General features: G+C 37.1%; 1 long non-coding RNA gene across 1 annotated transcript; it reads left to right on the forward strand.

The window, feature by feature from the left end:
- Positions 1–19,168: 19,168 nt before the first annotated feature.
- Positions 19,169–43,025, forward strand: LOC134139143 (uncharacterized). The gene is made up of 4 exons (XR_009958082.1): positions 19,169–19,190; positions 19,928–20,029; positions 41,958–42,036; positions 42,902–43,025. It is a non-coding gene; the product is annotated as an uncharacterized LOC134139143 (long non-coding RNA).
- Positions 43,026–72,089: the final 29,064 nt, after the last annotated feature.

Below are 72,089 nucleotides of genomic sequence, written 5' to 3' on the forward strand. Positions count from 1 at the left end.
AGAAGTTCTGGTTGGCTCCTGGTTCTTTCTCTAGTGATGATGTTGAAAAGACCTGAGTATATTCAGCCAAGATTCTTGCAGATTTCTGAATATATAAAGCATGTACAAGTGCTTGAAGTAATTTAAATTAGATACCTGATGTGCTCAGAGCACGTGTAAGGACACCATATGGCCATAAAAGTGGGAAAGGTATGTGCTGAACTGTGCTAATAACACTGACTTTAGCAGACAACTGAAACTTCTGCTTGAAATGACGAGCTTATTAATAATCATTGCCTTCAATTATTTTTTTTTCCAATCATACATTGATACTACAAGCCAAATTATTATTGCTTGCATTGTTTCCTTACCATAACTAGCTGCCTTTCACTTTTGTTGCTGTATTTGCTAAATGTTGCAATAGTTTCTCAACCCATAAAATCTGAACAGCTAGTAGAATCATCATCAGCAACGATTTCATTAAAGTAATTCTCTTTAAATCACTTGAATGTACAGTTGTAGTTATTCATATAGTAAGGACAGACATGACCTCCAGGGAATATGCTTGCATTTCCAGTTAGCAGAGGGCTGCCAGGGTAGAACTGGATTATCTCTTTACTCAGTTCTGACATCAGAAATAAGTCAAAGAAAAGTCAAAACAGAAAATGAAAGAAAGCATGAGCAAAGCTTTGTGACTATTAGCTACTCTTATTCTAAGTCCTTGCTATTTCATGCGGTGTGGAAGCTGAAGTAGTTCTGAAGCAGCTGTAATGACACTGAGGCTTAGCAAAGGTCCAGGAATACTTGGAGTGTAAAAACTGAGTGAAGAGTGGAGTGACTTGCTAGATGCTTGGTACAATAGACAATGAATCCAGTCAGTGGGTAAAATGCTCCAGTAGTAACAAGACAGTGAAGCCCAGAAGGCAGTAAGTGCCTTAGTGCTGTAAAAATAGAGTAAAATTAGTGGTAATAAAGAATGAATGTTGCAAAGGGACATAAATGTGTGTACTCCTACCACAACTGTTCAACCTCATAGCTCCTAAAGCGAAGTTTGGCTGGCTTGTTTAATCAAGAGCAGCACCATAAATGCTCAAATGCTTTTTGGAAATAGAATTAAACTTAATTGAGCTTTCTTTCAAAAATCAATGTCAGGAAAAGTCTATCTGTTTTTTATTTCAATTTGTAATTATCTATGGATACCTCTTTGCATAAGTATTTTGTGAGAAATATTAGACTGGACATATATTGTGTAATATATGCTATGTAACTAGAAGTTGCCACAGTCTTAGACTCACAGGATTTCAAGGAACTTCTGGAGGTCATCTAGTGTGCTATGGGAATACTTTCAGTACATCATTCCTGACAGAATCTATGCATTCTCAATGCTATGAGTGGGTATCATTTTCTTAGAAGCTGCCAAAGACAGTGACTCTGGGATTTCCCCAGGCAATCCATGACAGTATTTCATTATCTCAATCATTAAAAATACTGGGTTTTTTTTAATCAAAACCCCCTGTCTATATCCTGTGTCTTTTTTTCTAATCAACAGTCCACTTTATTTCTTGTCTTATCCACCATGGATATTCTTTCCTTCCTCATTCAAGTAGACTTTTGTGTCATTGGAAGTGTTACGATATTCCCCTCTGGGGCCTCCTTTTCTTTTTTCTAAACAACCTGATTCAAATGATCATGACAGGGCTCGAAAAAGAAATCTCATATTTCAACCTAAGCCTAATATTAGTAGCTACATCAAGTGGATTTGAGAGGCCAACTTCATTAGATTTTGAAATGAAATTGGGATTCACTGTTCTTTCCAGCCATAGGTGATAGATCAATCACCACATAAAATCAGCCTGTTGCTGTGGCCTTCTGTGGGATTTTTGCCGCAGTGATGATAAAATATTATGAACTAAAGAAACAAAGACGTCCTAAGATGCTATAAGAGAAAACAGAACATCTGTTGAGAGATTACATTTTCTATATGGTTTCTGAAATGCAGAGAATCAAAAGCGAGAAGAGATTTGTATGGTAAGGTTATTAACTGAATAAGCAGGATCAAGGTGAAGCTGGCTCAGTAGAAGGTAGGGACTTAAGGAGCAAAAGTCTTTTGCCACTCACCCAGAAAATATTGAGTCAGACTAGTCTCTTGAGTGTTTGTCTATGGGGATGGGAATTTACTGATCTTCTAAATATCCTGGACAGGGGAGGCTTTCTGCAATTTGCATGCAATCTCAGTTTATTTTCTAAATTATAAGTCATATTTAAGGAGAGCAATGTAGTATATATGCAGCCTCTTCTGAAGGGAGCAAAGTACTGAAATTTACGGGAAAGGAAAGGATTATAATGAAGTTTAAAATTTACTTATGTTTTTATGTTGTTTTATTGCATTTTCTGTCACTATGAAAATTATACAATAAATAACTGTCATTTTCACTGTATTTTGAATAGCTTCCAATAAGGCAAAGGACATTTACCAGTCTGCAATATTTGCCATAGTCCTAGTAGTCAGCATGGAAGATAACATAGCATCATAGTAAATTTAGCTAACACAGGTAGTAAACACTCTCAATTTTTTAGAGCAAATATGTAAATAGAGAAGTATTTCCATGATGATATGATTGCTACTTTATGTCTTGTATTGGAAAAGAATGTTTAGACTATCATAGAATATATGTTATATGCATATAACTTTAGAGGAACTGAGTACTGAAGAATTACAAGACACTGATCTAAGAGGATTCTGAAGTGATTTGCTTGAGGTGGCACTTTGACTATTCATAAGAAGGCGGTTAACAGTCTGTGAAAAAGCAATTGTCCAAGGGCTTCAGCAGTGCACTGGGACCTGAAGACCTGAGCTCTATATTCCACTGTCATATCAAGCTGTCTTGCTATGCCAGTTCTCTCTCTCCCTCAGTCTTTGCTTAAGGCTAAATGGAAACACTGTACATATAAATCACCTTGAGTGAAAATAGCTAGGCATTACCAGGACAGTATACATTTTTACATATGTTTCAGGATATAATTCTTCTATTTCGAGGAACCAGTAAAATCAGTGTATGAATGTTTATCTTGAGGAGGCAGTCAATATATTGAGTGGTTCCTGAAAGAAACCTTATGCTCTGTTTCTTGAACACACTGGCAATGCTTAACTGCTAGTAAAGTGATGTCAGAAAGGAATGGTGAGTTTTGCTAGATATACACAAGTGATATGAAGCATTAAGTGTATTTCAGAAGAGATTTAAATTACATTGCTCAGTCATTCCTATTCTGTCTTTCCCAGATCTGATTTAAAGCAATGACTTTAAAATACTCCTTGTTTGATGCGATGTGTTAACTGCCGTTCCCTTACTCAGAATGACAGTAGTAATCTGCATGGGGTTTTCTTGTGTGTTAAGATGGAGTCTCTTCTTGTCTTTTATCTGTTGTATCTTAACTTTTTTCACCATTTCTCTGCCCAGGGTGGAGTTTGTAGTGCATTTAGGGTACTATTCCCAAGAATTAATAAACCCTGAGCTATCTCCCCACTGTGGAAACATGACAAGTCAAGTGTAATGCTATTTTTAAAAAGCTTTTGAGTTTCTCTCATTAACCATCCTCTCTTATTAGCCATGCTGATCTGAAACTACAGTCAGGCTTGATCTTTTTAATAAAAACTGCAAATCTGAAGTAATTTCATGAATGTATAGTTTTATGATACCTCAAACATATGGTTAATGTTGCACCTTTCAGGCAAAATACAAATTAGTGCAAAGCGTATGATACTGTTGTAAGGAAAGGCAACGTTTTGAATACAGTATTATTCCCAGGTGACACTCCCACTGTCTGATGCCTCCCTAGATTATAAATCAGTATCCTTTGAATGTTTGTTGAGAAACCAGTAAGAACTAGGGAATGGTGGTGATTGCAGTTTACTGTACTCATATCATTAGAGAAAACATCAGCTATGAGAGTTCTACAGCTGGAAAACATGATCATATTTGCATTTAGAGAATTGCTGCCATTTTAAAGAAATTAAATGTAGTAAGTGCATTTCTGTCCTCTGCCCAGCACCCTTACTGATGCAAAGGGACTGAACACAGAGATAAGCACGTTGCTGAAGGTGCAAAACTGACATGGCACTTTCTTCATTTTTAAAGCTTGTAGAAATGGTTATTAAAGATTCTTCATTGCTTTTGAAAACTGGAAGGGGTTTCTTTTGCCCACCATAGCTTTACTTGCACTCATCTGAAGTGTTATTTGGCCAGTGTATTTACTCCTTCTAAATAAAAGAAATTCTGAACTCCCTACCTGCATACTCCTGGATAAGCTGCTACTGAACACATGGAGCTGTTGTGTATGCTTGGAGTGACAGTTCACTCATTAGTCAGTGCAAAGCAGTGGGAATCCTTGCATATGTATCATGTGATTAGAAAAAAATGCTCAATTACTTACTCTACGTAGTTTGATCCTCATATCCTTTACAAAGACTGTAATAAATGCTTTTTATTGTGCTGAATGAATTATTTCCTCTAGACATTAAAATAAGTCTGGATGATCCAAATAGGGTCTCATAAAAATTTCACTTCATGTACGCAGGACTCTTCAAATTGGAAAATAATTGTCATTGTCTTAGAAATACCATATGAATTCTGAAAGCTTCCAGTGTGTGACTTCTAGCCCAAGTCTAGTCCCAGTGAATCCTCGAAGGCTATCCACCTACTATACATTTCAGAAATTTGTTTTGAAATGTATTGCTCCGTCAAACCATATTTAACTAAATGAAAATATTGCTGCTTCTAGATTGTTTTATTGAACAGAAATAACTAGTGAGTCTTCCAATTATGTTTGATTGAGCTCTGTAATGATTGCTTTATAGTGTAGTTGATTTTCTGAGATCCAGCCTTCATTAACTTTCCAAAGGGATACTATAGAATCATGCATCCTGAGGATCTAGTCAGAAATTTCACAGAATACTGTAAAATGTTTTGTCTCCATGGAAGCCTGCAGGGTGAAAACTAGCTATTCCTTAGAGGTAAAAACTCAGTGTTCTTTGATAATTTCATGGAAAAGAACCTTCTCTTTTAGAACACTTCACAAAAAGTGGTACTCTCCCCATTGGAGATGGGTGCTTGATTTAGTGAATTATGGAGTTATTAATCAGTGAAGGTTCCAGAGGGTGAGTCAAAACACTCAGGTACCCTGCAGGTTTCACTGACTATTCGGAAGGTACAGCTGAAATTCAGGCACATACATTAGCTGCTTAAAGTTGTCTGTGTGACTATTTTATTCAGTCATTTGAAGTTGGGCATAATTTATACTGACATAGGTTTTGTCATGAGTAGGAAATTCTATTTTATATCGTCATTAATATGTTTGAAAAGAGAAGTGAATAAGGTGTGGAGGAGCATTTAGTTAATTCTACAGTTGAACACCTAAGTTGTATAGTAATGTCCATGGTCACCATTTACTCAGCCATTATACTTCTTCAATGATTTTTAGTCGTACAATGACTAAACATTGAATGAACAATATTAAAACAATTTTTAAAACTAAAATCTTTTCAATTAGAAGATCAACATTCTCCTTCTCAAAAAATAGCACAACTCTATCCTGCTTAGTTACGTAGCTCAGGTATGCAAACTAGCAATGCTGCTCATGTTTTTTCCCTTTAAAAGGAAATGATTTTCCAGTGAGCTGATAAAGAATTGCAGACCTTGCCTATGTTTTTGTTCTGTGTACTGAATCTGTAATCTCATACTTACCCTCATTTTAGTCCGACGATTTTATTACCCTTCTACAAGAAACTTCTTAAACTGGACTAAAACAGGTCTTCTAACGTCAAGAATGCAAATAAGATTTAGAGTAGAGGAGCAAACTAACAGAAGAATCCGCTTTTTCTTATGTGACTGCCTGATGAAGAAAAAGAAGAATCCCTGTTACAGGGTGATATAGGCAGAAGAGGGAATAGTTCATTTTTGGGTGCCACCTGTACTTCCTGGTATGCTGCCAGTGCTAACTTCACAGTGGCAAGTATGCCATCCTCCATATCACCCTGCCTATCTCCCGCATATTGGAAGCTTCGGATTTCCACAACTATTCTATTTAACTGATCATATAGCTGCAGTTCCTTATTGTCTGTAATTTGAATAACTGAATATCTCATGTCACTCTCAGTATAGCTTTTCATTTCTGTTTCCATCAACCAGGCAGAATAAAATCTTGTAAGCAGAAGGTAAGTAAGTCCATAAGCAAATGTTTTGGGAGTTGTCTAGTACTATTCATGATGTCAGTTTTCACTAATGCATCAACCTTAAACATTTGTTTCCTGTTCTGCTGCAATTGTTTCAGGATGAACTGTATTAAACTAAGGTAACTGAATGGTATAACTGTTTTTGAGATAGATGGGTACATGCCTAGCTAGTCACAGATTTTTACTGTAAAAGTGTAAAATGATATTTCAAATCCCTTAATTTTTGTCAGCAGTTGTGTATTGCTTCCATTTTCAATTGCAGATTTTTTCGCCCTATTTCTGTGTGTTGTCACCTCACTGGTGTGACTTTCGTGAAATGCCTTCTAGTGTAGAACACTGTCTATTCAATGGTTAAAGGATAGTATTCAGTTATGGTGAGGTAGTCAGTGCCGTACCTACATTGAACACAAATTACCTGAGAGGATCTAGATGAAGCAACTGTACAGAGGCATCACTGCTATGTGCTGCAGAAATGATATCTGTGCCAACCCCACTAAATGCTCTGGAGTAAACCATGATAGGGAAATGGCAAGAGGACGCAAGAGACAGATAGGTGGTCACCTCCAGCAAATCAGTCAGTGCTGAGGTAAAGAACCAAAATATTGCAGATCCTTGAGTATTTATCTCTTGAAACTTTTAGGATATTTTTGATTTTTTTATTTTGTTTCATTTTAATGAAAACACACCGGATAAGTGTGTTTCTGTTGGGTTGTGAAAAAGTGCAAAGGTTTCCTTGGAGTAGTCCTACCCAATCTTAAAAAATGTATACTTTATTTGACCATGAATTAGGCTGTCAGCCCCAAGTACTCTGCAGTACTTTAATTCAGAAGTTTGGTTTAGCAGTTTTTATAAACATCTGTATGTCTCTACCTAATAAATTACTCATTGTACCTTACAGCAAAATGGTAATGTCTGTAATAGTACTGCAGTGTAGTAACTAAGTGAATGAATAATACATGTCTGTTTTGTGGTAAGTACAATGAAATGCTGCTTCCTTTCACTTTCAGTGCATCAGATGTGCAATTACTGTATAATTAAGTTCAGCTTGCCTGACTGGTGACTGACGTTCCCACACTGCTGTTCTATATTGACTACTCATGCACACCAAGTATCATCTTGTAGAACAAAATTTCAAGTGGAAGATATGCAGACAACTACTTTAGCACATTTCATGAGCCAAAATGGCTTCTGTCTCAGTTTCTTCTACCACAGGTGGGCAAGATACACTTGTGAGAATACGTGTGAACTGAAAGACCCAGTAAGCCAAGGAAGTTCTTCAATCAGAGTAATCACAATAATGTATGAATGTGCAAAAATGATGGCCTGATGGTTAGAATGAATGCAGTTTAATCTCTTCCATGATATAATTTCAATCTTTTGTTTCTTCATTTAAATGAGAATACACCCGTTTGTCAACTGACAAAGAGTTCCATACTGCGTTTGCAATTCTAAATGGCTGAGCCCTGTGAATCATTCTGTAAGAGATGAGTAAGTGAATCTCAAGGGAAGGAAATCCTCTAATCAAATCGATATAGCCTGTCTCTCACTGCAGCTCTGAAGTCACTATTGAGCAAAATTATTTTTGTTTAAAAGAAACCTGTAATTGTTTTAAAAAAATAGTTAATAGCCCCTTTAATTCAAAAGGGGCTGTGCATGAGAATTCAAGAAGATCTAACAGTTAACTTTGAAAATACCTTTAATCTGGGGAAATTGTTTTTGCACTGATAAAGCAATTAAGATTTACCACACTGAAGGGTTTTATAGTGCCATTATAGTCAAGAAATAGTAGATTTAAACTTTGCTGGGTGTTCCTAGTTATGAATGTTTCAAATACAGATCCAGATGACTTTCTGGAAAAGTGGAGGACACAGCAGTTGAATCTTTCTTTTTCAAGTTTTTGTAAAAAGACTAGAAATGAGATGCAAAGTGATGTCCAAATTTTAGTGATAAAATTTGATTTGTAAAAAATGATTTTTACTATACTATTTGTGTTACTAGGAAACTGTGAATGGATTGTGTAGTTGCAATAAATTCACTGTTTTTCACAATGTCAAAATAAGCAGCATTCCCCAAGTCCACATAAAGGGCAAATAAGAGAATCCTGTTTCAAAATTCTTTAATTCAATCAACATTCAGTGGGTATAACTTTCTATTTTCTTCTGTCATTTTCAGGGGTTTTCAACGAGGCTTGTCCTGGCAGCCTTGAACTCAGGTAAGAGTTTTGCCATTCATTTCAGCCCATAATAAAGAGCTTTTCTAAGGAAATAAAGAAACACAAAATGGTTAAAAAAAAATTTACATGTGAACTTCTAAAATTTGTTTTGGTCCAGATTTGTTAAATTTAAAATGCAAAGATTTTTACTCAGCACGCAAGTTTTCAAGTCAGAAACTGACATAAGCTAACTTTCCCAGCTCCCAAAAGTTTGAATCAGAAAATACAATAAGTCTATAATGAAATGTTTTGCTTTATTTGAAAGAAGTCCAGAGGATTCTTTAAAATGTCAGTAAAAACAATTCTTGACGAATTCTGTTTACAATGTGTAGAACTAAAACATATGCATAAATTTTTGAAGGCTCAAGGACCTGGTTATAGTTCTCTACGATTCTGAACTATGCAGCTGAAGTTATGCGAAAGAAGGCTGGTTGTGCCACAGTCAGGAAATTTTTAACTACTATATTTACTGACAGAAAGAGAGAGGTGCAAAAATCAGAATAAAATAATATTATTTTTAAATGGGTCAAGATTTTCTCTTCTGGTCATATTGGGTTAAGAAATATTAGAAATTAAATGCCAATTTTAGGATCAATTAATATGAAAAATTTGGTATTAGATTAAATCACTATTTCTCCCAGGAATGGAGAAACTACATTTTTCTGTCATTTCAAAGCAACTAATACAAATTTATAGAAGAAATTCTTGTTATCCATCTTTGAGTGAGCATCATGAAGTTTCACATAATGAAATTTTGTCCCATTTCCACTATTCTGGTTGGCAACATGATCCGTTTTCTGTAATGGTAATGCCTCCAAATAGTTGTGTAATCAACACGTTCCATTAGTACACTTCTTGTGACCTTGCCAAGGTCACAAGAAGCATACTAAAGATTTTGAATGATAATGTGTAATAATGGGTTGTTATGCACTGAAGTATTCATGGTCAAGAAATCCTTCTTGTAGTAGATGGAAGTTTATTTTGCAGATTTAATAATCAAAATAAACTTCCATCTACTTCCATATATATATGTTTCTGTTTTCATATATATATATATATGGGGAGGTAGGGATGGGCGGTGTGTAATAATATTAGATAATCTCTTTTATTAAAATTATTATTGCCATTAATATCAAATCACTATTAAGCTGTGATAAGAGACCCCTTGCACAAACAAGCAGAGAACAAATCTTTCAAGCTTCTAATCTCTAGCTCTTCTGTCTATGTTAATTTGCATTCATTTTCAGGATGTTTATCAATTAAATATTCACCTGAATAAAATACTTGCAGAAACATGATTTCATGTTAGTTGCTTCCACAGGCTATGCACACCTTAGATAAAAAAATCTTTTTATGCATGTTACATGTGTTAGTGCTCATACTATTGTTGGAGTTGTATAAGAGACCCTGAATAGTCTTCTTTGCTCTAGCTTTAACTCCTTACTCTGCTTTAGAGCACTCATTACATTAAATAAGCATTTCCTTACAGGCTCTTCTGCCTCACTTGTGTGGCTTAACAAAGCTGACTTCATTTCTGAAAGCTCTCTCTCTGATGAAGGTAAAATTAAAAACATGTTTATGTGGTGGCTGTTTGGAGAACTTCAGGGACTTGTAAAATGCGTAGCCTGGTCTGACTAGTGGACAGAGAGCAAATAGGGTTATTGAAAGTGCAGGTTTAATAATTGCCTAGTTCTACATTTCACCACCTAAAATTTCTAAAAATACTTGTACACATATGCAATACATTATTCAGAGAAACCCCTCTAAGAACTTTGTTACCATTAGGAAACTTTTGAAGACAGTGAGGCAACTATTTATCTTGATTTTCTCCAGAACCGTATAAGAGGTCATCACATGTAAGTGAAAGGTGCTTTTTTAATATTGTTTTGTCTGCACCTCAGATTGTACTTATGCTTAAGTTTGAATTGTTTTCAAGTATTTCATCAAGGAGAAAACAATAAAAGCTACTGCTTGTAAGGAAGATGACAAAAATCAAGTACTTTGTCTTTCTGTGAAAAGGACATTGTATTCCACCTAACTATGAATGAGAAAAAGCTTAATTAAAGCTCTGGTGGATGCTGAAGTAGTCTTTTCTGAAAGCACATCGGGAAAGGGTAAATCTTTGATGATGCAGGCATATGCAATAATAACTAGCTTTTTGAGACCATCACTTCCTTCTTCTCTGGAAGAAAGTTTGATATCTTATATTCTGGATTTCTGTTAGACATTGGAAAGGCATGCAATTTATATACTTGAGCACCTTAGATGCTCTACAGCATAAGAGATCTTTTCAGTCACCATGCATAAAATGCTATATTGCAATTAAAAATATATTGCATTTGACTAATAATGATTTCCTCTTTATGTATTTTCATAATGTATGCTATTTTCTACATACAAGAAGTGCACAACTGCTTGAACTGTTTCTAAGAAAATGAATAGCATCATAATAAGGAAAGAAAGTGCACAGTTCTAAGTCAAAGTTCACTTTGTGTTAACTTCATGTTAGAAATAAAAGTAAAATATAAACAAATGACAGGGTTAAAATGCATTTTATTTTTGTGGAGAATATGACATTAATAAGTAGGTAGAGAGAGAAGGGTTGGGTGTGCTTTTCAGTAGCTGCCATCTGGTAGCTATATAACACAGCTATGATGGTCAAGCAGGTGGTGATTAACCATGATTCAAAATGATGTTTCACAGCTATCCACAGCAGGGAGTGAATCATGGCATTCAACAGTATTTTGATGGAATTCTCATGCTGGGAAAAATGAGGTGATTCACAACTGGTATGGGCAGGAGGGGCTGGACGCACACCTCCTTTCAAAATTGTCGGTATTGTTCAACCATCTGATGGGTTTGTAGGGTTCTCAGAAGAATGGTAGGAACTGTAGGAACAAGCTACTTTATGTTTTTTTTCATTGGGATTTACATATATACACTGTATTGTTAAATACAATCATGAGCTTTACTTTTTAGTGTCAAAATCATTCACTAAAGTGAAACAGATATACTAGGCAGAAGTACAAGAAAGCCCTCTTCAAATTGTTCCACTACAGAATTTCTTTTAGAAATATGACACTGGGCAGAGATGATCAAGAAAGTTAAGACAGAAAGAGTAATCTGGGCAAACTGTCGATCCATTACTCTAATCTCACTCTTTTGTTTAATTATTGAACAATTGGTACAAGAAAACATGATGCATAGATAAATGTAGAATGTGCAATCCAGCTTCCTTAAAAAGATAGGACATAGCTTAATTAACCAGATCTCTATGTTTTCTTCTGCAAAAGAGGACTGCAAGTCATCTAATCTGACTGAAAATCAATATAGCGTTTGTTATGGAAAATTTGGAGATTAGACACTAACATTCTGCAGCCATGAATATAAAAGTCAAGGGCTTTTTAGAAGAGATGGCGGAATGTTAGTACTACTCTACACTATTCTGCAGATTCATTTAGAATATTATGTATGATTCTGGTCGTCCATGTAAAAGAAAAAACAATACATGCTGGAGCAGGCATAGAATAACAGAATGATCAGAGAATGGGCAAATTATCATACAAGAACAGAGCAAAATAGAGATGGAGGGAAGATATGATTCTACTTTATAAATACATCAAGGGGAATACCAGGGCAGGAGAAGATCTGAGACTGTGTTTGCACATAGAGAAATTGTATTAAACTGAGTGTACTTAGGGAAGAAATGATAGCATGTTTTAGATAAGAGGGGTTCTCCAACTCTTAAGGACAAGAGGCAGTGGGCACAAATTTAAATACAGGAGATTCAGTTTAAATGTAAGAGAAATAAATTTGCCAAGAGAGGGTGTGGAGTCTCCATCCTTAGAGATATTCAGAACTTGACTGGATAAGACCCGGAGCAACCTGCTGTGGGTGACCCTGCTTGACCAGGGTGGGTGGACTAGAGGATATCCAGAAGTCCCTTCCAACCCCAACCATTCTGTGATTCTGTAATTCCAAAAGCAATAGGAGATGTGCTTAAATGCTTAAATGCACCCAAGCAGCTTTCACCTGAAGCTTGATTAAATGATGACTAACCTGAGTGGTGTCATGGACAGAAGTCCATTTTGGTTCCTTCAAATCTTATATTGTTAGAACTGGAGGAAGAGAACATTCAGTTTCAGTATGGGAAGTAGGAAGAAAAACAAAAGAAATTAAGTATTTGCCTAAATATGAGCTAAAGAGGGGAATCATTTTCCTGCTTACTCGCAGAACTAGGTAGATTTATGCATAGATTTGCTGAAGTAATTCAGATATGTTCAGAAATTGATCATGATTTCTGTCAATTGATCATGATTCAGAATAAAATCCTGTTTTTCCCACTAATGCTCAGTATTTCTCTTTCTATATGCTACAGTGGTTCAAGAGTGGATAGCAATTATTTCAAAACATACAGCTCCCCTATTTGTCAAAGACACCACTGGTACTGAAACCAGTTGACAGATCTTTAGAACAAGTAATACTCATTCTTTGATATTTCATGGAATTGACTTACAAAATTCCAGTTTTCTTTGAATTTAGTAATGTGAAATAAGGAGCAATACTTGCTGAAGAGCTGTAATTTATTCTTTGTTAACTGCAGCTTAAACAAATCTTCTCTATTGTTTAATGAAAAGTTTTGGAGCAGAGAATCCTCTGGCCTTGCTCCAATATTAACCTTTCAGAGGTAACATTGTAGATACTCAAAAAAAAGAGAGAGAGAGAGAAAATGACTAAAATATATCTGTGGAGAAAGACAAAGCTTATCTTAAAAATACTAATGCTGTTGAAAATGCACTAGTTTTGTCTATCCATCTAAATGCCACAAAACACCAAAAGGTGCTATTTGTATTTTTATGCACAAGAACTGGTCAAAGGAGTTTATTTTAAATATGTATGCAGAAGTAAATTCTTTTTTTTTCTTACAAGAATATTTCCTCTTCAATTGTCAGAGAGTATAGTAAACTCATAAACCCTTCCTTGTGACTTAGAGTCACCCAGCATAAACTATTTGAAGTTCTGGTGGAATTTCTTGGCCATTCAAATGCTGTAAGCTCAAGTACTTTCTCCACCTCGTATAGTTCACTGAGCTTGCACTTCAGGGAATTTTGCTAACACTTCAGACTCTCTTGTGAGGACAAGCAGATCAATTAGATTGTACATTCACAGTTATGCCCAAGACAGAAAACGATGTTGGTGCAAAAGGGGGGAAATACATACGAGACAGCTGGCAAGGTTGCAGGCACAATTAAACTATTTTATTTTCCTTTGAACAAGCGAAATTGCAAAATTTTGCAGGGAGCAGAACACATTTGTTCTTCAGTATTTGTATTATTTTTAGCTGTATGCTCTGACATGGTCACTTTCTCTAATATTAGGTGCAGCTGCTACCTTAGCTTCTCTCTCAAAACTTTTCTGGGATGTGTATTTTATTTTATTTTATATCTTTGATCAGAAGAACAGTGATTCCCTCCCAGCTAGTGCATACAAAAAAACGTGAACTTATGATTCATTTTCTTCATTATACAGCCTTCTCTCATAGAAGAGTCAGTGCTGCCTTTTCTCTTTCATTGCTAAACTTCTTTTGATTGAAGAAAGTCACCTAACCTTTCCAATACTTTACCTTATCAAAATACTACTTTGTTTCCAAGTGCTTAATTTTCATTCTATTCTGTCCCTGCTCTGAGCTACCAAGATCCGACAAGAACGTATGAGTCCTACAGCTCCTGCAATCCTTAGTCTGTATTTCCCTACCACAATACCACAATAATCATTTGCCTGATAATCCTCTCCCCTGCTTCCTGATCCTATTTGTACCGTACCTCACAGAATTTCTTCTTCAGCTGCTTCCAAGTCTTTAAACAGATTTGAGAGAGTAAGAGACCTATCACTTCTTCTCAGTCTTGTCCTCTCTTCCATGTCTCCACATGGAGTTTTGCATTGTTGCATATTAAGTGCTGTGGCTTGTTTCCCTCCTCTCACTTACACCTTCTACCTAGGAACTGCAACTCTACAAATGTTTCCCCAAATCCTACTGACTGACCATATTTTCTTTTAAGTGGTCAGTTTCTCTAGTAGCATATACTCTTAACTCAGTCTTTTCTGTCCTGGCTACAAATTAATCTCAATCTCTCTCTCTCTCTCTCTCTCTTTTTTTTTTTCCCCCCAGATAGAACACTACTTACTTGAATACTAATTATCTAAACAAGTCTGTGCATTGCTCCACAGAGTACACAGAGTAAGCCACCGACCATCTATTCCCTTGTGCTTTTCATCCTACATTCATTCAGCAGTCAAGTCACTTTTAACTTCAGTCATTTAGTCATTTTTGGACACAATCATAATTTGCTTCTTTACAAGTTTAATACAAGGTGGATAGTGTAAAATGTGAAGGCACAGTTAGATTTTCTTCCAGTGGACCAAGACTTAAAATGAGTGATCTTATTGTTTTCAATATAGCAGTTTATGAGAAAGCTTCTACAGGATCAGATCTAGGGTTTTTTGTTGTTCTTTTGTTCACATGTAAGAAAGAGTCTGCCCACATTGGTGATTTGAACAGTATTCTTTGTCATATTAGTGTTTTCATCATGCTCATTGAACTGCAATACCCTGTGTTGCAACTTTATGTTCTAATTTCTGATTTAGATAGGGTTTATTTATTGCTCAGTTTGCTTCATTCCAGGTCAACAGCTTTAGTGTATTTTAAGCAGGCCATGAAATACAAATGCACATACACAGGAAAACATTTAACTAGTGTGATTCAAACAATTAATGTTATACCTTGTAGTGCCTGTATAAGCATAAACATCTCAATTTCTTTTGTTACCCTTGTTCATCAGATCAAGCAAAACTGGACCAAACCTATCCAAAGCCAGATAACTCTGTGAGTTAATCCTTAGAGAGGACTGAGTTTACTTGGCCCAGGTCATCTTTACCCTTTTTAGGTTGCATCAACATTCAGATCAATGGAGACCCATGCAGGCTAAAGTTGAGGCAACTCGTCAGTTGACGAGTAAGCCTATATTTTGCATCTTAACATGGATGAACTGGAAGTATTGTGCCAAAATCAATGAACAAATACACCAGAGAATCTAGCAGAGTCTGAAGTACAGCATTTTATGCCTCCTTCTGGTCCCAGAAGGAATAGAGGTAGGCAGAATTCAATTAACAGAATAGCTTCAGGACACAATGAACAGTCATGACCATCAAAAACATAGGTTTTTGATGCTGGTAAAATGAGGAAGGGGTTGAAGAAGTGTATGTCATAACAAATGGGATCAATTATAAGCTTGTTTCTCAAGTTTACCTCTTGTTTTACAGTATTCTCAAACATTGCTAGCCAAAAGAACGAGATATGCCTGTCTGTTACAAGAGTGCTACATACTGTCCACTAGAAATCATGTTAGATTTATTGAAGTGCCTTTAATCTTCCAGGATATTTCCCTTTTCCACATCTTTTTAATCATTTGATTTGGTAAGCATTTGTTTTCTCTTATTGTGCTCTCACTTCCATTTGTCTACATCTTAGTTTTGCTTTTATTCTATATATGTTTTCCCCTGCAAAAACATCTTTCTAACAGGTAAAATTTAATAAAAGCAGTCTTCAAAAATCAGGTTTCTGCTCAAAAATTTCTATTTACTGTAGAAAGTTAAACTGATCAAGAATCCTTTTGTACAGAGTGACATTCATGCCTTTTCCCTGACGTGGACCTGAGTTAAGATGTCTCCTAAAGTTCTAAAGCAAATGTTCGGGATAGGATGAGGGGAATTATAATGCTAAAATGAATAATAGGAAAAAGTAAGACTATTGGATTTGCCTAAAGTGGTAATAGGTGTTGGAGATGTGCTTGATCTTGCCACTTAAGTGATGTTGGACAGCTTCCTGCATGACCTAGTAAAAGCAATAGAAAAAAAATGCATTTAAATTCAGCAGTAGGGCCTATTGACTTGTAATAGACCCCTGGGCCTGGGACAAGACTTTCTTTGGACTAATGCAGTCATGATTACTCTTCAAATAGAGAGTTTCTGCTAGTCTTGGGCTTTAGAAAAGTCTTCAGATTAAGAAAGAATAAAATACTGTTTTCTGTACCTTGCTGTTGCAAGCAAGACAAACTTGAACAGACTAGACTTCCATTTCAAAATAAATACACTTTCTTAAATTAATCAATTAGAAGTTACCATCCAAGTTACTAGCCCCAACTCATGCTTTTCTGATGTTCAGATATTTTTGCACTCATGCTCTATCTACAGAACTTCCTTGTGGTGAAGGAGAATCTCAGTTCTGATAATTGTGGAGCTTTTGTATAGGTGACATTTTGTGTCAGGCTGGAATCAATTTGACAGAGGTTTCTTCCTTTTATTCACTCCTTTATCTCGTTCGTAAAGGTTTAAACTACTGCCTTTAGGAAGAAGTCAAGTGAAGGACAAATTGTCAGTGTTGTTCTAGAGCAACATTATGATCGATGTATCTTTATAGCAAAATAATATACAAATTGGCATCATACTTGATGGACGCTGCATGGCAAGCTATAGAAGGAATGAATGAGTTACGTCAGGCCTGACTTTTTTCTACTTTTTAGTTAATATTACAAAGTCTAAAGTAATTATCCATTTGGCACTTCTCCTTGTGAGTCACTTGTCAATTCATAAGCCAGTCAAACAATATATTACACACTGGATCATCTGTGAGAATTTCCTGGCATAGCTCTCCATCATTGAATTCAGTTTTTCAGGGTATACCAGTAGAATTTATCTAGATTGTGACTGGACCGGTGTTGTTTCCTGGCTATATACTGCTGCATGTTTGTCAACTGCACCTATCATGTTTTCTGATGTGACTCATACTCCTTTCCAGAAAACAGACAGAGAACTGTGCTTCTTTTGGCGTTACTTTTTGATGTTAGGAAAGGAAAATCGGTACTAATTTTGCAGTTGTACTTGGTATATCTAAATTTGTGTGAAAACCTGCTGTTTCAGCTAGAGGACATTTGTGTGTGCTATTTAGTTAGCTTTGTTTCCTGTGGTTTGGTTGCCTTTACTTATTAGGGGACCTGATTCACTGCAGATAGCAACTGAAAGGTGTAAATTACAACCATATTGGCAGGAAGAACTTTCACTGTATTTTTACTAGTAAGGAAAAGCTAGAAAATTTTACTGAACGTCAGCTTGTGCACTGAAGCCTCCTCAGAAACTTTGTCTTGCTGCATGTATGATGTCCTCCTAGGTTATTGAACACTGACAAGCAATACACACTGTTGAGGATACCTAGGTCTAGGCTAAACAAAAATCTCTCCATCAGAACATGTTGTTATGAGTTGTTACGTTTTCTTCTTCCAGGAAGAAAATCCAAGCAACTCTTGATATTGTAACTAGACATGGAAATTAAGCCTGTGGGAAAATGTGAGCCTAACATTTAACAGTATGAGTAGATGACAAAGTACTACAAGGTAAGCTTATGGAGTACTCTATAAAAAAAATGTTGTCTCCAAAATAAACTCAAATAATTCTAAGATGCAGTGCAGGAAGAATTAGAAAATAAGAAAAGTTCATAACAGTTACCCTATGGGAATCGGAAAGCTTATTTACAGGGCTGTAGCTCTACCTTTGCTGAAGATAACCTTTATCGAGGATAAACCAAGTCTCTGGACAGCTTGTTTTAGGAAAACTTAGGAACTGTTTTTGTAGCCTACCCTTTCCTTTGGCAGCACCTTTGTAGCCCTATTCCTGCTGGAACTCTGGGATTTCTCTCATCAGATCCTAACACTAACCATAGGTCTACACACTGGCTTGGTTCAGGTTTAGAATTAATTTTGGAAGACCAAATTATAGTGAGTGTTAGAAGAGGCCACTGATGGGAAGGGTGGACTGCAGAAAGAATTCTCCCCTGCAGTTTTATTCCACTGGGGTACAGGTAAGGAGCTTGGACTGAGGCTCAGCACTCCTCAAGGAGCAGAGTTCAGGTTAAGGTTAGAAACTGTGTTGGGAGAAAGACAAAACCTAAAGCTCTAGTGGGAATGGGACTGCAAAGGGATGCCAAATAAAGGACTTTGCTGCGAAAGCTTTTCCCCTGAGAAATCTTTCATTTTGTGCTGGGCTTGGGAACTTGGACTAAGGTTTAGTCTCTGCCAAAGGTTAAGATTCACAACAGCTCTAGTGTTGTGAGAGTGACAGCTCCATCTTAAGTGAGGCTGCAAAGTGACTGCCGAAGATAGGGCCAGCTGCAAAGAGGTTTTTCCCCTCACAATTTCTTCCTATTGTACTGGGCTGAAGGCTAAAGCTTAGATGACAGGAACACCTAGATTTGAGTTTGGAAGGGAGACAAAGCCTGAAGCTCCAGCTGGAGTAGAGCTGCAAAGGTCCTGTTAGAGTAAAGAGCAGGCTACAAAATGATTCTCCTCTTATGATTATGTTCATCTGGGTCACAGCTGTACAGAGCTGTGTACAGAATGTTTGACCTGCCTTTTGGTGACTGTCAGGTTGATTGCCTCACGGTTGTCTCATGTTAGTGAAGCTGGAGAACTCTTACAGAACTTATATCTTAGTTGTCATAAGTCGTCATAACAACAATTCTGTTCATACCTGCTGAACTCCACTGAGCTGTACATCTTATTACATTACTAAAGCCAATGACGTTATCAGGTTCACACTAGTGATAGCCCCCATCTGTTATATTTTGTAGCCCATGAAGAAAATCGACTGTACATCTAATCATCTTGTTTTACGTTATGGTATTTACTTCAGAGGGTTTTCATGGAACTGTATGATTTCTAAGTAAGTACAAGATGTCATTGTAGTTGTCTATTCTGAAGGGAAGAAAGTTATCTAAGAGATTCAGTTCTCTGCTTTGATACTTTATTATTCAAAGTACAAATACTTTTAGTATTTAGTCATTAACATATATAAGTAGATACTTATGTGGTGACACAAAATTCTGTTATAATTTGTCACTTCTGTTGGCATACTGGAACTTTGCCCTCTCTCTTGCATTTCCTTTTAATTAATATAGATTTTCACTTTAATAGAGTTCATAGATTTTTATCAAAGCTTTTCTACAGAAGCCTGACAGTTTTAATGTTTCCTTTTACCTTTTAACAGATGTAATTTCAGTGCATGGTGGAAATGTTAACTAATGTTTTCTTTTTTATGTAATTCATAGAAGTATATTTTAACAAACAATAAATGAAATGCAGATTTATCTGCTGACAAGTTATTGGTCAAGATTGGAGACTTGAATATATTAGACTGTTACTTCTCTTTGGTTTATGCTTAAATCTATAACTCCATTTTGTAATTCTTTTCCAGATTTTTTTCCAGTATTAGCTGTTTGTTTATAAAATAATTAAAAATCAATTTTAGGGCATTATTCAGAAACAGGAAAAAAGTACCGAGTTTGATTGCGGGAAGGAGAAATGTTTTATCAGTCGTACAGAGCTTCTTCTGAAATTAAGAAAATTCGAAGTATAATTTGCCATGTTTTATTCATTTTTATTCATCTCAATTTTCCTTAGCAGCCCCTGGAACTGAAGAAACAAGTGCCAAAAACTCATGCAAAAAAAGTATTTTTACTTTATTTCTAGACAGAATGCACACAAGGAACACTAAAAATCTTGGTAAGATGTTTTTTATTTCATTTTCTTTTTTTAAATAAAAGGGGTGAAAATGAAATAGTTTTTCTTCCTTGTGCAAGTCAAAGAGCGTATGAAACCTGAAATTTGTGTACATTCTGAAAAAGGACAGACATCAGATATACCATGCAAGTAGAACAAAATGTCAAATGTCATTTGGGGGTAAAATTTAAAGTAATATGTTTTAACTCTAATGTGTGTTAACTATATCTGAAAATAATGTTTGAAAATCAAACTCATTTCTTAAGAATATGCTGAAGCCTCTCATGTAACACTGTCCATTTTTTTGGTCATTCTGTTTAGCAGCAATGGAGGTAATCATGTTAGGTTTAGATTGGCATTATGAAGATTAACACTCCATTGGTACGAATTAGGAAATTAAAATTGATCTTGAGCACTCTAAAGTATGACAGGGCCAAAGGAGGATAGCACTCAAGCTTTTAGGATGCCCAAGTGTTAAGATGGGAGGTTTAAAACTTCAGCAGTTTTGGTTTTCTGCCACATGCCTATCAGATCATTTTTATAGGACATCTGGGCTGCATCACACTGCCTTTTTCTAACACTGGAGACCAGGTGATTAAGATTTTCTCCCCACTGGAAGACTCTCTATTACTGTAATAGGTCATAATTAGGCAGAAGGCATTCCTACTCTCTGTACACAGAGAAACTGGTATCCTGACTCCCATGCTCTGCTCAAGTGAACAGTATCTATAAGCTATTCCAAAGTAGGCCCTTACCTCTCTAGGCATTTTTGAATTCTCATCTTTGTGATATTGCGTCTCTTTAGTTTTCTCTGGCCTGATATGTAGATGAACTCAGTATATGAATTGCTCAGAGTTAGGTACTCATAGCTCAGTGATGCAACTGAGAGAGTGAATCAAATCCTTAGTTATGTTAGCACGGGAAAAGCATCAGTGTGATCCTGATATTATCCCCATATATGGAATAAGTGAGACAAATGAGTCAAGTTTTGCTTCTAACTGATGTTAAAAGTGGGGAGTTATTCAGAATAAGAACTATGTGATCTGAGTTCCAAAAAACGTGTCTTTTTATTAGAGGCCTAACCACTGTAACATACAATTTTTTCCAAATAAAGATTAAGAAACTGTTCAAATGTACTTCATAGCAGATGATCCTTTAGTAGCAAAAAGCAGCAGAGAAAAGACCCAGAGATTACAAATAAACTACAAATATTTAGGAGTGGGGGTTACTGATATCTGTAACAGATTGTCTAGTTACGTGATAGATTATGAATTACTTCTAGTCCTGAAACTGAGTTAGGTCCATCTTTGCCTGTAACCCATGAATTTTTTGTGCATTTCTGCACATGAAAATCATCAATCTATTATTTATATGTAAAAGTGGTCTTATTTTCATCAAGTCAGATTGTGCACCATTTGCTCCCAGTCATGAAGAGCAATAGAGTATCAGTACTCATATGACCGTCTGCAAACAATCCTGAACAACATATTCCAGGTGACCCTGCTTGAGCAGGGGGGTTGGATTAGATGATCTCCAGAGGTCCCTTCCAACCTCAATCATTCTGTGATTCTGTGATTATGCTTTTAAAAATGATGCATCTAATTCTAATCAGAATTTTACTAAACTGTTTGCCAGATCCCTGTATGGGATTATGTCTTCTTAGAAAAAGGAAAATATAAAAAGTCATTTTGTTATATGGGGAAAAAATTATCTGCTTTTAAATTGTCAGGTACATGTTATCCTATGTGGTTATGAATGCTGAAGAAGATTGCCTCTATACAGAATGCAGTTATTCATTTTAGCCTGCCTTCAGCAGACTTCAGTTATAAAAAAATCAGTCATGAATTAAACTGTCAGTGATATTGTTGAGCGTCACCTTTTGGAGAACTTTCCTGACTGGTTCCATTCTACTTTAGTCTTTCACTTTTTATTGACTGTCTCTTTTTCACTTTGCCATTTCACTGTTGTGTTAATGAGCTTTTCTTCTATCTGAGATTATTATTGTGCATATTTCTGCTTTTGGGCCAAAACTCAACTAAAACCAAGTACTTTCTGCCTTTTCCAACACCTAGTCATTTTCTTATTTTCTTATTTTGATTTTTGATGTTTGAAAAAAAATACATACAGGAAGCTTGTAAGACATTGTGATGACCCCTACTAGTCAGAAGAGTGGGGGCACTTTATACTCATGTAGTTAAGCCTGCAATTTTTTTTTCATATTTTCTGAAAAAACAAGGTGTCATTTTGAGATCTATCCTTCTGAATCCTATTTCAGGGTTATGTTTATTATGAATGACCAATGGTCAAGTGAGGAAGTAGTGGATGGGGCTGGCAACCAAAGGATCTGGGGCTGAAAGGGAGTTACCTCAATCATATGCATGTAAATAGGAAGTGCCTACAGGACCACATAAAGGGGAAAGTTCTCATGCCCTTTCTAGGAAGATAACATGCTAGGATGCCTCTCTGAAGCACATGTACGTTACATGTGCTTCTGAAGCACCCGGCATGGGGAACAAAAAGGAGGAATGTCTGTGTCTGTGTGCAGTTACAGGGCTATGATCTCATGGGGATCAATGCGACACAGTGGAATAGCTCACAGGAGTGAGCTATCACATGCTACAATGGATGGATAGAGAGTCTTTAGGAAGGACAGTCCAGGAAGGCAAGGAGGAGGAGTTGCCATTGATGTGAGAGAGCACCTGGAATGCCTGGAGCTCTGCCTGGAGACATGTGAGGGTTTAGCTGAAAGCTGATGGGTCAGGATCAGTGGGCAGACCAGCACGAGTGACACTGTAGTGGGTGTCTGCTATAGACCACCTGACCAGGAAAAAAAATTAGATGAGGCCTTCTTGAGATAAGTGGAAGATGCTTCATGTTTGCAGCTGCTGGTCCTCCTGGGAGCTTTAACTACCCTAGTATCTGCTGGAGGGACAGCTCAGCAGGTCACAAGTAATCTAGAAGGTTTTTTTAATGCATTAATCCTAGCTCAGGTGATTGAGGAGCTGACAAGGAGAGGTACTCTGCTGGACCTTATCCTTACAGATAAGGAAGATGATGTGGAAGTCAGGGGCAGCCTTGGCTGCAGTGAGCATGAGATGGTGGAGTTCAGGATTGTGTGAGAAAGGAGCAGGGCAAAAGGCAGGATCATAACCCTGGCCTTCAGGAGAGCTGGCTTTGGCCTGTTGAGGGCCAGCTTGGAGGAATGTGATGGGATATGGCCCTCGAGGAAAGCAGGGTGCAAGAGATCTGACTGATATTCATGGGTCACAACCTCCAAGGTCAAGAATGGTCCATTCCAGGAAACCATAAATCAAACAGAGGTGACAGGAGGCTCCTGACAAAACTTGGACACACAAAGGTGGTGTTCAAGAGGTGGAAGCAGGGGCAGGTGATCCAGGAGGAATAGAGAGGCACAGTTTGAGCATGCAGGGATAGGGCTAGGAGAACTAAAGGCCACCTAGAGTAGAAACTGGCAAGAGATATTAAGGGCTTCTACAAATACATAATCAGTGAAAGGAAGGCTAGGGAAAATGTGGCGCTGAAGGAGGATCTGGGAGACTACAGGCCAGCCATCCTCACCTTGATCCCTGGAAAGATGATGGAGCAACTAATCCTGGCAACCATTTTCTGGCATGTGAAGGACAGAGAGGTGACTGGGAGTAGTCAGCATGGATTTATGAAGGGGAAATCATACTTAACCAACAGGATAACCTTCAAGGTTGGCCTGGTGGATGAGGAGAGAGCAGTGGATGTTGTTTATTTCAATTTTAGATGATTTTGGCACTGTTTCCTGTAACGTCCTCAAAGACAAACTGATGAAGTGCAAGCTAGATAAGTGGTCAGAGAGGTGAACTGAAAAGTGGTTGAACTGCCAGGCTCATAGGGTTGTGATCAGCGGCATGAAGTCCAGCTAAAGGCCAGTACTTAGTCATGTCCTCCAGGGGTCAATACTGAGCCCCAAACTGTTTAAGGTATTCATTAATGACATGCACATGGGACAGAGTGTTCTCTCAGCAAGTTTTCCGATGATAAAAAAAACAAAACTAGGAGGAATGGCTGATACACCAGATGATTATGCTGCCATTCAGAGGGACCTTGGCAGGCTGGGGACATTGGCAGAGAGGAACCTCATGAAGTTCAACAAAGGCAAATGCAGAGTCCTACACCTGGGGCGGAACTCCACACACCGGTACATGCTGAGGGCCAACCATCTGGGAAGCAGCTATGCAGAGATCTGGGGTTCCTAATGGACAACAAGCTGACCATGAACCAGCAATGTGCCAATGTGGCAAAGAAGGCCAATGGTATTCTAGAGTGTATTAGGAAGAATATTGCCAGCAGGCCGGGAGAGGTGATCCTTCTCCTCTACTCAGTCCTGATGCACCTGTATGCTTCAAAAACATAAAGGCACAAACTGAAACACAGAGAACTCCACTTGAGCACAGGAAAATACTTCTTAACTGTGAGGGTGGTTGAGTTTTTACTGGAAGAGGTTGCCCAGAGAGCATGTCTCCATGTTTGGAGCTATTACAGACCCAACTGGACACATTCCTGGGCAACTAGCTCTAAGTGACCCTGCTTTGAGCAGGGGGGGTGGACCAGATGATCTTTAAAGGTCTCTTCCAACCCCAGCTATTTTGTGATTCTGTTATCTTTGAATATGCCTGGAAAGCACTTTGAGATACATTTTGGATTCTAGGTCAAATATCAATCAACTGGTAAGATACACGGTACGTTATTTCTATTCTTTGTGCAGCATTAAATACCAAATGTAGCAGAGTCATTTCTAATAGACTTGAATTCAAGAGACATTTAAAGGAAAATCTACTTTTTGTTCTTTCAACATGAGTGTTTCAGTTAGACATAAAACAAATGATAAAATAAGGAACTGGTGTTAGATTCCAAACATAGTTTAAGCAAAGATTTTTGATCAAATTTTGGAGTTTTATTTTAGGCTTATAGTTGATGTCACCAAAATCTCATTAACTGTTCTCAGACTTTGGTATCATGGAAATGTTTTTTCTTGAGACAATACTGAAAATTACTGTCTGGATTGTTATATAATCTGGCCCAGGAAAAAGGGACTTGAGTAGAAAGGAACCGTCTTTCCTCTTTTCGAGTGTGGGAAGGGCTTGAGGTTCCAAAATGCAAGTCTTGAAATTCCTTACGGCCAGCTACAAATAAGTAGCTAGAGTACTTCATGCTTTTTGAGTATGCTTCTGGCAATTTCAAACCTCACATTTATAGGTATTAAGGAGCATGTACATCATTTCTAATTCCTATAAAAAGATTGTTATTTAGCTCGCTTTGGTTTAACACCCCCCCCACAAGCTTATCTAGTGGGAGATACAGTTTGGCTCACTCCAGGCTGTGCCATTTTTTAATGAGGTTCTGATCTGTGTTACTTTCTAATAAGCTCATGCATGTGACAGAGGTACAGTGTTCATTTAAATCTGCTCTGTTGCCTGGCAAACCATTCAAATAGGTGTAGCAGCCTGTGTGGTAAATCCAGACAGATAAATATTGAGTTCTATTTGAGCAAAAACATACTTTGGCACTTAAATGCAGCAGAGATCTAGGGCTGCAGAAGAAGAAATTGAACATGTAGCAGATGATGTACCAGAAAACTTAATATTCTTTTCTTTACTTAAGCTTCTTAATGCTAACACATTTCTATCTCAACATCTGTCTTCAGAGAGATAGTGTCTATCTCAGAAATTTTTCATCCAACTATGTCAATCTTCATCTCACTGTGAGTTTAACAATGAATCTCAGCTGTGGCTGGAAGAAGGTGACCTGTCTTCTGTGCAATTATCATTGATTATGTCATGCACAAACAGGAGTGTTGTTAAATCAGAACATATTTGTGTAAGCTTCGTTATTGCTTTTGCCCCATTTGGGAGAGTATTATGTAGCTATACTGCTGTACTTTCCTCAGTGTTTTGTACCACAGCATGCTGATTTTCGTCACAGTAACTGTCACATTATACATGTTATACAGTATATACATGGCCTACAACAATGGTCATGGACATCAATAGGAAACTTCCTATTTTATTGAATGAACTTTAGATGAGGTCCAGATTGCCCTAAGGCAATAAAGCATTTGATAAACCATCTTTATGGTTAAAAAAGAAGTGTGCAGTACCAATGTTCTTATTAATTAAAGGAAGTGCTTCACATTTCGTGTTGCTTTCTACAAGTTATACTATTAAATTCTATTTCCTTATTATTCTTTGAAGTTCTGTGGGTGTTAATAGTGATATCTCTTGATAACAAATATATAATATATATACACTTCATATTGCATGTTACATATTATATATTATAATAATAAATATATAGATAGATAACAAACATGAATCCTTTTAGGTAAAATGTGGCAATAATGCCAGCATTGCAACACAAAGGTCACTGTCCATTAGCTGAGAATTTGGTCAATGCTGTCTGGCTTTGGAAAAAAACACATATTTTAAGAGCATGAAGAGAGAAATTCTTGTATTAATTTTTTCTGCAAATCATACTGATGTTATACCTTTTCTGTAAAGGAAGAGTGATTATCTTTTATTCTTTGGGAATTTTTTTGTGTGTTGTTCTGTATTCCACCACCAAGATGCACATTTTTGGAATAAAACCATAAAGGACCCAAAATACTTCCAGGTTCTTCACATCAAGTAGATTTTCACTTTGTCCTCATGCAGGATTTCCTCAATTTTTGTGCAAATATTTTTATGCTGTTCCTTGTAAAAAGGTTTGAACAGATAGTGTTTTTTTCTCCTGTTACTGTTTTTTATTACTTTTTAGAATATAACCAATTGAATAGACCCCAATCGATGAAAACAGTTCTTCTCTTATTTATCTCGTTCCATGTTGTTAATGATATAACTTCACTCATATTTCACTCATATTTTAATGAAAGGTTGGCAACTCATAAACATTTCTGTCTCTCCTGCATGCATAAGAGGCTCCAGCAATGGACAATGCTTTTGCTAATACGACCCACAGGATGTTTTTCAATTACCTGATTTTATTCCCATTGAAATCCATCAGAAATTTGCCATTGACTTCCCCAGCCTTGAGATCAGGCATGTAGACAGTGGTCTTCCAATAAACTGCTGAGCAGGTGGAACCTGTACTGCGCTGAAGCACATCATAGTCAGTGGCACTGTGACCGTGGGTTACTCTGACTGCAGCCTTGGCCCTGAGAGCTCCTTACACACGGAAGGTCAGTGTGCTCCTAGGTAGAATCATTGCCTGGGTTGGTAAGTAGATTTGAACTTTAAAGATGTTGGGTAAAGACTCATATATGGAAATTATTCCATAAATCAATTCTAAGACTCCAGCTACAGATCACAGAGTTACTGACTTAGTTTTATCTAAACGATTGATTCTTTAGAGCTTTAGGGGTAATTTGCTTAAATCAAGGTTACCTTACTTATGGAAACTTGATTAATTGCTACAGTGGTCTTCCTTCCTTGAAACATGATAATTCTAATAGACTTACCTAAGTACGAAAGCCTGGATGAATATCAAGTGTTGTGTATAGGGCAGATACTCTCTGTTATTGACAATGCAACTGTTACATTCAAAGATACATTGCACCAAGTGTTACTGCCCCATCTTGTGTAATTGTTCTTGACTGGCCTAGCAGTCTGTATGACAAATGAAATGTAATATAATCAAAGGCCCAGGAATACATTGTGCAGTGCTTGCAGAAATGTAGAACATATATACAAAATGAGCAAGAAAGCTGAAGTTGACTTGGCTTGGAACTTAAGGGAATAATGTAGATCTGCTCCCCTTGTTGTTTAAACAATGTGGAAAAGCAATTTGTAACTGAATAAAATGCTGCATGTACTAATCTGAAGTTGCAAAATAGAGAGATGCTGGGTTCTGAAGTTCAGATAAAATTGTATAGTATTCTTTTTCATGTACTGCTTATATTTAATCTCTTCTTATCCCAAGGGACTAGGTGGCTCAGAGACTTAACAATGAGGTTTGGCATTTTTCATTTTTTTGATGACCAACTGGAAGGAGTCTTAAACTGTATTTTAGTACTGGAATGATACCCAAAAGAAGAAATATTTAAGAAAACAAATCCTTTATGAATATTCAATATTAATATTTTCCTTCTGTCCCTTAAATTGGTATTTGTCAGTACTGGTAAAGTGGCAGGTTAATAGTCCCCTCTGCCTTATGTCCTGCAGTTCCTGTCACACGTGACATCACATTTCAGCAAGGTGGTAGCCTCCAGCATTAATTTCAGAAATGCCAGTTATAACTGTCAGCTTAAACAAACACATTCCACAGCTCCCTATTGACAGGTGTTTCTTAGCTTGTTAACTTTTCAACTGCCCAGCTGAACATAATGGGCAATGTTTAGTTTTCTTAGTTACTCAGCATTTTACTTGTCTGAGAACCAGAAAGGGCTTAGGTTTTCAGCTGCAGCTGAGAAGTAAACAGTATATCTTCAAAGGATATGTACATGTGTCATAATATATATATACATCCACTATACCCTCTCACACAAATAGCTATATAGAGTAAATATACAAAAGTGCATAGGTTTATAGATGAAAAGCAAGAGACTAATGGACTTCAGATACTTTGGCACATTCATTAGTCTCACTAAGCACCTACTTGAATCTTATAGCATCTAAATACCATTTAAAATTTAGCTCTAAGCAACAGTGTGCTCATTTGATCCCAGAAAAGTTAAAAGAACCTGAGAATAATTTATATGATATGGGTTATTATAATAATTCGTAGCCATGTTTCGGATATGACACTGTTCCTCAATTACACACACTCCAAGAGCTCAGATGCTTTGTGGAGAGAGCTCGTGTGTACTGTTGTTGTGGCGTGGAGAGCCTCCTAGCAGAGCAGAGTGCTGCAGAGTACCAGCTCAAGTGTCTTTAGGATCGCTTGAAACTGATTCTCCTGCAAAAGTGATTACATTCAAGAGAAAATCCTGGTCACAGACACTGAACACTCAACAAGGAGCAAGTACAGGCATTACGTGTTGTTATGCAATCTTTACATGCGGGAAACCCTACTGATTTTGAAAGGATTTACAGTTTTGCAGATATGTAGGCTAGACATTGGTATTGCTTTTAACTCTAGTTCCTTCTATAAAGATATTAAAAATATTATCCAGTCACTTAACAGCAACCAGGCAACATATTTTCAGATTGCATCTAAGAAAAACTTGCTCTCTCTCCAGTTTTCTATGTGGCTCGGGAAAAGAATACACTAAAAAGAGTTTACCCAGTTAGGCATTTATTAAATAATTGGAGATGGGGAAAGTGTCCAAAAATCAATGTCCTGAATCACCTGAAATACTTACTGATGATTTTTTTTTTTTCATTATACACAAATATGTAGGCATGAAAGACAGAATCTCACCATCATGAGTTTCCAAAACGTATTATGTCAACTAGGAAGTATTTTTTTTGTGATGATAGTAATTTTTACTACATAAAAATCTGTGACACAAAGAAAAGTAATAATTCCTTCTTTGTGCTTTGGGATAAGGTTGCAAATTCTCTGTTAAGCCCTATTATTAAATGTCTTTTATGTGAGGAATGACTTCTTCAAACAGGCATTTTGGAAATAATTGTTCTCTTCACATCCTAACTGGACTTCTTTCATCCCTTTTACTGTTTGATTTTGTTTTTCCTCCTTCATTTTGGTTTTCACAGTATGCTCATTGCCATGGAATCTTTCCTTTGAGTTTCTTCATTCCCCACCCAGGCTGCCTCCCCTCCTTGCACTGGATGAACCACCTTTTCAGCTACAGGAGTTGTATTTATTGGATAAACAAATCCATACACATGCCACTATACATCTGGTTGAAAACAGTGCATTTCTCACTTTTAGTGAATTGGAAAGGTCTTATGTACATGAAAAAGTTAGTGTGCAGAATGGTGGAGTGTGAATTTATAGCACAGAAGCTACTCCAAGTGAGGCCCGGGGATAAATGTCCATAGAGCCTACTAAAAGCAAAATATTTTGGCCTACTTTCACTGGGAGTTCCCTACCACTGAAGCACTCTCTTTCTCACAGTGGACTGCTGAGCAGTAGCCTCCCCACTTTGGTAAGCCTGAGCATATGGTTTACAGCAGAAGTGCTAAATACAGTTCAGTGCTGAGGGACTGATCTTTCAAGACATAAACACAAGCCAAAGGGAGGGCTCCAAACACTCCTTTTAAACACTCTGAGAAACTTTATTTATGAAGAATAGTGGTCAAGTTTGACAGTTTAAACATTTGCTAATCTACTACTTCAAATGCCAGGACATTCTATCAACTTACCATGCCCCACGTTCCTCAGCAAATAATAAAGTCGTAGAAGAAAAAAAAAAAACTAAGTAGGAAAATAAGCTTTAAACCTTAAATTTCCTAGAGCTTGGTAGGAGTGTTTCAACCTTTCAGAGACTAAAAAGTGCCAAAGAAAGGATAAATAGTTTAAATGCATAACCTGAGTAAAATTAAAACAAACGTAATGACTTATCTTTAAAATAATGCCACCAAGCTTATACATCTATAAAGCTACTGTTATGTGGCACAAGTTATAATCTAGATCTCCAGTCAGCAGCATGCACAGCAGGACATCTTAAATATTAGAATATTGATTAGTTAAGGCCCATTTCTTACCACCCAGAGCTCAGATGTTTCACATACTGAGACACTTGAACAGAACTGTCCCTTTTTAGTGTTAAGTACTTGGTCTTGCTTTCCTGTAAGCTGTTAATACATACTTGTTTTGAAGAAATAAACAATTTCACAAAACTAGTATTCTGATTCAGGTTCTCTTTATAACTGCCAGCCTTTATACTTCTAGTTTTGTTTTTTTTAAGTCCGTTAATTTGCTCTTTAACTATACCCACAACTTAGTTTTAATTTTTTTGAATTGTTTATATATTTATTTGCTGACATGACAAATTTCTGTTCTTTCTAAGTGCCTTTTATATAATTATCCTTCTAGAGACATATGTCTCTATGCGTGCATATGCAATACTTACTTACATTTCCTCGAGTGAAGAGATGTTAACAAAGATAGAGGTAGAACAAAGATGAAATTAAAGGACAGATAGCTTTTCATTAAAATCTGCCACTCACTGTACAGCTACTGAACTATTAATTGTATCCTATCGCATTGTTATAAAGTGTGCTGACATACTTGTTAGTACTGGAGCAATACATATGGATATTCCTAGGAAAGACTTTCATCTTAAGTAGGTGTCATTATTAAATATTGACTTATACTGGTCAACTTCTTCTTAAAAAGCCTTGATATATACGTGTTTTTGAAGATAACTGTTTTGAAATGTTATGGATGCTGCTTATTTTCATCTCTGATGAAATTAGATTTGGACAATTACTGTCGGCAGGAATCACTTCAGATTTCTCGTCTATGCTTGGATTAAAAATGCATTTCTTGGCTTCATATTGGAGTACCATCAGCTTTGTAAATCTGTCCATGTTCTCCATGCCATTAAAAGTATCAATCTGTTTAGCACTTGGCCCCATCTGTGTTCTTCTTCTCTTCCACCTCAAAGCCGTTGTGAACCTAATACATCCACTCACATCTGCACAGGTCAGGAGATCCTGGTGCCTGAGTGATTGCTGGTGTTTTAACTGAGGAAGGTACCAGTCTCATCCTGCTCACTGCTTTCTCCATAATATTCATGCAGCTGACTTTACTGAAATACGATTTTTTTTCTCACGTATTACCCCACACAAGATGAATGAAATTTAGCACTCAAAGGGAAGATGGCTTAGACCAATCATTTGTTTATTTAACCCATCAATTGGACTAAAACTCCCTGTGAAGAAAAATACCTAGTTTTCCTCTGGAGACATCAACAAATGAAAATCAATGCTTCCCTTCATATCTTGTTCCGGGAGCTCATTGTCTTCATTCTTAAAAGCTGTTTCTAACTGAAAAAAAAAATCATATTTGTGGGGTTTTTTTTCCCTTCAAGTTACAGAGGATCTCTGCTGTTTGGGATTTCCTATACAATAGGGGAGATCAATTTCCCTTCTGAAAGAAACCCACAGGGAAATCCTCAGAGAAGAGTGACAGTTCCTGTTCACTAAATACTGGATAGGTCATACTATGTAAGTATAGCAGGCTTCTTGTGGTGTTTGGCACACTTTCATCCGAGGTCTATAAGGGCAAGTCCCTTTCTGATCGCTTGTACCATGTCTCCTTATCCCTTTGTTGTCACAGTGCACGTGACATCTGTGGCTGACTATATTGGGAGATTCCTAATTCAGTGGAGGAAAGTGTTCCCTTAGTGAGAGTTTCAAATGTTGTAATTTGATATGCTGCTTTTCCTATAAGACAAAGGTTGAATGGCTTTTGTTCTATAATTTTTCCTTTTTTTTGCAGTTTTATCCAGCAATAACAAATATCTGTGATCTTTAACAAATATCAAGATAATAAATCCAAGTGATGTTCCATATTGAAACCCAGGATTGGTTGGTCCACCAACCATATAAATAGAGATGGAAGGTCTACAGAGTGGTATGAATACTCTGGCAGAATTTGGCTATTCTCTTATGATTCTACAAAAGCAGAGATGGGATTGTGAAATTATTGTTTGCTTGCAAACTTCTGACACTGAAAGGGAAGTTTTATTTAAGAACTATAACTCACTGTAAATAAATTCTTAAAACAGTGTCAGTCTCAAGATAGTTGTAACACTTGGGATTTATAGAGCAAATTCAATCTGTTCTGTTTCTTGAGGTAGGTGAAGGTTTTATCGTAGAATCATAGAATCAGTAAGGTTGGAAGGGAGCTCTGGAGATCATTTAGTCCAACCTCCCTGCTCAGCAGGGTCACCTAGAGCATGGTAGACAAGGTTGCATTCAGGTGGACCTTGAAGATCTCCAGAGAAGGAGACTCTACAGCCTCTCTGGGCAACCTGGTCCAGTGCTCCGTCACTCTCACAGGGAAGAAATTCCCCCTCACGTTCAGGTGGAACTTCCTGTGGTTCAATTTCTGCCCATTGCCTCTTGTCCTGTCGCATGGGACAGCTGAAAAGAGCTTGTCCTCGTCCCCTTGACACCCTCCCTTCAGGTATTTGTATGCATTGATAAGATCCCCCCTCAGTCTCCTCTTCCCTAGGCTGAAGAGGCCCAGCTCTCGCAGCCTTTCCTCATAGGGCAAGTGCTCCAGCCCCCTTATCATCTTTGTAGCCCTCTGCTGGACTCTCTCCAGTAGCTCCATGTCTCTCGTACTGCGGAGCCCAGAACTGGACACGGTACTCGAGATGAGGCCTCCCCAGGGCTGAGCAGGAGAGGATTACTTCCCTCAACCTGCTGGCAACACTCTTCCTAATGCACCCCAGGAGACATTTAGCTTTCTTGGCCACAAGGGCACATTGCTGGCTCGTGGTCAACTTGTCATCCACCAGCACTCCCAGGTCCTTCCCTGCAGAGCTGCTCTCCAGAAGGTCAGCCCCCAGCTTGTACTGCTGCCTAGGGTTGTTTCTCCCTAGGTGCAGGACTCTGCACTTGCCCTTGTTGAACCTCATGAGGTTCCTCTCCACCCAGCTCTCCAGCCTGTCCAGGTCTCTCTGAATGGCAGCACAGCCCTCAGGTGTATCAGCCGCTCCTCCCAGCTCGGTATCATCAGCAAACTTGCTGAAGAGGCACTCTGTCCCCTCATCTAGGTGATTGATGAAAAAGTTGAACAGGATGGGACCCAGTCCTGAGCCCTGGCGGATGCCACTAGCCACAGGCCTCCTCCTTACGAAGTAAAAATTGGCAGATTTGGATCAGATACTGTAACAGCTAAACTGCAAGCCTACTACCTGATTATTTCATTTTGTAAATGATACTGTGTGAATGTAAAACTTGCGTAAACTAAAAAACTGTGAGAAGTGTGATGTAAGTAGATGTGGGCACTGTTAACCTATTGACCACCTGCCTGTCAGAGTGAAGCTACATATTCCTGTGTTTATTAAGCAAACATGATAGCTGTATTTCATAGACACATGCAGCTTAGCAACTAATTTTTTCCTAAAGAACAAGTAGTGGCAAAAGATTCCTAGAAGCCAGAATTCCCTGTTTTCTAGGCTTCTTTTTCACACATTTAAGTTAGTGGTAATAGACTGTTGTTTAATTAACCGCTATATTGGTGAAGAAATATTTTGCAACTGGGAAGTTATAAAACTCCCATTAGTAGAAAACTAGTTACAACAAAACTTTGTTCATATTTTCTTTATATTCAAATGAAACATGACCATGCAGAATTAAGTGTCAAAGGTTCTTCTCAGATAGGGTTGAATACGTTCATAAAGAAATGAAAGTTATATATACATGATCTGTTGAGGAAAGAAGCACAAACTTCCTCTATCCGGTCTTTGAATTTAGAAGGTGGGATCCAGCTCCACTCCAAGAGCATTATGACATCCTTAAAATAGTCCTTTTTTTTTTTCCTATCAGGATTTACTGTCTGAGGTTTAATAATATACTTGCAGGATCACATGCCTTGTGGTTGGCATGTGGAGGTGTACTTAGCAACTGATGCTAAGCTAATAAAAGAGAGGGCAGTTTTCAGTTGGGCCCAGGGACACGTTTTTATGATGAGATTTTGGGAGAAGGGTGGCTCGTATCCCAGCATTTTGGAGCATACAGTTCATTAGTTCGTATCTGCCCTTATATACTATGTGTACATATTTTGTGTATTAAGTCAACCCAGTTAATGCTGACCGCTTAAAATATAAAAGGAAAACTTGTTTTGTAATATACTCTCTCCCACCATGAAGTAACCTTACCACTGTCTTGTTAAAACACTCTTTGATGCTGGATTCTTTTTGAATATCAGAGTGCTACTGCACTGCCTTAGTACCTGTAGAAAAACAAAATCAAAACAACTAATCAATCATGAAAAACCCCTAAACAATACAGGCAGTAAGATAATAGAAAATAACAAATAAATAACAGAAAGGATGTCTCCTATCTTTGCTGGCACACTGACACATGCTTTCCTGACCTTGAGAACTAATTGGATCAGTTCTTTAGACCTAGGAATGAAGTTTCACACTCTGAAAATACTCTAAATAGTTTTGAGGATAGAAATCCGTCTAGTCTCAAAAAGAAAAAAAAATTACATTGCTCTGCTCTATATACTCCCTCCATATTGAAAATACAGGATGAGTCAAGATCTTTATCCTGATATTTAAATTCTCCATGGAGATTTTTCTGGGAGAAATTTGTAACTTTCAAATTGAAACTGCCAAACATGAGGAAAGCTCATGAAGGGGAGTGACAAATATCTCAGAAAGGTAGACCATTATCGTGAAATTCACTCCAGTGAGAGATGAGACATGTACATTTGCATTCTGAAAATAACATAAGAAACTCTCAAATGTTGACTTGAAGTCTTTCTTTTCACATAACACATCCACTGACACAAACAAGCCAAAGCATACAGACCAAACAACCTATTTTCCTTGGTGTATTAGGTAAGCGTAGAGTAAGAGAGAGAAAAAAAAAGGAAGGTTATTAGTCTTATTTCTGCTTTTGAATATCTAATATTTTGAGATATTATGACGATAAGAAACATTGTAAACATAAAAAATGTAAAGATTGCTTTCTACTTCTTAAGGGTGTATAGGCTTTTAAGTCGTCAATGTTATACTTTTTGTTACCTGCTCTGTGAGATTTACACATCGATGTCAAATTAAATGATGATGTCAACATTATCTCAGCTTTGCTCCATGAAACTAATATAAGGACTTGCACCACAATTTGCATCTTTAATATATTAAATTCAAAAATATATGTATGAACGAGGTAGGAAGTATCTTTATGTTCACATTACAAACTGGAAACTGTAGCATAGAAGTATTTTTGTTTGTAGTTAGGGTCTCAATGATATAATGATGTGTAATGAGTTGTTCAGAAATGTCTAAGCTCCTAACTTCGCTTGGTCTAAATGATTTGCTCAAAGTCCCATTGGCATTGAAGGAAACTCAATCGTTTTCTTGAAAGACTTGCCCTAGCAGTCTGACTATTGGATCAACTGTTTTCTCCCAGGCACAAGAAAAAGCAATAGCCAAATAGTGAAGGGCAGCAAAGTGACAAGTTTTGCTTGTGTAGTTCAGCCTGTAGCAGTAATGGTTCTTGTAGTTGTTAAGAAAATACCATATGGTAAAAGAAACGGGTTTGTCCACTGTTGTTGTTTTTACATGATTTTTTTATTTGTTCTCATTAAAGTACATCATGTCTCCCTCCATGAGTAGGAGCATCCAAAATTTATTCTTTCCAGCTTCTGCCATAAACTTGGAGGAAGTATGCATAAATAGTTTTATTTTATGAGTGATATTCTTTCCTCTTTGCAATTCCTAGTTGAGCTTTTATGAAGAGCTCAGGGAAGATGAAAACATGCTTTCTCTCACTCTCTCTCTCTGACACATACACACAGAAAGGACAGGGACCACTATAACAGAAACAAATTCCCTAAGCACTGGCCTGGAGATGGTAAAAATTTTCTCTCCTTGTACCATGAGAGAAGAGGTAGCCTCAAGTGGACAGCTGATCTAGTTGTAGAAACACTGATCAATCTGAGTATATCAAGATAAGTGATCCATTTATGTATAAAATGTGTGCAGAAACCCATCTATATGTCTAGCTCACGACTAGGCATTTTACCTCACACAGAAAATCTGGTGATTTTCTTCTGAGACTTTTCAACTCTATAAGGATAATTTCTTCTATAAAGTGTGTAGGTGACCCTGCTGGCACCTGAAATCTTCCCCCCCACAGCTTAAACTTATACAATATTAGGTCCTTGTAAAGGCTCTCCCATTAAACAAAGCAGATATCATGGTTCAGCAGAAGAGCAGGGGTGAGGATATGTATATTCAACTATAGATATATTGTTGCTTTCATTATTGAACCTGTAGGTTTTGTAGGTAGGCTGCATAAAAATTTTCATAAAAAATATGTTTCAGATTCATTATGCAGCAAGGCAAGGAACATATACTGAATAGGGAGAAAAAAATGACACAGATGAACTAACAGCACCCTCCAGCAAAAAGCCTTTCAAATGTTTAAGCCACCATGCTCCAAGAGGCTAGATTTCAGTTTCTATTATTACTCAATATGACTAAATTTAGAAGCAAGCGAAAAATCTTTCACAGAGGGAAGCTAACACAAAGGGCATCTTTTTACCCTCACATCTATATGACCCTATTTTAATGGGGGTTAAAGGGATATAAGTGAAAGCAGCATGTGACTGTTTTTTCTTGAATTTCTTTTTCTGAGGTACAAAAGACAAGTCTGAGACGCACAAAGTTGGCTTGAATGTGAGAACAAAACCATAATAAAAAATGAAGAAAGTGAAAACAACCCAGAAACTCCCTAATCAGAGTTTACAGTGTCATCGTCAGCCCAAGATACAGCCTGAACCATGGTCTCTGCAGGAACCTCTATTTTAGCATCATTGAGTGCTGCTGCTGCTGCCGTTACCCACAGAGCCTCTTAACAAGTAGAAGCTGTTAGCTGAACTAATGAGCCCGGGAAGGTGCAATGAAATCCATACTTCCCTAAAGCTTCTGCTGTGATTTTAGGTCTTTTCTGTTCTCTGTGGTGAGAAATGCAGCAAGCCCTGCCTTGGAAATACAACAAGCACTTGCTGATGGAACCCCAAATTCACATCACTAAATGAATGTTATAGCTTTTCTGGAAACAACAGAGAAGAATTTTGGTTTTTTCATCCAGTCCTTAAAAGCTAGGCCCACAGTCCTGAAATCTAGGGAATTAATATGAATATGTGTATTAAATATGAGATTAATCCTAGCTATTTGGAATTGTAAGATATATATATCCATATATAAATATGGATAAAAATAGCGTGTCATCAGCTTTCCCATTTAGTGGATTAAGCACGTAATTGGACCATCCGCAGCCACTCTGTTAGGATGTTCTGTATGCATTTCAAATTCACAGAAATGCTTACCCCTTTTCACTGTTCCATTTTTGTTTCTTCCTATACTGATATTATTATTTCAGTTGTTTTAAAAACAGTTTTACTTAATATGTTCTTAAAATTTTCTCTCATTAAATGAGGAAGAGCTAACGGCATCTTGCTCTCAGATATGTGCACTCCTTGGCATACCTGTTAGACTAACTCTTACTGTCTCAGTGATACTAACCTTAAAAGACATTTTGCCTTGAGAAGACTCTAGAAGACACCCTGCAGAACTAAGCTATTACTAATGTCTATGCACGGTATGAATTGTAATAGCTGGATATGCACAAAGGAAAAAAAAAAAAAGTGGCCAGATCTTCTTGTATTTATTAATCTAAGCAAGACATTAGCGTTATGTGGAGACATATTGGAGGGATTTTATGACCTGAGTAATGAACTTATGCTGTCATAATGAGTATCCGGATGTTTGATGTATTTATTAAAGCATTATTTCCTTGAGGCATTGGAATAGGAGAGCATCTCAATTTTTATTTTGAAACATTTGCATACCTCCTCTGATGGCTGCAAAAGAAACTTTTGAAAATATGTGCCATGGAGGTTCAAAAATTAGAAGGAAAATATAAAACGATACAAATATAACTTTAAAGAGTCTCAAAAAACAGTTCGGGATTGTTTTTAGTGCTTGACTCAGGATTTTTTATTGTTTAAAATTGTAGAGACAGTATTAGATTAATGAATTTTATTGTAAGCATAAAAATGTAATACAGAAATGAATGTTTATTGTGCTTGAAATACTAGTTTTTTCCATGATCCCTATGTAATTCTGGCATACAATAGCAAGGCAAGAATATGCAATATGCAAATTTCTTTTTCCACAAAAAACATGGGTTTTAGTGAAAAATGTATTCTACTAATATTTCTTTAGAATTTCCACTGCTTTTTGGCACCAAAAATGCCTCTTGGAAATTGGAGGAAAATTTAATGGTTACTTTAAATACTTTATATTGGTATTATAGCGGTATAAATTATAGTCAACCTGAGACATGTTTACAAGCTTGTCAAGATCACAACCTACAAACACATGAAACATCAGCAGGTATTCCCTTCCAGTTGCAAGCTCCTTGAGCAGTCTTAAAGTGACTAGAGGAGATCAGCTCTGAGTTTCCCCTTAAGCACATCAGAGTTTTAGATGATAGGACACTGACTGCTAATTAGTAAAATGAAAGTGCTGAATACCAATTAGTGTTTTCTACATGTGTGATAAACTACTCTTAAAATGCAAGGTAATGTGGTGTGAGTTCCCACTACGCAATTTCTAGAGACTGTTTATGGAGTTATATTTGCAATCATTTTTCAAATTTTATTTTAATACAAGACCTAAGTTGAAGCCACAGAGCCGTCATTTAAGTATTTGTCATATTTTTCTTTTTATTTGGGGTATCATCCATGAGGTAGTGCTGCTACATGGTAGTCACGCTTACATAACATAAGCTTCATGACCATGCCAAACACGGAGTTTGGGAGATACAACTATAAAGCTTAGCTTTGCAATGTGAAGTTAGGAATCAGTCTGTATTGAAACAAGCTAAAGGTACTTGCATCAGTTTAGAAATGATCCCTGTGGTGCTGATCCAGATTTTGCAGACCTGCATATAGGCTAAGATTTTCAAAGTTACTTTGCAGCTACCTGCTGTTGACTATGATGGGAGCTATGTTCTTAAATACCTATGACTGCCTGGGCTCAGGTGCTTAGAGAACCAGCATAAACATAGATTTGATGGTAGTTGCTAACAGCTGTTGGTCTTTTTACCCAAGTGCTCGCTTTTGGAAGATGTTTCAAAGGGCTAAAATGCTTCGATTTCAACCAGAAGAGCTTGTGGAATTGAAGAATGATGTGCTGTGTGAAACGCAATAACCTTCCTCTGCCCGGAGTTAAATAATGTAATCATAATGGCCTCTCGCAAACGTTAAATGGTTTAAATGTGAATATTGCACTTACTGACATGGTCTCCAATGAGCTCCTCTGGCATTCAGATTCCTCTCCCCATCGTAGCCCAGTCAGGTGGGTTTCCACTGAACTTGAGAGTTAAGGAACGGACTGTTCTCTCTGCCAATCCTGTCACAGCCACTATATAAATGACACTGTTTGGTCTTTGCCATATCTTTCAATATTTTATTAGTTATAATCAGAATTTTAAAGTCACCTCCTTTCCCTCCTTCCAATTCCAGGAAAACAAATGCTAGTACATTTTGATCTCGTTTTTTTATTACCCAAATCTAGAATAACTCTGCTGACCTCATACACACTGATTATTTTAAGAAATGCCCATTTCTGTACTCCAAATTTCTTTCCAACCAATTTAATATGGTGTTTCTCCCCATTGTAACTACACCATTAACATGAGTAATGATAATATGTGATATGTGCTCTTTTTTTGAGGCCACATGTTGAACTGTTTCCAGATTTCTGCCTGTAAATAAACCTAGCAATATACACAATGCTCTCTTTCTGCTTTGTGTAAATATTGGCTTAAGTGTCATTTTTTTCCAGTGGCAATCTGCATTATGCAGATCTATCTGCTTTTGGTAGCCACGCTGATGATAAAGATGACTTCATGATTGGAGAGCTGTACAGTGGCAAGATCAGTGGTTACACCTGTTGAATGGCCTTCTGCTCAAGTTCAGAGGTAACTCTACTTGCAGCATTTTACGTATGTTATATTGGATGTCTTTCCTGCCACGATATTTTGCTGCATGGCTGGAATTTCCACAGTCCAGTGGCATAAACAATCTTTATTCTCTCTGCAACAAATAGAGAGAGAAAACCCATGGTAAACAACTCTGCTTATACAGCATGTAAGCTGATGGTTACCAGATTGTTTCTGCTGCATTTGGATGCCCTTTTCACATTTTCTTTGTGAGTAGGTCATATCAGCTGATGTAACTGCTAGTGTTAAGTTGACTACCACCAGCTGCAAGAGCATTTATTTGTTGCTTTTTTTCCTTTCCCGCTTTCTATCTGAACATGTGATTTGAGGTCAGAACTGGATAATAGTAAATTATTTATAGGGTTTTTGCCACTATAATGCCCTAATTTCCTGATACTAGTTCTCACTCAGTCCTTCTTTTTCATTCTTCCGGTGTAACAAAATAAATTGAGAATAAAAACAATTCTTTTTACACAGCTATTTCAGTCTCCAGCAGTTTCTCAAAACACAAGCTCCAGAGTAATAGTCGTGAAAATATTGAGAGCAGTCTGTACAGTATTCTTTGAGATGAGTTTTGCCCGTCAATAGTGTAGTGGCACTATTCACTGTAGTAAGCATGTGTCAGCACTGCATTGTGGATATTTGCAGCACTCATTCGAGACCTTCTGAGTAACAGGACTTGTCACAAAATCATTGGATTTTATTTGGGGCTTGGGTTGAGCCAAGGAAGCAGAAGAATTTTGATGTATTGATGTTACAGGAAATGCATAGTATTTATTCACTGACTTTGTCCTGAGAACCAAATTTTCCTTTTAAAACAAATTCTTGGCTTTGGCTTTTATAGAAAATATGATATGAATTAAAGAAAAATGCAAATGTTGTGTTGTGGTATTATACAGTCTTATCCTGCAAGGTATTGAGTACCTTTAACTTCCACAGTATTCATCTGAGTCTTAAGCTTGTACATAATGGTAACATGGTCTTGAATTTAAAGTAAGAGCTGATGCTTCCAGGAAATTTTAAATTTTTTATGTCTGTCTATTTTGAATGACTGTTATATTTGCTTTGCAAACAAAAGAGCTATTAGTGAGTGAGTTATGTGGTCATCCAAAGTGAACGTCAGTAAAACTATTGGAATGAACATTTGACAGAGGTTTCTGCTAGCAGAAACCCCAGAACCTGTATTTTCCTTCCCCTGGAACTGTTTTTGCTACTGATAAATATTGCAGATCATTTGTGTTAGAATATACTTGTTTTTATGGTGTCTTTTGCAGGAGGAGGAGACTGAGTTTTAAAGTCAGCATATTACAGTAAGAAATCCAAGCAGTTCCACAAAGTATGATGTCTGCAGTGGTGAGTTTTATGTCCCCATCCAGAGGAAGGAGGAAAAAATAAAAGGAATATAAAATAAATGTGTTATATAAATATGCATACTGTGTTGGAAGGGATTATACTATGTCCTCTTTGTGTCAAAACTTTTCTGGTCTGTCACTGTATCATGTGGAAAAGATGATTTTTTAAATCATATCCTGTTGTACCAAAATGGGGACAAATGTTATAGTCTTACTTTAGTGTAATAACTTGTTTCATCATTCAAAAAAGTATTTTTTTCCATAATTGCAAATCATTTTTTTGGGACTTACTCGAAGAATTGCTCGAGAATTTGCCAAAACACACTAAAAATGATTGCTCAAGTTAATGCAAAGTTTTAAAGGGAAAAACAAATCAAATATAAAATAAACAGTCTTTTAAAGATGTTCTTCAGCTTTGAATGTGATTACAATACTTGTTTAATATAATCATATAATTTATAATAATCACATTGCACTCCACCCAGCAATTCTGAAAATACAACTTACAGTAAAGAACTGGTATAGGGGAACTCATAAAGAAATACTTTATGAATATTTTGTGGTATTAAGTTACCAAAAATGTTTTACTTTAAATGATATTCGTATTAGCACAGTATTTTTGTTTTTATTCTAAGCATCTAAGAACGCCATTGTTTGTTTATAGATAATTCATGATAAAGGCAAGGAACTCAAAGTCCAGAGTACAAATCCAGATTTGCCATTTGACTGCTTTTGCCACTTTTAGGTTTTCTACTGAGAAGATAGCGCTTTGCTGACATATAGGCAGTATATTTGTATGTTGTAAAAGAACGATTGTGGGAGCAGTGTGACATGGGGTTTTCTTTCTCTCCTCTCTCCCCTTGCAGGTTCTCTTCTCAATGGACTTCTTGCCAACCATTTTTCTGCAGCTACCCACTGAGGGGTGCTAGGCTGTCAAACAGATATTCCTTCAGTTGTGCAATAGACTGTCAAAAGACTAGTTATTTTGGAAGCAAGCAAAAATAGTTGAAAGTTTCTTTGAAGGTTTTTCTCCTATTCCTTAGTCTTTACACTGGGAGGAGTAAGCAGAACCTTTTTGCTGTATGAAAATTATGAACACTTCTTTTTCCCATTTTCATTATCAGCAACAACAAATCTCAAACCCTATCAATAGCAAACCACGACACGTTCAAACAAGGGATTCTCTAAAAAAAAAAAAAAAAAAAAAAAAAAAAGGTGAGGGTGGAGCTTAGTTTTTAGGGAGATTTTATGACATAATCGTTTTCATATAGTCAAAGAGAAATTCTTCTGGAAGCAGTTCATTTCCTTCCGTCAAGTGAACTGAATTAGATGGATTAAGCTAGATCACTCTGCTCCTCCAGCAAACAGGAGACATAATAGGAAGGAGGAGCCTTGATCTGGCAATCACACAACCACAAAGATTACACAGGAGAGAGGTTTTTGTCAGCCATTTAATCATATCTGGATGTCAGCAAGATACTAATGGACTAATAAATACAGAGTTTATCCTACTGATATCTTGACCAAAGAATGTTTTAGAGATTTGAGGAAACTACCACGGGAGTAGCAACTGTATGCTTTGGTTTAATATTTTTTTCTAGATTTCTTCTGCTATATAAGTGAAGAGTTGACCAAAGAGTCCATGAAGAATCCTAACTAAATTCTGTGTATGTTTATTCTATGCTATTTTAATCACTTGTCACTGTATGTATGAAAGTTAATCTGTGACAGTGGCAGCTGTAATGCTTTTTAGCTGGTGGGGATCTTCACTCCCAGAAGGCTGGTTACAGCACAAGATTTTTTTTTATTTTGCTGGGCACTTCCAGTTCTGGTGCATTGTGGTGACAGGTTTGGTACTGACATATACACTGCTGCCATCTGTGCTTAGTGCCAGAAGGACATAACTCTGCTAAGCTTTTATGAAGGTAATCCTCTGTAAAGTTTCAGTGGGGACAGACCTCACTGTGTCAGTGCTAGAGCTACCCCAGGTCAGTAAACCCAGAAGTTCCTTAAGCAAAGACGGGACAAGAGGCATGGAGCACAAACTGAAACACAGGAAGTTCCCTCTGAATTTAAGAAAAAGCTTGTCTGCTGTGAGAGTAACTGAGCACTAGAACAGGTTGCCCAGAGAGGTTGTGGAGTCTCCATCCTTGGAGATATTCAAAAGCCGTCTAGACATAGTCCTGGGCAATCTGCTTTCAGTGACCCTGCTGGAGCAGGAGGGTTGGACTAGATGATCTCCAGAGGTCCCTTCCAACCTCAGCAATTCTGTGAAAAGAGGGACCTGTGAAGGCTGCTGGAGCTTCAGAAGAGTTGGCAGTGGGCTAACACTGGTGTTTCAAGGCAATAAATCCCAAGGTTTCTGTACAATAGGGTGATGGGCAAGAAAGTGTGCACAGAAAATGGTCAAGGCAGTCTAAAAGAAGTGTCAATTTTATAATCTACACAAGCAAAGGGGAACTTAACAGGAAGAGGCTGAGCAGCCTGGGATCCAACACAGCTGCCTGGGGAGTATCTAGCCAAAGGAGAGTTCTGTCAGGACTGTGAGAATAAGATTAATATTGACATTTTTTCTATGAATAGAAGAGGAAGCAGGTGCTTCTAATTGTTTCATATAATGCATTCAAAACATATGCTTGATAACCATGGAGAACATTTGATAGAGTGTTTACAGAATAATAAGCAGAACAATTAGAATAACAGATCATTTTGTGTCCCTGGAACTGCTCCTATTTCACCCATATCCCCTTTCCGTAGCTTTGTTGTTTTTTTCCATTCTTAAAGCCTTTTTAGACCGTTGCTCTTGTGGTAGTTTGGGCTGATTTTAAATTCCTCATCAAGCTATTTTATTCCTACTGACAATATATGTTGTATATCCCTCTGCCTGGTCCATAGATAATGAAGCCCTGCTGAATTCCAAGGTTTGAGATTTAGCCTACTCCATTTTCCTCTCAGAGCCACCCATCTCTGCTGTCTTAGAAGAATCATAAGGCAAAAGACTCTGAAACAGCCAGTCTGACAGCAGCAATCCCACACTTCCCTGTTCCTGTCATCTCTCCTACTTACTGTATTCTGTATTTTAATACTCTATTCTGTATTTTAACAAACGCAGAGCCAGAGGAAAGTTGGATTGTCCCCAGACCAATGTGGAAGAGCTTGGAATATGTGTTAATGGAGATCTCAAGAAGTTCAACTTTCATGCCAGTTGGATGACCACAAGTTAGGCTCTGACTGTCACTGTAGGTGTACTTCAGTTACTTCCATCTTGTTTATAGATTTGCACTTGTTTGGCCCAAGTCATATACCATGAGTGCAGAGGCTTAATGGTACTTTGACTCTGGACTCACTCGTTCACCAGAAAGATGTGAAGTTAAATTAATTTTTAAAAAGACTCTATTGATTTTTGGTGTGGTTTTGGCCAACAACTTCTTCCAGTTGCTGATAAGAGTAGCATCACATGAATTCACACATTCAATTGATTAATTCAACTGGATAATTCTGAATAGTGTGTTTATTCCTGGAATTTAGTAAATGGAAACTGTAGTTTCAAAATGCTGAAGAACAGATCAAAAATTTGGTAATAAATGACGCAGAACCTGACCAGATTTATTATAATTATACTTGACTGCAACATTAAATCTATGAATTTCAAAATACTAACTATATTTACCTGTGACATTTTTCTTGATCTGAAAAACAGAAAAATGATGTATATATATATATATATATATATATATATATATATATGCATGAAGTGTAGCTGTTCACCATATACCGGATGGAGCAGCACTGTGCAGCATTGCTATGCATGTGAGTGTCTGTATTTGAGAGTGAATGTGTGTGTGTGCACGTGTGTCTGTGTCTGTGGAAGTAAAACATATCCAGCTACCATTCTCATGCCCCTAGCTCTATGTAACAGTCACAGTTAAATCCAGATGTGCCCTGTTATTTACTTTTCAGTTTATTCTTGATACATAAAAAAACTGCAATAGCTTGACAGAGTAAAAGTATGTTGTATTGTATCATTTGTATTTAATTGGGTAGAGTTTTGAACACACGCACAGGTTTAGCTTTGTTGTAGCATAACTATAACTGTAATCAACTGTATTTCACAGTTCTAAAGACTATTCAAGTATTCTGGAAGAACAAAATTAATTACAAATGGCCTGCTTTTGTTATTTGTCTATATTAGTCTGTAAGCCCCTTGAGAAGGGAATTGCAGTAAGAAATCAGACTGCAGTACCTACAAGAGCTTGAGTTGCAGTCCACACATGACTGCTGCAATGAAGTTGAAATTTGAAGCATTTTACTTTTTCACTTTCCCAAAGGATGAGGCACTTCATTGCAAATACTGTGAGATTGGTGTGAATCTGCTCAGTGCACTAAATTTGGATAAGTTATATCTGCAGAGTTGCTAGAGAGGAACATGTCTTAATAGGGGCAATCTAATCTTACATTCATACTATAGTACTGTATACAGTGTTTCCCTTCATAAATAATATGAATTTGAGTAAACTTAAGGTTCAGCTATTAGAACTTTCAGAAATTGGGAAATGAAGTTTTCACAGATTAGGTTAGAGAGATAATTCATGTAATATGAGTATTTTAATACAGGCAAACATGACATACAACTAAAACTCTTCTCTACTGTAATGACATTAAGATAAGGTTAAATAAATTATGGGAATATTTCATTATTTTCAAACCAAATATTGTAAAAAGCTAGGAAAATATGTTTTAACCTGATCGGAATACATTTTTGAAGAACTCAAGAACTTTAGAGTTGCCCCTGACCTTATGTAATATAAATGCAGTACCTTTTACAACTATACACCTTTCATTTGCAGTTTCATATTATATCAACAGTAAGGACACATTTTTTCTCACCTAGACATTTTAATGTAACTTATCCTGGCCAGAGCTAAGGGTCCTTGAGTGACTTAGTTTTTACATTCCCATACCTTAGTGTAGTATTATTTACTGTGTTATTTTATTGTATTGTTTCTGAATTTTCCAAGAACATGACTGTTACTGTTTAAAGTCATTCATTAAAATACTAGAGCAGCAGTTTCACAGTTGAGAAACTAAAACAGCTGCATTCCCAGACTTAACTCTAACTGTACATTACAGCTGGGATTCTTCCCTCTTTTAATTAGTAGAATTTTCATATAGGAGAAGTAAACAAGAAATCTAGAGAGAATGCAAATAGTTTATATTTCCAATAGCTTGAAGTTGTGCATGAATCTGACTCTATGCATCCACTTCCCATATGGAGTGAATATTTATAATTGTCAAGGTGGTTGATGTTGAAACGATAGTCATTTTTCTTTGGTGCAATGTCAAGGAGAAGCCACAAAATAATAACATGTGACAAACATAGGATGTACTAAGTGACAGTTACAGCTCAAGATTTTAGAATGAGAATAACTATACCTGTATGCAAGTATATGTTCTTTAGCTCACACATTTTTGCTTTTTCATTCTATAAAATCTTGTACACACTAAGTGCCTATGTATTTGAAATTTTCAGCAGACTTTCATTTTCAATTCAAAACATAAACAAGTGCTGGTGGGTCATGGTACAGTCTTCACATAAAATATTTCATTCACAAATGAAACTCTGATTTGGCTGATCAGATCAAATAAACGGAATACGTCCTGGACCCGGATCTGCTCTGATGTTGACATTGGTGGGTGGAAGACTTAGAATTCTGCTTTGTTTGTAATATTATAATTACATTGCAGTCCATTTCTGCTGGAATTTTCCCTGGATACCTTTTTCCCTAGATCACTATTCTTGGTAAGTGAAAAGAATCACTTGGCTCAGTCGGGGCTTATGCATCTTATCAGTCCTCCAGCTTCACTATTTCCTTCTGAAATGCATACAAATAGCAAGAGAATGTTGACTGTGCATGAAGAAGCCCTCCAAGCAAAGTGCATTTGATGCACCAAATTTACTTGCAGACAGGAGGGAAAGCAGAACTAAATGAAGTCAGTTTGTTCAGACTCTCGAACCACAGGATGGAAGAAGTATATTTTCTTACTCTTGAAAACTAGCAAGTCAGTCCAACTGCAAAGTAAACATATCTTGCTGGGATGTTCTGTGTAGGAAAAGAAAGGCATTCAGCGAGGCCATAGGAATTACAGCTTACCAAGCAAAGGTAGGTACTGCTGAGCAGCTAGTTAGAGTCAAAACAGGACTTGAAAGTGGATACTACTTCAGTATTGGGCTCCCCTGCTTTCTGCTTCTGTTGCGTTTAGGTGATGGTTATAGCTTACTGCCACTTCCTTCTCCATCTTTACACCCCTTCTTTTCACTGTCATATTGTCAGGTGCCTAACATTACCATAGCAAGTAGATGTGCAATTGTAAACTCTGTTACTCTTTTGCTTTAGAGAATAAGGATAAAAAGACCATGTCACTGAAAACTTGTAGTCTAAGAAAATGACACTGTGTCTTTGTTGTCAAATGAAAGGCTTTTTACATGCATTTGTCCACAGGATAATATCGCATCACTACCACACTAGTAGTATGATTTTATATTTAAAGAAATCTTCCCATCAAGCTTGCTTTTTGGCTGTGTTCAGTACAAAGAGAGCAAAATAGGTTTGTTTCCTTATATAAATTATCATCTTCCAGAGCTCTGAATCGAGCCCATTTATTCTAGGGTCTGTCTGTAAATGTGAAGTGCTCATGCCTTTGCACATCCTACAACCTCTTCCTCTTTCCCTTCTAGAAAATATATATTCAGTTTATGCAAATGGCCATTGCTGCACTGACTTCTGTGGCACTGTGCTGATTCTTGCTATCCTGTGATCTGTTCCCATGAGTGACAGACTAATGTCAGATAGTTATTCAGTATGTATGCACCCATGTCATATACTTATGAGGAAGTTTTCCTTGCTTTCTGCCTCAACCACTTTGTCTTAGATTTCCAATAAAAAACCCTATTATTTTCCAATCCCCACCAGCAATCTCCAGTATACAAAGGTGACTTGTGGATTAGATGAGGCCTTGAGTAGAACTGGTTTAATGTCAATTCCAAATTTATTTCTCCTTGTCTGTGTCTCCAAGGATGGTATCTGCAGAGGACAGAGGGATTGTTAACACTGTGTTTCAGGACCTTGGTTCTGCTCTGTCAAATCTAAAGATATGTGATATATATAACAAGGACTAGAAAGCTATTAAGAGCCCCACAGTCAGTTGACAGTACCATTTTAAAAAGCATTATATTGCCTTCATCTTGTCGTCCAGGAGTGCAGGAAGCACCACTGATTTTCACTTGATTTTTCTTTTGCTCATCTAGAAAACCAGCACTGTGAGAAAATTCTAGGCTTTACTTAAAACCTTTTATTTAAATATAAGCTGGACAAGCTAGGTCCAAAATGTAGCCATTTGTAAAAAATGCTTCCAGAACTGTAATGTTGATGGGATTTTTCCTAGATATTTAAGTTAAAAAAAATAATCTGATTTAAGACTTATTGGAAGCTCTGAGACAATAATATTTCATTACTTCATAAGAACTGGAGAATGAAATTCATTTGTCCTAGATTTCCCATAGTTTTCTTTACTGAGTTTTTATGCTGTTAAAACTCCCATTCATACCATAGTTGCAATCAACTGAGCAATGTATGTAACTAACTCATGGCTAAGCACTAGATAGAACAACTGAATTCCAAATAAACAGGGTAAAATGCTTTCCTAATTTGAACTGAAATTCTTTTATAAGCTTCCTTATTTTTTTGTAAATGTGTAGTAGTAGCATTCAATAAGAATCAAGCGACAGTGGTCTTACAAGCAGCTCACAGAATTCAGAGGAGTGTTATCAATTCTCGTTCATTCCTGTGGAGTCCTGAGTATGTTGCTATCTGGTTATATGAAAAAACAGACACACAGAAAACGCTAGACAAGATGTCATTGTCCTTAGGTGCTCTCTCTTCTCTTGGCCATAAATTTGATGCTAGAAAAACGGATGAGTGACTTTGTTTGAAATTAAGAGAATGTCTAGTTTTTGCAACTTTGGACAACTGATCTGATTTTCAGATAAATAATTTAAGAGCTCTAGAGATATTTGCAAACATAGTTATTTTTAATATCATGGAAAGTACTATCTCTTTTAAGCATCAGTCAGTTTGTTCATTGTTGATCTGCAGCTACAGTGCAGCAGGAGAGAGAGATAATATGAAGTTCTGCTTCATCTATTTCTATTGTAGTCCAGGTAAATATGAGTAGTCCAAGTTTTTACTGGGGCTAGAAATAGGAAGAGTAGGTATCTGAATTCAGCCTAGTAGAAAAAATCGCAAGCACAAAATTGCCTCAAATCTTGGTGGTGAGTCTTAAACTGTGTCTGAGCACATCTTGATGTGAATGTCAGTGAAAATACTTTCCGTTTCTTCTCTAATGTAGGTTTTAATTGTGTTTATTTTCAGTATTTGTTAACTAACAACTCAAAAATATACTGCGAGGACTGGCAAGTGTTTATCTGACTCTAGTAGATAGACTTATGAAAAAAAGATTGTTTTGTGGTAATTGAATGTTCTTTAAAATAGTAAGCTGGGGACCAGCAGTGTGCAGAGAGACAGGCACTGACTAAGCCTCTATGACTGCTATTGGCCATAATCAGTCTAACCTGCAACGCTTGCATTATCCTAGCACCGGGTCTCTTTTGGGAAGGACTTGCCAATTGTTCTGTATTGTGCCAGACTGAGTGGTGGCCTGAGCTTCAGACAGCTGCTCACCTGGGCTGAGACCACAGTTACATTTTGAAAGTGGAACAGCTAATTTAGCCAGAAAGAATAAAATGTACTGAAAAAAAGTCAGTAGAAACAAATATAATAAAGATTGATTAATACAGTTAAAAGTATGCCTGTTTTGCCCATTTATTTTGTTTCTGGAGGCTGTGATAATTCTAAGAAGGTCTGCATTCTTGCTTTACTATTCAATGCTAGACCATTTTAAAGAATAGATTGATGTATTGACATTTATTGCTAGGTAGGCATTAAAATATTCTGCTTGACTAGCTAAGGATTTTCCATCTCGCTAGAGGTCTCTGAGTACATTGATAAGTCAAATGAAACTGATGAAAAGTTGCCTCTTAGGTTTTCTCTAATGACTGGGCTCCACTCGTTGCTTTCATTTGCTTTGTGAGTCTGGGCCCCCCCCCCTTTTTTTTTTTCATTTGCTTTACTTGAAAGTATCAAATAGTGAAATGTTCAGGAAGATCATAATTTTAAAAGTGCCTTGCACTAGCTGAATGCAGCAGGCATGTAAACAGTCACTTATGCCAGTGCCATTAGCCTCATCTTTCTCAACAAATTAAAATGGGAATTTAGTATATAATCTATGAAATCAAGCTGACTTGTCTCCCTCCTTGTGGAGCAGCACGCATATTTACCCAGTTATTCTTGTGTTGGACACAGTACCCTATAGTGTACGGGCTTCAGAAATACATCTTGTCCTTATTTAATGACGTTAGAGATGGAGGATACCTGATTAACCACCTTCATTGCCAATGTGTCTAATTTCTCTTTTGAAATTGCCTGAGAATTGTTGGTTCTCTTGTAATTGACAGACTCTCTCAATATGACAACTGTGTATAAGACCTATCATCTTTGAATTGTTCTTTGAGTCAAACAGAATTAAATCCATTAAGCCCCTCTTTACATGGCATCTTCCTCAGTCTAGAAATCTTTTGGCTCTCAACATTTCTTCTTTAACATTCTAAAGTGTATTTCAAGTGAAAATGTATTTAAAATGAAAATTCAGCTATCATTCTTACCAGTGTTGCATGCAGTTGTGGAAGAACTGCACTCTTCAGCTTGCTATTCTCTCGTGAACCATGCAAGGCTTACGTTAATCCTCTCAAACTGGGCATCACTCTGCAGTTTTTTGTCTTCTGTGATTCCTGAGTTGTTTATACAGTATATCACTGTATAGCAATACCATTTACAAACCACCGAGGAAGAGGTGCTTTGATGAAGTTATTGATGAGGAAGAGAAGAAAAGAAGAAAGAACTGAAGTAATACAATCATATGAATCTGTCCCAGGGCCAGGTTGTTAGAGAGGTTATTGGGAAATAGTGGTGTAGTCGGGGCAACGATACTCCATGATACTGATGATGGTGCATGATACCAAAATCCTGTTAGGTTTTTAATATACCAGCTCTTTGAAAGACAAAGATTCTGTATTTGTTCCGTATTGCAGAACAAATTCTAGTGAAGACATATTTACCGAGTCTCTAGAAGAGTAACTCAGCCACTCAGGAAATAAAAAGCAGAGCAGTAGAATTTTGAGAGGGCAGAAACCAGTTTAAGTGATTTAGTCTATCAACATGTTGCAAAATACTGTTTTTGTGACATATTTTTCATCCATTTTATTGCTAAACTTTATATGGTTAAAAGTACTAAAGAACTCATCAGTCTCAAAGTGTTTTTATAGACTTGAGTGTGACTGGATGGATTACTGTAGATAAGGCATTCTTGGTGCTATCGTCTTACTGGGATGCTGATACCATAGGATCAGATTGCTCTCCCTCTATCTGAGTCTGTCTAAACAGCATGGATTTTTTTTCACACTGTTGTTTGTTTCTTCAAGTACTTTAATTCACTGACAGTTTAACTGATCAGTGTGACAAAAATGCAGTTTTAGTTTAGCCACTTCCTCTTGTAAATGCCATGCCTTGAAATTAAAAAAAAAAAAAAATCTTTTCAATTGCTCTTTGAAAACTGATATGGGAAACAATCAGAAAATACAAATATTTCCTGATTTCGGAGTATCTTTGAACGTGAAATACAAGAGGCTATAAATCTAATTAGACAAACCATTTAGTTACCACAGAGCCCCAAAAAGCACTATAAATGAGATTGATATATCCTAATTTTGGAAGTTTGTCTGAAGTTTATTTCAGAAAGCTGATATGTTTTCAACCACAAGAAAATCTCAGTAATGTGATATTTTTAGCAGTCAGTGTTCTTGCACATTCTTAGTTCATGTCAACACGCTGTGATATCACTGTCATGAATCAAGGTCATGCACAGACAAAGATTAGAGCAGTTAAGTTGGAGAAGGCCTCTATTGTAGAAGCTGGTTAGCTGTCACATGAGAACATGGGGATTAACAACAAAAGGTTTGTTGCTTCAGTGATAGACGGGAGAGCAACAAATTAATAATTAAAAAAAAATCATATCCTTCAGTATTCACTTGTTCCTCTTTCAGCTGCAGAATGTTAGAAGTGTGAAAAGAAGTAGGATAGGTAGAAATTAGATGGTCAGGTGATTTTAAATACTCCTGTTTCAAGACCTCTAGCATGATAAGAGCTCTAACCTTGTGTAGACCTGTAGGCAGCCAGGTAAGACTGTTCCTTAAAAAAAATAAATAAATAAATAAAATCAAGAAATAGAGTTTCTTTAGATTTTCCCCCAAAGCACACAAGATTACAAATATATTTAATCCAAATTAAACATTTTTCATTGCCCTTCTTAGCACAAAGCACTTTACTACAAATCAGTTCAAAGTTAATCTGAGGTATCCACTATCTCTCCACCACTGCATTCTTTGCTTTAGAGAAGTTCTTAGACTGGTCTCAGGGTTTCATGCTGGAAGGATATTCCACGCTTAGTGTGGTGCATGCTGTTTTACAGATAAGCAAGGTCATCAGAAAGGGTGTCTCTGACCAGTAAGCCATCAAGTCACTCCTGAGACATCCTGGACACTGTGTAAAGCTGACTCAGAATCAAATATTCTGATTCAGAAATGTCACAGCATCTTAATCTGATTGAGAGAGGTGTCATATGAGATGGAGTTAATATTTCAAGTCTGACTGTTTTGTTGGAGCTTTGAGCTCTGCAATTTGATATTTTGGCTTTGGTTTTGTCCCCTTTTTAAGGAAAACTCCAAAAGCAAAGTTCACCTGCTGTGAATTTTATGCATTCTTTCCCACCCTTTCCTCTGTTCCATGTAGAAATATTATAATATATGAATAAGTTTGAGTCTGCTCACACCAGAAAAAAAAACTACTTCTTGTGCATTTTTCTCATAACTGGCCAGGCACTGTTACTGCAATGTAAAATCAATTTCTTCTTTGTCAGGTAAAGGAATTTACTGCTTGATTAAAAAGTAGCCTAAAGTAGAGCTTCCAAATAAAATATGTAAATTATAGCACCATCCTTACCCTTAGACTTTAAGTTGATGCCTCTGTTCACCTTGGAAAATAGATTTCGTTCCTAATAGTTACCCTTTTCTAAATGTTCTGAAATGGTTAATTGGATGCCATGGCTCTAAACAAAGCTGCTTTAATTTCAGTGCTAGCCACCTAGGCTTTGAGAGCCTCAAAAAGGGTTTTAGTCTCAATCTCCCTACAGAGAGGTGCGGAGCTGATAATTAGAGCGTTATGCCTTTTGTTGCTGGCCTTCTTTTTGTTGTCATTCCAACAAAAATCTGAATTACAGAACTCCATACTCCATATTGCTGCTATTAATACTGTCCAGAGAAGAGGCGAGAGTCTGTGAAGAGGTTGTCAAAGTCCCAAGTTGCTCGTAAACCATATGGAAATGAATATAATGGAAATTCAGCTTTTTAAAAAATAGAGAAATTAAACATAAAAAGACTTTTAAAAGCACATTATGTTAACATACAATATGCTTAATAGAGTTTATGATACTCTTTTTTTTCTCTTCCATTTCTTCTTTATCTTTCAGTGCAGAGAATGGTGTTTATCTGAGGTTGAATCAATGCAGTGGATTATTTCTAAGCTTTTTTTCTTTTGTTACACATTACATATAGTGAATACACCAGACACCCACAGGCAGACGTTGACATAATATGATGTTAGCCCAAGAGTATTGATTCTACCCCTGTACAATGTTCCTATTTGATCCTGAACAAGTCACTCAGACTTTTTGTACTGTATCACAAAAGAAAGGATTCAGTTGCAGAAAGATAAGCAGTATCCAAAACATATGCATAGAGCTGGAATAGAGAACATAGGAAGTATGGAAAAACCTGCATCCTTCTGGAAGGCAGCTGGAGATCAGGTAAGATAATACCCATAGCACCTCACATAACATTTAAAGCCTACCCCTAGAGGACTTGTCTACGTCTTATTACCCATTGCTGCTTATCCAAGTGGGTACCATACTGCTAGAGAGACCTGGAGCATATCAAGCGTGACTATGTTGCCCTAGAGGTGAGGGTAAAGGGCATGGGCACTCAGGTGCTGTCTCCTTGATCCTGCTAGTGAAGGGATAAGGTTTTAGAAGGAACAGCTAGATCCTGTTGGTCACCATCTGGATTCAGAGCTGGTATTGTTGACATGGATTTGACTTTTAGGACCATGGGACCCTATGTGTAGATCAAGGACTGAGAGGAAGAGGTGGGATCCACCTCACAAAGTGGGGCAAAAGCAACTTTGCCAAGAGGCTTGCCAAATGGCGAGGGGAGGTTTTAACTAGGAACAATAGGTGAGGGAGATTACAATCCATATTTAAGTGAAGTAGTGATGTACAGGGAGGCTACAGGGTGATGAGATGAGGAGATCTTGATCCACAAGCTCTCTACCAGCCCAACAGAAGAGCTCCATACATCTGACCTACTTCTTCATGTAGAGGGTAACTCCTTCTCCTCATCTTCCCTGTCTTTCCTGAAGAGTTTCCATCTCAGCACTCTCATCATGTCAGCTGTCCCACTACGTCCGTGGAGTCTCAGTGGATACCAAGCCAGACATGCACCAGTAGTGTGCCTTGGGAGTAAAGACTATCAACCGCATGCTGGGCTACATGAACAGCAGCACATCCAGTGCTCAAGGCAAGTGATTATTCCTCCTTACTCAGAAGTCATTAGACTATATTGTAGTCTGGAATACATAGTCCAGTGTGGGTTCTCCCCAACACAGAAAAAAAAAAGTATTGTGTTTCCCTTTGAGTTTTCCAGGCTGAACTGGAGTGAGTTCAGAGGAGGTCACCAAGGACGTCATGGGCATGCGCATGTGCCCTGTGAACAGAGGCTGCAGGACCAAGATTTGTGCAGCCTGGGGAAGAGATGGCTGCAGGGGCATCTAGGAGCATGGGGCATCTAGGATAGCACCTATCGGGAGATGACTGAAACAGTGGAGCAGGCTCTTTGCAGCATGGTAGGAGGATGAGAAGCAAAGGACATAAATAAAAGCTTTTTCACATGGAGGGCACTCAAGTAATGGCTCTGGCTGCTATTTCCATCCACAGCAGTTTTCAAGACCAAGCTGGCCAAAGCCCTGAGCAACCTGGTTTGACCTCACAGCTGACCCTGCTGTGAGCAGGAGGGTAAATTTGAACTTCTTTCCAATATCTGAATTATTCCATGATCCTGTTGAATGAAGCAACTCAGTTTTACCCTAGCTATCTTGTCTATTTTCTGTGAACCTAAGTAGAAATATTGTCCTAAGTTGCAGATGTGACAAGGACTTATGAGAGAAAATAAAGGCAATGCTGTGTCAATAAAATATATATAAAAAAGAATATTTTAAATTTACTATATTTTTTTCCAAATCTAGGCCTTACAAATTTTGGGTTAGTTTCCTTTGCTGGACTAACTTAGTATCTGTGCTTCACTGTTTCTAATAAATGGATACTGTGCAGTCTTGCTTCATGCAGATGTTGCAAAATAAATGTGTATTTATGAACTGCCTGCAGTGACTAATGTAGTAGGAAGCCCTTGGGGAAATTAATAGTTCTCTAGTAGGATTTTAAACAGGTAAAGTGAGTAAGGCATAGGATAACATATTTAATAAGGGAGATAGATAGTTGGGCAGCTACTCATTAAGAGAGCATACTCTGTTCTGTGAGTTGATTTAAATCCTTTGAAAGAAATAGTAAGTGATTGTGTAACTGAAGGACCATGCACACTGCACATATGTAATGAACATATACAAAGTAGGAGATTTAAAACTGAACTGACAAATTTTGCTATATTATCTCTTACCTTTTGAATAGTGCATTTGCAATTTTAATGCTTCTTGATAGGAAGACAATTTTTTCTTGTGTTATACCTTTTAGTGAAATCTATTCAGAAAGTATATCATGTCAACTATTCAAAAGAGAAGAGAAATAAAATAAAACCCTCAGAAAAATTTCACATGCAAGTTGAAATTGTTGGAAGGAGATTAAAGCTTGTGCAAAATTCATGATTTCACACATATGTACTTGTTTGTGTATGCTCCAACTTATAGCTTGTATTTTTGGACACACTTGCTACGTAAGAATAATCAGGCTGCAAAATGCTGTCACAAATATTGCTAGCTTTACTCATACTGAAATTTTACTCCTTTGTGGTCCTTTTCAAGCTGCGCTATTCTATAATACAGTCTAACGCTTCTGTAGCCACTGGTGCTGTGAGGTTTTAATGTACCCGAAAGATGTTATTTTTCATGTAGTGGGGAATTTGATAAAGAGAAAAAAATAAGATCTTATATATGAAATTGTAAATCATCAGGTTTTTTTAAACTTTAATGAAATCTAATAAGGTATAAAGTGCATAGAGCATTTTAAACCACTTTTTCATGCATGTGAAAGGTAGAAATAAATAGGTCTTTACTGTTTCCATAATTTATTTATTTAGTGAAGTTTTTGCAGGTGAAAACGTATACAGGAATGTAAACTTATTCTGGAATAGGATGTTGAATCTTCTGCCTTACAAATCAGACCAGAGGGGAACTGTCACACAAATAAATTATTGCTGGTATCCAAATGGCTCAGTTTGTAAAAAGGTAAAAGCAGCATTGTTCTGACTGCAAACTACTGTAGGAATATTTGCAGGCAAACAGCATGTGCTTTATGCCTTCACTAGAGTAGATGATGACTCAGTAGTGCCCATGTATCTTCTGAGAGGACAGGCTTAAACAGTTGAGCATGTCCTAGTTTATATTAGAAATGGGTTCAAGGCACTATTGCTTTGAAACTGTGACTCATTTCTAAGGAAAATAATTCAGACAGTTATATCTAGTCTTATCATTGGTCTCCTGTGCTTTCACTACTGATCATTGTCCTGATTGGGTTGGTCAAAGTCAGAAAAGACTCAGAAAGAAAATAAATACCTGAAGCAATTTTCATTTCATACAGGCTTTGAAGGTAAGCTATTATTTTCCCAGGTTTCATGAAAATTGATTGGTATTTGGTCATTTAAAATAATATTACTAATGTTTTCCTTGGCAGGGAAGAAGTATCATACAGTGTGGTATCTCGTGAATGAAATGTTGGAACTTTTTATTTCAATTTTAGTAAAAAGTAGTGCCAAAATGTTGTGAAAGGCTGAATGTCTTCTACTTTTTCATGTGTCTATATACTATTAACATAAGCAGAGTCTATTCAGAAGTAAAAAAAGGCCACTAAAGCTTGTGTACAGCTGTTCCACATAATGGGAGAAGAATAAAAATAATAATTCTTAGAAGTTATATAAGCTTCAAATGCAGAAGCTTGCAGTATAAAGAAATAAAGTTTTCGCATGTAGCAACAATCTCCACAAAACTACAGTGCTAGGCTAAGGTGCAGGGTGCACGTGAACTGATTAGCATAGCTGAGGAGGAATAAAGCCCGTGCAGACTAGAGACTTTCCTCTAAATGAGGAATTGTTCAGTCTATCCTTACATGTTTGCAAAGTCTGGGTAAACCTTGTGCAGGAGCTGCTTTGAGAGCTCACTCTAAAACTTAGAGAGTTCTCTCTCTAAGTTCTCTCTAAAACTTAGACTATCTTGTACCTTGAGATAAGGCTCACCTTATGAATTAGGCAGTCTAAGGCAAAGTATTCTATTAAAATATCCGTGATCTGTGATGGGGAGGCATAAACTGCCTTGCCAAGTGCTGTTCGCAGCATTTCGCTGATGGCAGTCAGAGTCAGATCCAGGCACAGAAATTTATAAGAGGATGCTGGCATGAGAAAAGCTAAATCTATGGTTTCATAGTGCTGTCTCTTTACAAAGCATAAGATTTGCTTTGAATATCATGTGAGGATTTGCTTAGCCTTTTGAAGAATTTGTATTTTTCATTAGTGTGCTGAAAATTACAGTCAGACTCCAGCGTTTCCCTGACACAATATTATATCTTTGCATAGGCCTCCATGCCTAACAAAAGCTTCCCTCACAACAGAAAATTCTGAAAGGGTGATATATAAAAAAATAGTCCCTTAACTATGGAAAACAGCTCCCAAATTCACTACCAGACTGACTTAGGAGAAGAAAAGGAAAAGATTTGTTTTTCCATTTCTTTAAGAAATGTAATCAAATAAGTATGTGTATAAATCATGACAAAGAAAAGGTTTATCCTTTCTGAATTTGACCATTGTGTAAGGTATGAAGTTCAGGCATCTCTGTAACAAAAAGACAAAATAAAATTAAAAAAAATCCAGCTTTGTTTTTAAGTGTGGTAAGGAGAAACATATTTAGAAACCAGCCACAAGGCAGTAAAATTGATTTCTGGTTTATCTGGCATAGCTCTGAGTCTCTCACTGAGCTGGGAAATAATTGATTGCTTGAAGCCTTGTAGCAGTAGTTAAAAATTGATAAATGCTAAAGCAGGCACAATGTTTTACAGGTTCTCAAGAATTGTGGAGCCTCCATATTTCTTTCTCATCACCAGCTCTAGATCATGAGGGGAAATTTAAAAGATGCTTCATCTTAGTCTTAGTAAATTACATTCGGCAACTCTGAGACCTTTCGCTGCAGAAAGCAAAGGAAAGCCTTTAGCTACATGGTATTGAGTAGCCTGGCTCACAAAGCTGAATGTAACTTAAGACAGATATTCAGATTACACTAGTACTTATGGCCTGGTCCTTGAGACAGCAACAAGCTGTAGATAGTAAGATGGCTTATATGGAGAATCTAGCCTATAAATATATATAGATATATATGTGTGTGTATGTATGTATGTATGTATATATAAAGTAATTCTTATCACCTTGAGTAGTCCACATAAGAAATCTAGGACACAACATAACTGTGTGCATCATGGTTTAGAACTGTGATTTGAAGACCAGATTTTATTTGAAAACCATGTTTTATTTGAACAGTGATTGTGACTTTGAATTGCAGAACTTTAAGATAGTCTACCAACATAAAGCCTTGAAATGAACTGTAAAATTGACTTTCAGTTCTTGAGTATTGAATCAGACTCAAACTATCCGAGAAATAAATCACAATTAACTTTTTATTTTAAAAATGTCAGCTATATGTACCTTAGTATGAATTATCATAACATAATGATGCATTTTTCATATGAGATTAATAAATGCTTATCTTAATTCCACAGTTATGTTTTACTGAAATGCAAAAGCAATAAGTAAAGGCTTAATAGCAATAAGTGAGAATAACACTGAAGCAAATTTCACTGTTAGTTCCTTAACTGAAGAGAAGGGACAGCATGTAATAGAGCTCAAAGTCTATCTTTTACTTCTCTGTATATTTAGAGATAGGACATAAATTATTTATTTGCTGAATATTTTGCTTAGTAAACAAAAACTTTTAAATTGTTTCTGAAAACCCAGCAAGTCAATACTTATCTTCAACATTGCTGGCAACATGTGTGATCAAATAGCGTTTTTCATTTGCTAATCAGTGAGACAGGTGATTAGCATCAATAAAATTTGTTTATTCATAAAAATTCTGGTTTGTAAGGCCACTGGCTAATGTCTGTCTTCCAGCTGAAGTACCTTCTGCATGACACAGGCCATAATATTTCACATTGCAATGCCTGTAGCAAACCCAATTGCCTTAGGAAGATTGGAATATTTTTTTCTTGACAGAATTATTAATTTTAGACCACACTCAGAATACAGGTTAAGTGATGAAGACTTAAAATACAATTGCAATAATGAGGAAATTAACATTCCTTCTCTCGTGTTTACTCCTTTTGCTTTTCTGTTTTAGAATTGGCTTCCCATTAGCTGCTATCCTGAGTATAGAGAAAGGAAGGAAATACAGGCAAATGGAACCTTATTCTGAAGGAACTGTTTTCTCACTGAATTAAAAGGCACTAAAAAGTACAAATTAAAGTGCCCCTGGTGGGAATTTTTTGTTTTGTTCTAATTTGTTTTGCTTGGGTTTTTTTTGTAGCAGGATCTCATTCCACCTTTGAACCAACACCCTCCTCTGCAGTCACGTGGAGCACTACATGAGCTGATGAGCCTGGGCTCATCTCAGCTTTTTCCTTAGCCTTCTTAAACACAAACCCTTCTCTTCTAACCCAATAAATTCCGATACTCCAGTTCTACTGGTGTTGACAAAATAAATATTAAGCACATAGTTATGCAGGTTAAAGCATGAATTCTCCACAGACACAGAAATGTGCTTTTCATCAGCATGAGCTAAATATAGTATTTTAATACAGTCAGAAATACCTAGACATGAAGGTATCAAAATAACTTGTCACCAAATATTTTTCTGCAGAGGAATGTGAATGTTACCTTTAAAAATACATAATATACATCAGTGGAATTCCCTCAGCCATAGACTTCTTGTTGGCTCTAACTGCTGGAATTTGAATGTTGTGATATAAAAATTAACTAGCCTCTTTGATCTTTGGTCACTGTAACAAGGTCACCTAATAAATCTGTTCTTCTGACAGCTTTTAAAGAAAAATCTCCTTAAACAGAGAAGCTTGCATTATCAAAATAAAACCCTCTCTCTTAACCAAAATCATTAATTTTGTGTGGACAGTGGCGCTAATTGAGCAGTAAGATTTCAGTGGGTTTGAGATGGTTCTCTGAGTGAAATTTTAACTGAAGTGTTTAACATTGGCCTCATTCTCTGTTCTTTGTACTTTTTAAGAATAGAACTTTTTCTGAAAGAACTTCTATATTCTGTTTCCTTTCTCATCTTTCTGCAGCTTTTTCTGCATCTTTCTGGGCCTCAGTGGGTACACAGATTCATATATGTCATGGATCCAGATGCAAATACTACATTCAAATATATAAGACCCAGAAATGCAACACTATGCTAAAGCATTGTGGAAACAGTGTACACATAGTTCTTAAGAGCAGATATGTAGTAATGTAGGATGGAAAACAAACAAAAAAATAGATAAATATTTCTGACTGTAGCAGTCTGCTGCAGGTTAATAAGCAGTATATGCTATGCTTATTAAAAATTCTTTGGTTTTTTTTTGAAGAGACTAAATTGAAAAATTGTTAAATTTATAATCAGCTTATCAAAAAACTCTTCTGAAAGAAGAGTGGAGAACCATCAGTTCTGACTAAAAAAAAATCCAAGATACATCTTTATGCAACAAACAAATGTGACCAGTCATCACATTTGCACAGTGCTTTTCTCTAAATATTTTCCATTTCTATGCAGTCCAGATCACTGTATTGCAATAAGAATATATTGTCATTATATGACTTAAAGTATTGTCATATAATATGACAGCATCTTTCATTATGGAATCTGATTTCATTCTTCTGAATTTCAGTTACTTTTCCTTGCTCATTATATATCTTTTCTGTAACTTTCATTACAGGTATTTTTCCTCTGATAATTCACAAACATCTATAACTTCTGATAACGTTGTCTCTGAGGACAGAAGATAAATAGGGCATCCTTGCATAGTTTTAATCTTCTTGATCTTAAAACTGCAGCTACATATTATGAAGGGTATTTATCAGCATACAAACAGAAAAACTGAGTAATTCCTCTTTAAACAAATGTAGCATTAGAAATGTAGACAACCTCTAACAGTGAGCTAAAGTCTTAAGGCAGCTATCAAACATGTCTCCAAACAATCTTTAAAACTTGAACTGGGTTTATTTTGTCATGATGTAGGCCTCCATATTTTGGAGTATTATAAAAGTTATACAAAATGCCTCAGGTTTTCTCTGAAAAAAGATAAAAATTATAAGAAGTGTAAAAATCAACAGATTCGAGATGCTTGAATGCTGTTTAATATTTTCATTAATGTGGCCAATACTGTTTAACATCTTCATTAATGACCTGGAGGATGAGACAGAGTGCCTCCTCAGCAAGTTTGCTGATGATACCAAGCTGAGAGGAGCGGCTCATACACCTGAGGGCTGTGCTGCCATTCAGAGAGACCTGGACAGGCTGGAGAGCTGGGCAGGGAGAAACCTCATGAGGTTCAACAAGGGCAAGTGCAGGGTCCTGCACCTGGGGAGAAATAACCCTAGGCACCAGTAAAGGCTGGGGGCTGACCTTCTGGAAAGCAGCTCTGCAGAGAAGGCCCTGTGGGTCCTGATCAACAACAAGCTGGCCATTAGCTAGCAATGTGCCCTTGTGGCAATGAAGGCCAATGATATCCTGGGCTGCATGAGGCAGAAAATTGCCAGCTGATCAAGGGAGGTGACCGTTTCTCTCTACTCAGCCCTGATGAAGCCACATCTGGGGTATTGTATCTAGTGCTGAGATCCCCGGTACAAGGCAGTCACGGAACTACTGGAGTATGTCCAATGAAGGGACAAAAAAAGGCATTTCAGTTGATTAAGGGACTAGAGCAATCTCTCATGTGAGAAAAGGCTAAGAGAGCTGGGACTGTCTAGCCGAGAGAAGAAAAGGCTCAGGGAAATCTGATCAATGCATGTAAATACCTGGTGTGGGGAGAGAGGGCTGTAAAGAGGATAGAGCCAAACTCTTTTCAGTGACAGAATGAGAGGCAATGGTCATGAACTGAAATGCAGGAAATAACTGCATTTATTTGGGAGGGTGACCAAGCACTGGAAGAAATTGCCCAGGGAGCTTGTGGAGTCACCATCCTTGGATATATTTAAAATCCCACTGGACATGGTCCTGGTTAGCCTGGTCTAGTTGACTTTGTTTAACAAGGGAATTGGACTAGGCGCTCTCCAGAGGTCTCTTCCAACCCCCTGCAGTTCTCTGAACTGAGGAGGAAAGATCCTCTTCTTGGAGAAGCTGGGATGCTGATGATGCACTGTGGCAACTCACTACTACTTAGCTTGAGACAGACTAACGCCATCGAGCTTAGGACCCAAAATGACATTGGAAGGATGAGAATTAACAGAATAGAATTACAGAAAAGAGATAAATGTTATAAAGTTAACTTGTACAATAATTTTAGGGTAATTATTGACAGTTGTCTGTATTAGTTGTGACTATAAAGTGTTAGTCTTATTGTAGTAGGACCAAGAACAAGACTTTCTTGCATTTAATAAGCTTATTCAGATTTTATTTGGGCTAACAACAGGTTCTTGACTATATATAGATGACATGTTACCTTTTTCCCATAGCAATGTTTTGAGTGCAACACTATAGCTGTCAGTGTGGAAATATTTTGTATTAAACACATCTATAGGGGTAAAGACAATTGGGGTGCTTACTCTGCCTGTGCTCTGAGCTGGACAAATATGTGCCAGCTACATTAGACATACATACAATTATGCTGGTGTGGTACTGTGCCTGAGCTGATAATCTCAGCTGCAAGGCTGGCTGTATCAGGACAGCCACAGCAACACGATCAGGTGGTTACACCGCTCCCGTAGCTGAAGCGTACCTAGCAGCTAGGCACATAGCTGCTAGCTCCACTCAGTTTGCACCCATCTGCGCAGATGTTCTTGAGGTCATTTGCAAAAGTGGCTTAAGAACAAGGGCTCAGACTCATCCTATGTAACTGAGCTGATTTAGGTGGGTGTCTAGTCACGTCTGAGTGGTTTCTGCTTCTCCCCATTGTGAATATACATTGTATAGGAGCAACCACAGTTCTTAACTTCATTGCCTCAGTTAGGTGCCATAGGCAGGATGATCGGATCTACCAACGATCAGTAAAACTCCCAAGTGTCTGAGTAGTTCTTAGAAATGACATGAAGGAGTTTAAGATAGATTGTTAGATCACTCGGACAGTTTAACACTGGACCAAATAGGTATGAAAAGATTATTCTTATAAAATTGCACAAAATATTTGACACTTATGAATAAAGACAGACTTCTCCCTAAGGCATTACCTATTTGACAAATGTTAATGGATATTTGCTTTTTAAAATGAAGAATTTTGGGTCCAGGAGAATGAAATAGAGGTGCCTCAATTTTATGTAACGTTGTAGGAGTTAGCGTTCTAACTAAGATTTATAACTGTCTTTGTATATTTGGATCCTAGTTCACAGGGCTTTTAATAGGCTCCTGGAGGCTATAGAGCTTTCAGGATTGAGTCCATCTCTATAGTGTCTAGAAATGCAAAAGGCAGGTTTGGAAATTACAAATTACAAGTTAATAAGATTTCTTCTCAAATAATAAAGATAATGTAAATTTATTTTCATGAGCTGTTAGATTTTTCTTTAGATTCAACATTTTTATTACTGTTAGTAATACTGTTAGTGCTGGAAAATGAAATATAAAAGCAACCCCCAAACATTGGAATTTGGGAGAATAGCCACACTGATAACTACCCATAAGCCTTCACAACATTGCAAGGAATGGTTCTGCAATTTATGTCTACTGCTTAGAAAAATCTAGAAAGCCTGTACAATGTGGCATGCCTTGATATTAGCTTTACCTCAGCAACCTTACTGAAGCTTAACTTAATGAAGTAATAAATTCAGAAATGTGTTTCTGCATGCATTTGTTTCATGGATTTATTATAGATAAATCCATTTATAAAATGCAGTGGGATGAAAAGTCGACACTGCAGAAACTTCCTAAATACTGATGCATGTATTACAGTCTCCGTTACCAATAATATATAGAAGGTAGAACATTTACTTTAATGATGATGAGTAGAGGTTAGACACAGACTGACAGCTGTGCAATTCGTCAGTATGGTTAAGTATGGTTCTCAATAACTGTTAAAAGGAAAAGGCTATTTCCTCTATGTAAAAGATAAATAATTCCATATTTGTGCAAAGTATTTACTCTTGTTCCTGTTTAACACATGTGGAGACTATAGACTTAGAAAGAGTTAGGCAAGCCTACTTTTACAAATGCAAGTAGCCTAATGTGGTTAGACTAAGAGGTGCTCCAGTCTTCACCAAATCTAGTAAAAATGTTTTCATTTACTTCATTAGAAGTTGCATCAGGCCCTTTGGGTGAAGGGTTCATGATAAAATTGTGGTTTGCTTAAAAAGAACAACAGCTTTCCACTAAGTTTCCTGCAACTCCACATTGACAAAAGTTTTGGCAGACTGGGCACACAATATATAACAACTTATTTCCTTTTATAAAGAGCAGGTATACTTACAAAAAAAAATCTAAGAGGTTCTAATTTACAGCTTCAAGATACTCCATGTTTTCAGCCTTTAAATTAACAGCATTAGTAAAATTTAATAATGATCATATCTGTGAGAAAGCATGCAAGTGAAATCAACCCATTACCATAAGAGGAAAGAGAATGAGATCTGGTGAGCCAATTTTAAATCAGTATTATTTGGACTTACCAGAAAGAATTAGCGGTAATATAGAAATAGCTTTTACCATTTGGAAACCTTCCCACTCATCCCAAGATTTTTTGTTTTTTTAAGAAGGTGTTTCAGAGGTGCAGAAATATGCCCCTTCCCTACCCTCCAGCATGTGCTGCTTCAGTACTTGTAATCTGAAAGATTTTACTTATGGATGACAATGAGAAATAACACATTTAATATTGATTTGTGTAATTCTTAATATTTAGCTACCTGACCCACTGAGATACCTCTTAGAACTTTATTCAGAAAGTCCCTACAATATTCCTCTTACTATGTCTCAGTGAAAGCAGTTCAGTGACTCGTGCAGTCTGCCTCTCACGTTAAGGGAGCCTGGCCTGCGCAGAGACCGAAGGGGTAGGACGACTGTCTTCTCTTGAGACATTAGGATTGCACAGGTGGACAGAGAAATCCATGTTAACTCACTTGAAAAGTTTCATATCTATCTGAGGTAAAAATGAAATATTTTCAACCCTATTGAAATGAAGTTTGGACAATTTTATTGAATTGTACTGAAAGCAATATGTCTCTGCAAAATACAATTTAGTCAAATCTGTAGTTTCCAAAGAAAAATGTTTTATCAAGAAAACTTTCCACTAGTTCTCTCCTTTATAACTATATTGCCTACCTTTCATGTCTGTCCATTGTTAATGATGCTAAGCACCTAAAGAAATTATAGGCAGCTTCCCCTGAATTCCTTCAACCACTCAGTGGATATCATTTCTGATTTTCTTCCTATATACTACCAAAACAAGAGATCAGATATTGACTTTTGGATTCGTACAAGTCAAGGAAGCTCATAGCTGCCTACTTGTCTTATATATACATTCTTTGAAATTTCATATAAGATCACATATTTGTGTGCATACGTGTGAGTGTGTACAGACTCATGACTTCAACTGGTTGGTGGTCCTTTGAGCTACACTTTCAACAAGCCTGCACAGGTATATACATCTTTAAAAGTACAACTGAACGTAACTATTAACTTCTATCAAGGGTATCATGGAGAAACACAAGGTGCCTTGGCAATATGACTGCAAATGACAGCCTCAAAATAGAACATGAGTTGCCTGTATCAGCCCATTTGTTCTTTTTATCTCTACGTAAGGAAGAGGGTATGTATGGCCTCTGATATGCTAAACACCGAATTATACAAACATTCACACTGAAGAAGAACAGCTGATTTAAACAAAAAGGCAACATTCTCTGACACACTCTACAAAATTTGACAACAGCTTCATTTCCATCGAAGTGTTGCATCTCTCAGTGCGTTTGCATTGAATTTGGCATAGAAGTCTGCTAGGCTATTATCATTGCACTATAGAGTTTAAACAGACTAGCAGAATTAAGAAGAAGCTACAGTTATGCTACTGGAATTATTCATAAATAGTACCTACCATAACGCTGTGGTTGCATCCTGGAATAGCTTAGTAAATAAACTCTAGCGTGTGTATTAAAAAAAAAAAAAAAAAAAGGAAAGGGAAAAGGCAGTTCACAGGGCGAGTTCTGCCTTCAGCTCGTAGGCAATACACAACCCTCAAGGAAACTGCTGAGCATTTTATTATTTGAAAATAACATGGTATATAAATTCACTTGTGAAAATACTCTCTTGTTCTTTCCTGCAGTGCACATCTGCGTGTAAATGAGAACAGTGTTTGGTCTGCGCATCAGACACAGTCCACATCCCTACCCAGAGTTTCCTAAGGACTTCTGCCGCATAGCCTGAGACTCTTTCCTGCTATGGAGAACAAACTCTGCACTTTAGGGAATTGAATACAGTAATTCAAAGCCTCTTCAGTACAGAGTACAAATGCATATTGTTTAGTCTGTGAGACTTCATTAAATGATAAAACTCAAAGGGCTTTCAGGGTTTGACTAAAGGAAGCAGCCAGTCCCAAGGAGCCAGCTATATAGTTAAACAGTTAGCATATGGATATTTACACAACTATATCTAAGTGCTAATGATATGTTTGAACAACCTTTAATGGTTTTTTGGATTAAGTTCCCTTCATGTACACATCCTTATAAAGCATAGATGATGATAGTAATAATCTAAGAAAAAGGAAACCATCCTTTTTTAATGTATGTACACAATGCACAGATCACACTATGCATGTGTGTACACGTTCACAACAAATGTAGCACACTTAAATGCTCTCAATGGATCTGATCTAATTTCGTCTTCTTTCTAGCTCATATTATTCAGCAAATTTAGATTGAAATATGTAAATATTTATACTATCTGGCATGGCACATTTTGGTGAAATTGATTTATGTAGAGACCAAATTAAAACAAACAAACAAACAAACAAAAACTGCATTACTTTCATATTTTGAGCTTGAGATTTCATCTTTCTGCAAATGAATTCCTGATCGCTACAGTAGCCTGCCACTACCGTTGGCATTGTTTTGTTCTTACTCTTTTTTAAGGTCCGATGGCCGATTGATTCCCCATTGTGTTTGCCATTAGTCCCATCTTGGAGTTGTCCTGTAAACATTAGCACAGCAGAACACACCAGAAAGGCTCTCCACAAACCCAAACATTTAGTGGTATTACTAGGCAATGAAATGCTTTTTATGGTTTAATTGCTCAAAAATTCCCACAAATAACAAAAAGCTCCAAAACGCAACAGGAAAAAAAGTCAGCATGCATCTCAGCGGTGTTTATTTACCAGTGTAGATGCACAGTCCTGCACACCAAACTCCTGTGCCCCCAAAATTCACGTTCCTTTAGAGAATATAAAACCCCATATGCAATTCTCAGCAAGAGAAAGGGTTGAAATTAGTAAGCATCTGTTAATTCTGAAATATTTGATTATGGCTTTAGAATGTGAAGCAAGGTATATTAGCTCTATATACAGCAAAGCGTCTAATTTTCATAAGTAATAACAAAATAATTTCATTAACTTAAGCCATTCTTGCTCAATTTTCTTGCCCTCCCAACCCCTGTGAGTTTAAGCTGTATTTTGGGGGGGAAACATACAATATTTGCCAGAGAGAATATATAATTCAATCTTATGGAGTTAATTTCTGCACATCAGTCTTGTTCTTGAGCTCTTAAATCTTTAAAATTGAAGATATCTGTACTGTTTTCTTTCCTTAAATCTCCATATATAATTTTATATGACAGCTTCTAGTATATATTTACTATAATAACAATGACATGCAAGATGAGACAGTAACTCATTTAAAGGCAAGTCTTCCTCTTCTTGCAGGAAGACTTGAGATCCAGTATTTGACACTGTTCTTCTTGTAAGCCCAGCTACAGAATCAATTTGATTTTGAATCAAATATGTAGTGTAACTGGTATATACAACTGCTGAAGTGCTCTTGATGCTAAAAAAAGCATTATAATAGGGAAACTCAGCTAGCTGTAGAATACAGGAAATATAACTGAATTTTGATATTTCTTTGTATTTTGGACATTTGATGGTGAAATATTATTAAGATCTTTTCACAGTTTTTCTAAGACTAAACTATAATAAGCCCCTCCAACATATAAACATTCAATTTTGATATTTCATTGGTATAATATGGAGGCAGGATGTGAAGAGAACATTTCCACTGGTACAATTGCTTTTTCTGACATGGCTGCAGAAAGTAATTTGAGGATGCTTCATATAGCAAATACATCTTTATTACCTTATATTGTTTATGATCATTCATGTTCCCTATGTGCTCAATATGCAGCTGCTGTCAAAGCTTCTAGAATCAAAAGTACATTGGGAAAAACAACCAGCGTGTACAGGAGGAGCTGGTTTGTAGGAGCAGTTACATGAGCACTGCTTTGTCCAGAAACACACTAAGGACTGCTGTTGCTGGGTCGTTAGAAACCAGTTGTGGTATGGAAGTGACACATTAATTGTGTTTTTGGATAGAAAGAAAATTGAAGGTCTTGTAACATCCCTTCTCGTTTGTTGTTGCAAGCTTGCTAATTCCAGCACTCACAGCCACCTCGGCAAATGAGAGGCTCAACACCGTGTTAGAAATAAGGAATCACAACATGGCTGGAAGCTTGCTGAAAAGCTGGAAGTGAAAAGAAAAATGGGGGTGGCTGCCATTCCAAAATCAGCATTTACTCACTAATTGCATGATGAGTTATAGGAAATTGAATGTTTTATATACAGGGTCAATTTAGAAATCAGTTGTGGCATGGAAGTGACACATTAATTGAATTTTTGGAAAGAAAGAAAATAGAAAGTCAAGCAAACCTTCCGTAGGTTTTGACTGTCTTCTAGTTGGGTTAAAAGACAACCTTTTAGTCTTGTCCAGTGCCACAGCTGATTTCACACAACATGCCATGTCCAGCAACAATTATTGATGTTCTCTGTCAAGGTGTATATAGAAATATATTGTAAGAAAAGGCAGATGTGCCAATCAAAAGGAACAAGCATCACTGCTGGGACTAAAGCACAGCGTGAAAAGCTCTGACACTGACGTAAGGAGTTACCCAGGAAGATCACCAGCGTCAGAAGAATGCCAGAGCTGGGCAGATCCATCTCCATGGCAAGTACCCAACAGACCTTCTGACCAGGAGGATGACCCAGAGGAAAGAAGAGGGCAAAATAGCTGGTTACCTGGGCAGTTTGGTGGCTTAGCTTTCTACAGGTGCCAGAACAGTGGCCTGTGACCAGTTTGGGTCAATGATAAACTAGAGGGCTTTGACTTGGAGGTGTGGCAGTTCAGAGACACAAAATAGTACATAGCCGTCTGCGATAGTGGCTACCTTCAACAAGAGCATATACTTTCAATCCTAAACAAAGCTCTCAGAGAGCATATACACACACATATATATAGATACATGTGTGTATATGCTGTCTGAGATATATATATATATCAGGAGATGTATAACAGGAGGGCAAGGTCAGAAATGGAAATATAGCAAAGGGCAGAGTGCTGGGGAGCAGGAAACCAGGTTTTGTGGCTGCCGAGCTGCCAGCTGTGGCACCGTTGGCAGAGGATGGCCCAGGCAGCTGGAGGGTGAAGGAGGCTGCATGTCTCAAACCACCGGGGCAGTCCCTGGCAAGCTTCACGAAAGCTTTTAAACCTCTTTCAGTGCTACTGTTAGCAATGAAATGGACAAACGCTCCATGTCACCAGTGAAAAGAAAGGGTTATTTACAGGAGAGCTTGGAGAAAAATAAATTTCCTATGAACTGGAAATCCTGCTGTTTAACCAGCTCTAATGGCAAGCGCAGTGCTGTATCAATTGCTTTCAGCTCAGCAACTGTCACTTCTTTTGGAAATTTGCATTTTTTAAATGCATATTTTCAATCAACACTTCAAACTTCAGAGCTGTCACTGCCTTCACATGCCACTGCCATTGCTACAATCACAAGTCGTTGCTTATCAGACTGATTGCTGGCAGCGCACTTCTGCCAAAACTGTCAAGTCAGGCTGTTATAAGCTTAAATAAAATACTTTAAAGTGTGTATATATGTGCGTGTGCGTGTGTGTGACAGGAGGAGAGAGAGACTAAATTGTGCTTTTCAGTGCTGAAATAGAAGAGCTTTTAATGGATTATGCAATGAAGACAGAACAGAACAAATTTATCAACTTTTTTTTTTTTTTTAACTGAAATTCTCAGTTAATAGTAGAGTTTGGAGACAGGCATCTGTAACTGTTTTAGTACTGAACAGGCCAGCATAGAAAAACCACATGCCTTTGTGAAGAGCCCAAAATAAG

The sequence above is a fragment of the Rhea pennata genome, chromosome 3 (genome assembly GCF_028389875.1).
Source record: "Rhea pennata isolate bPtePen1 chromosome 3, bPtePen1.pri, whole genome shotgun sequence".
NCBI classification, from domain to species: domain Eukaryota; kingdom Metazoa; phylum Chordata; class Aves; order Rheiformes; family Rheidae; genus Rhea; species Rhea pennata.